We start from the raw sequence: 72,089 nt of genomic DNA, 5'->3' as shown, positions 1-72,089 counted from the left end.
TTCTTAAGTACGCGTTTGTGCTGATTGAACCATACATCTGTTAGCTGGCCAACTTCATTCACTAGGTTATATAAAAAGCTTCTTTGGAAGGTTTTTTCACAGACGTTTGTTACTTTCCTTTTTTTGGTGCTTACAAAACGTTTAGTAGAACCCTCGTTGAGCGGGAAATATTATCCCGTTACCATCATTACGCTGCAACAACGAGCACCACAAAAATATAGTTCTGTACCTTAATTCACTTTCCTGATTTGCGACGGCACTGTTTTAGGGGCGACGCACCTTAACGCCGAGGCTTGTCCGTCCGGCGTCCGGCATTCGTGCTCACGGCACAGCACCGTGTAAATCGAAAAATCAGTGAACAAGAGGTTCACAAAAGGTGAACAAGAACAATATACAGTAATCCCTCGTTATAACGAAATCGCCTTACTCAAATTATCGCTTTATTCGAAATTTCTTCTGATCGTAACCCCAGCCACCCCATAATGCGGCATTTTAGGCCGCATTATGCGAAGCGCACAAAGAGCTTGACCCACTTAGAGAGAAGTGGCGAATGGAGGCGTCGACGAGCTGCGATTCAGGCTGTACAAATGGCGAGTCAATCAAGCTGGTGTTTGCCCGGCGATTTTTCCTGGTGTTTCCTCGGGGAACTTTGTTCCGAGACATTGGTTAATCCCTGGCGCAAAACCCGTCAGTTTTTGTGACTGCACTGTGTACCCACAATGAGCGGTGAATTGGTTTTTTTTTTCAGGACAACAAACACAAACTCACACTCGAGTCACAGCATTTGCGGCACTTTCCAGCGTAAAACTCTCGCCGCGTTCCGTATCGCCCGCACCCCCTTATAAAAGCGGCCACCGGCTTCCTCTCCTAATTCACTGGCAGTTGACACTGTTGTTGTTGGCCATCCACAAGGACGAAAGGCCAGCGGACGAAGAGCCACGGGAAGTGCCAGCTCTGGCGCAGACGCGGGAGTACCTACTCGTGCTGCGAAATAAAGTTGAATGCGTGAGTGGCGACAATTGCCTCCTGCAGTGCTTGGTAAATTTGGAGCAGCGTTTGCTCGCGTCCCGCAAGAACTTGAAACAGCCAAAGCTTACTGCAATTTTCCGGCCTGAATTACGTTTTTCTTCACTGTATAAATTGCGCTTTGATTCCTCGCAGTGGTAACGCAATTAAATCTCAACTGCTTTATCTTTTGGCTGGTCGTCGCTTACGTTAAAATAATGCTTGTAACGAAATTTTTTGCCGTCCCGCTGACTTCATTATAACGCGGAATTACTGTAAAAGGTTCACAAAAGGTTAGAGAGAGAGAGAATCAGAGAGAGAGAGAGAGAGAGAGAGAGACGCACAGCACCATGTAAACCGAAACATGTGTGAACGAAAGGTCCACAAAAGGTTAACAAGAACAAAATAAAAGAATCACAAAAGGTTAGAGAGAGCGAGAAAGAGAGAGAGTGCTCGTGGAGAGCGTTGCCCCGCATGGGTGAGGAGCATTAGAGTGGATTAAATTGCCCTGAAATTAATTAGATTGAATTGGAATAAATTGAATTGAATTGGATTGGTTTGGATTGGAAATCGTTTCAGCAGCAGTAAGCACTCTCACGGGTGACTTACGGTAAGAATGATTCCCAGTGCTTCGCCCGCTCGTCATAATTCACTTCGTGGAGATGCGTGAATTTTTTTTCTTTACACAATTGTCATCTTTTAAGCGGAACGCCGGTGGTCAGGCCTTCTAACGTGAGCAGGCGCACGAACGTGCACTGCAATACGTCGCAGAGCAGTTGTGCCATTTTACCGCCGGCAACGCCTCACCATAGATCTGCCTCCAAGCGCTATACGGAAGCCAAGCATGCGCTGAAACGTAGCTAAGTCGTCAGGTCACCACGGGGATGTAAAAGCAGCTCCCATCTGCCTCCGAGGCGACCGAACAGTCTTGTCCCCAACGAAGACAGAAATGCGGCTAGTGAAGAAGATCGTCAGCCCGGAAGAAAAGGAAGCACGGCTAGAAAGGCGCAGCACCACTACTTGAGAACGGAAACGACAACTTCAATCCAATCCCAATATCGCACCGGTGAAGCGGCAGGAAATCATCAGCGAATTGCAGAAAATGTGGTGCTCCGCTTTGTTGCGGTCTAATGATGACGCTACGCAGAAAACGTAACGGAGTCGCGAAGCATAACCAGGCGTACACTTAGCAAAGCAAAAAATAAGCTATGTTGGGCCAGAAGCTTGCTGTTTGCCTAGTGTTCACGCAATTTGTTCAAAGCTTTCACGTTTTGTGAATATTTTTTACAATTCGCTAGCTTCAGACATTCACCCCCAACTTGTAGTTTTAACAAGAAATGAAGGGGCTTGCCTTGGTGCCTGATTTGGCTTCTTCCACAAAAAACTCCCTGATATTTAAAGTATCTTGCATCGAAATTGTCAAGTCTGGAAATGGGATTTTCCTTTATGCACTCCTTGATTATTCAAACTAAGGAAAAGTCACCTGCTACGGAAATCATGTTTGGGGAAGCGCGCATTTGAGATACCTTTATTTCTGTTTATTCTTTATATTCTTGAAGCAAAAGGTCTGCTATGCTACTTCTTTTAACGACATTTATTGCGCTTCAATGGCATTCAGCCGCTGGCGTACAAGCAGGGCCTTACTTTCTCCCCAATGTGCCATCTACTTATCGCTTCGCTGCTCGGTACTTCACCGCGGCAGTACAGTCAAGCCCTCTTTTACACACACATCAGGAAACGGAAAGAATTTCACTATATTCGTTTTTCGCTATATCTGAACATAACATGTGTCTATAGAAAATGTAAGGGGAAACGAACATTTGTTCGTTTTTAGTGGGATTTTGTTAGAGCTGGGTTCGCCATGTGTGTTCTAAAATATACCACGCAACTACGTGAGAGCGAAACGATTCTCTTCAGCGTGACGCATCATCGAGCGGTGGTTGGTTCGTAGGTGCGTGCGATGTTGTACTATCAAAGTTGTCCACTGGTACACAGAGAACGAGAGCGCGTAGCGTAGCGCCAACTAAATTTACAATGACGCACGAAAGCAGGAGGCAAGGGCTCGAACGATTGCTGCTAACACGATCTAAGATGTCAGCGCATTCTTGTCTCAGCCAGCTATCCAGACATTAGTGTCTTCCACTGCTTGCGGCCACATTTCTGTGCCAGTAAACGATAACTTATGTTACACACCTGAAACTCTCACTGGAACGCATTCTTGTGGTGAAACGGAGGGGATGAAATCATTATGTGTAAAAAATGGCCGAGTGTCTCCGGCTACAAATATGGAGACGTCCCGCTTGCGCTCGCACAATCAAGCAGGCAGCGTGATAACTTGAGTATTAAATGGATGCTTGCGAAAAGGTGTATGACGATATTTCTTGGGATATAATTTTTTTACGTCCTACTTTGGATGTGATCAGACACGAAGAAAATTTTACCACGAAAGGGTTTTATGCCGGGGTACACCAATATCTCAGGGACGTTATAACCGTCAAGGAAGGAACGTCGCAAGAAAAAGTGCCATTGATGCGGCGGCGCCTGGATTCGAGCTCACGAACTCTCTCGTTTCTCGCCATAACGGTACGTACGTGGCGCTCTGCCCACTGCGGTATGAACCGAGGCGTGAGCAGCTCAATAAACGCGCGTTATTTCCTTCCCTTTGGCTCGTCCAGATGCTGCTGCCGTCTAGGAGATGCGAAGCGAAGTAGGGCATCATCAAGTAGGGCTCACGTACAAATCACTGCGTTTATGTGTATACTGTGATCCTTCTCTGAATTTTAGACCTATGATTTGCATAACACATAGGCAATGTAGTAATGACTTTGCTTTGTGCTATTTCTCTATTACGATTGTGCTATTATGCATAAATTTTTGCACAGTCGTGTTATTATGTACGCTGTATATCGAGTGGCGGAGGACCCTGCGACGCCACGTCCGCCTTTAATCAAAGCCTCTTCTTGGTTTTGCCAAGAAATAAAAATCAAATACTAAAATATTCAAATGATGCTAATGAGTGCCGACCGTTGGCGCTTCGATGTCAGCGCCTTCGTGTAAGGGGGACGCGCTTGAATTGAAGAACGCTCCGCTGCCACGTTGTTCCCATGACCGTTAGGTGCTTCAACGTCCTGTTTCTCTGCATGTTATTTTTGGCTTTGTTGTCCCGGAATAAACCGATTATTTTTTGTTTCTTGCGTGTCGGCTACAATTCGTCTGGCGGTGTGAGGTTCGATCACCCTTCGTATATGAAGGAGGTTCCTTTAACATTCAACTCCTCCTGTGAAGACCCCTTCCAATTTCGTGTTTTATGAATTCCTATGAAAGAGGGATCAACCACAATTTTTTTCAGCAAAAAGCCTCCCCAAGTTTTTCGGAGCATCAAAACGTTTTCCACGCCCAGCACGTTCCCACAACAGTAGAAGGCCCGGTCGTACTGTGTTGTTTAGCCTCCTAAACTGCGCTGTTTTTCTTATTGTTTATTCAAAGTGTTTTTTCGAAGCGTAGAACCCCGTTTTAATACCATCTTTTCTGTTGAAATCATTTTTCGTGGCTTTGCAGCAACAAAGTTTATGGAAGGCTTAGCCTCTTTTATTTGGAGCAAGTACAAACTTTTCTGCTGCAGCAAAACAAAGTTATAACAAAACCTGTGCTGCAATTTCTATAATAAAATTCTAACTTTTTTTAACGAAATAGGCCTTTGTTCTTTGCTGTCCGCAAATTTAAAAAAGTGGCGAGTTTTGGATACCTTTTTTGCAGCGTTTTGCAAAACAATGCCTTGACACTACTTCACTACTTTTTAGTAACAGACCAGGATTGCGTTTAGATTCAGCTTTCTTATGCTACATATTAAAGAAAATGGTAAGAAAGAAAGAGTGGTATACGGTATTCAAAAGAAAAAGCGTTTCGGTAAGTGCCGCTTTGCTCTGTTGTAAATCGCAAGCAGTGGCATAGAAATTGCACGGTGTGCTTTAACGTACACAGATCTGCTGGCTCACGCACAAGGACATGTCTGCCCCCGACGACAGCCACATTTTGCGTGCCTTTTTATAACCCGTTCGGGAGGTAATACCGACAGAACATTTGTGATGGTCGGATTCTCATTCTTGAATTTCCGCCTGTACTTCAAGAACGGTTTCAGGCTGCGAATGCCCTTTTCTGTGTATGACTTCTACGGCTGTGTATTTGCCCTCCAATAGACAAATGGGTCTGCCTTTTGAATGAGAACTAGAAAGCAAAGGAACATGCAAGTTCTTTACTCTACTTGTTGCAAGGAAAAAATATAATATAGCGGTGTTCTACTGTGGAAAAATATATACAAAAATAATAATCTTCAGCTCAGAAAAAAAACATATTTTAACAGAGGCTTGGGCCTGTGGGGTATACAGAAACTTCCTCCACAAAGTTATTCGCCCAGCTATCAGGACAACTTCAGGAAAGGGTAACAAGCTCGAAATAAAGCTTTCAGTGTGATATTGAAAATACTCAAACTACAGTACTTTGACAAGTCGACTCACCCTTACAGAAGTGTAGCTTGCTGCGCCAGTTGTTTTAAGGTGAAACTTCCGAAAACCAGCAAAGAATAGACTAATACGGAAGGCAAACAAAAGACAACCCTTGCGCTGAGTAGCAAAGCACACATCATTGAACAAAGTTTTATCTAGTGTCACTAGATTAGTTTACAATGCATCGGCACTCTTTTCTTCTATCGGCACTATTTACCCGATGATCATTGGTCACTTTGCATCACGTGAATATTGTGTACACTGGCACGAGTGTAGGTCATCACGGTTTTATTTTTTATGTGATTTAATCAGTCAACTCTGGTAGGCTTATCTTGTCCTTCCTCCTGTGTGGCTGCGCGCAGCTGACGTCGTGTCGAACGCGCATAAAAGATAACACGTGTAGCAGCATTTCAGCAGCAGAATGTGTCCGAAAATGCTTTTTTTCTAAATCTTCGGCAGTGTTCTAACAAGCGACCTTGTCGAGTTAGCGGCGAGGCGGGGGGAAAGGGAATGTCGCAAAACTGATAAACAGCAAAATGGACGCTGTTGTTGACTTGCGAGTCTCTGTGGGTTACTCTGATACCTTATCTAGTGACACTAGCTGCGATGTAGGAACACCCAATCGCCAATGGATGCACAATTCTTTTACTGAAGTACATGATTTTGGGTGACAAACTTTCAGGTGAAACACATTTGCATCGTATCTCCACAACTCTCTCCAAACGTCCTCAAAAGATGACAATTTCTCGCCGTCCCTGCCACGTATAGTCATCTCGCCTCTCCCACCCACATCCCACGCCCTTCCCCTTTTCATTCCCCCCCAAAAAAGAAAACCAACTAGGAGATTCGCTACAGTCAATACAGTTTTCGTGCGTTCCACTGCTCGTGCGCCATTCAATGACAACTTCGCTTCTGTAAAACTTGACGCGCCGTCACGTGGTCCAGAAATGACGCATCTCACTTTGTATTATTGGTTAAAAATACGGTTTTAACGTACATTTTATTATTCGGTATAGCAAAAATGAAGGAGCGATGTATATTTATATTACAAAAACACTGCAAATGACACATCTGTATTTATGTTTTACCTCAAATAATCCCCCTGTTTTCTTTGTTCTGAAAAATGTTGACAGGAATAAAGGATGCTTCCAGGTCTCGTTCTGTCGGAAAACTTCTTCAATAGTTCACTTTAAATTTTCATCTTATGGCTGAATGTCGGAACACACGGATATATATATATATATATACAGACCAAAATGTTCTCGTTTAATTAGCCGGACAGAAACTATCATCTTTTAAGTAGCCCAAGACACACTGTGGCCTGTAAAATGCTTACGGTAGCCATAGGCTGCCGTGTCATTGTCTAGACGAATCGTTCTTAAGTTATATGTCAGTCGCTAGTTCAGAACGTGGGTTGTCTTTTCGTCGCCTTATGTCTTTGTCTTATTCTTCGCTAGTTTTCTGAAGAATCGATGCACCGAACCCCACATGCATTTCGCAATTCAAGGCAACGTAATATGTAAACATTGAATAGCTTATTGCGAATTTTTTGTGACAAGGGTCACAGGCTTATGCCCATCATGTATATAATGATGTCCCTGGCCTTACATTTTAAAAGCATTTTTCGCGTGTACTTTAAAATTTCACGACCAATCTCTTTGCTTTTGGTGTTATCATAAATACATATTCTGGTAAGGTTTGTAGACATTTAAAAGACAAATAGGAAGCCCTAGTGGCTGCATGGGCCAATATAGCTCTCGCATGTTTGAGGACACACATCCAGAAAAAACAAAAAGAAACAAAACGTCAATATATTGGGCACAAACTGCACAGTTTGTGGAATACACAGAGAGGATAAACATTTATTGAGCGTAAGTGGAGTTTGCGACAGAATTGAGACCATTTCCGAAACGCCTACGAACCAAGACATTCCAAATGGAAATCGTTTTAAACAAACGTCATATGAAAATAGGAAGTTCTAAACGTCCCTACCGAAAATACTACACAAAATCTGACCTCAGCAAATATACGCTACTACACAACGTTTCGTTGTTATATGCGATGGCACTTGGTATGTAATATTTTATCTATAAAGTAGACTTTTGTATCCCGGGGAGTTCTTGCAATATGTTGGAATTACTCTGGCTTGTTCGTAATTTAGTCATCAGTGCATTCGTGCGGAGTCAACAATGACAATGCTATATATATTAAGGGTGGCCCTCACCAAAAATCTAGGCGAAATTCGCCCGTAATTTGAAAAAAAAAAAATCGCATCCATCCAGGATGTGGCTATGTCACCAACATTTTGAATCCACCTATAAGAAACAGCGTTATTTTTCCGATGTGCCGCAAAAACTTCACATGGTGTGGCGTGCGGTGGGAACGCAGACGCCAAATAAAAGCTTATTCTCTGTCTGCCACCCTGTCACGCTTTTCCCCTCACGTCTCGCTCCTCGAGCGTTAGAGGTTTGCTTCAATCAAATAAATTTCATTGCGCACCACTTCTTTCTCGCCACCGACTGGCGCTTTCCGCCAGGGTTCGAATTCATGAAATGCTGCTAGAAGGTCTAGTATTGCCCACGAGTGCTTTTGTGTTTTTCGGTCACACAGTTAATTTCAGGGCGTATTTTTTTAATTTTTGTATACCAAAGATCAAGCACACATGTAGAGTAGACTCTTGATCAATGGAACTTCAAGGGACCGGAAAAATTAGTTCTGTTTTATAGGAGCTCCGTTTACTGAGAGAGATGTTCTAATGTGAAATTTATGTGCGTACACACAACAGAAACAATGAGTCGCTGTGCCCTACAAAATGCGTCAATTATTTTTGTTTGAGTTCTTGCCACTGCATCTTCATAGAGGCTAGAGGCATCAACTTCGCGAGTGCTTACGAGCCACTGAATTTAGAAGACGGCAACGTGGTAATGAAGGACGAAGAGCACAACGATGGCACAAACCAGGCGACAGGAGGTAAGCCCTGTAGCCTCGGCGCTAGAATCGAGACCGAACGATTGGAACCAGAACTGCAATGTTGCATTCGTTGCGCTAACACGGCTAACCACTTACGAGACAAGGCTTACGAGGCCAACAAGGCTAAAAAGAATGGAGGAACAAAAAAAAACAAGAACGATACAGCCGGAACCGTAAAAAGCTGTTTCTCATACCATTGGATTTCACAAGAAGTTCCATTTCTGGTTCCGTTTACAGGCTAATGCGGAAATTTTAGTTCCGATTACCGAGAGTTTTATTACGTTATCTGAATACAAAACCAACGAAATTACAAGCAACTGTTCCGTTTAGGCGGCAATTCCGTTTAAGCGATTTCCGTTTATCCAGAATCTCCTGTATTTCTATACAAACGAACAATGCAAACGTGGCTTATGTAGCGATCTTTTGCCTGAATTATGCCTAATGTTTTTTTTTTTTTGCCAAACAATTTTGTAAAGTTTGAACATTGCAACCACATGTAGTAGTTCGGAAACTGCTTTGCATATATAAACGTGCCGTTCGAGATCTTTGTACCGGGCGGGTGAACCGAAGGACGGACCGACAGACAGAAAACATTTCGCGTTTAAGGAGCACAAGAAAACCTATTAGCTTTTAAAACCACGTTTCCGCGAATCTCTGCCGACTTTTTTACTGGGAATATAATGAAAATACGACTGTGTGCGCCTTCGTAGCAATCGGATTCAAAAGTACACGCGTTTTTGTGAGCGTTTTGACGGGTACAAACTAACAACAATTTCTGCTATGAAAATGTCGTGAATTATTATTTTCGTACCAATCTTGAATGGAATGGAAGCAGCTTTATCGCGATGTCGCTACGTCTGAAAAACAACGCTGTGACATCTTTTTCTCTACCTTTGCAGGGTGAATATACGGCTTACAGTTAGGACGCCAGCCACTGTTTAATCGGGTTTAATTTAACAAAAGCCGGCTCGTGTTAATAAGGAAGACGTGAACCAAGGGGTATTCACGTAGTGTATTTACGAGCCAGAGAGCAACACGCTGGCCAAACGCAAAATCTTCTTCTACTTCTATTTCTAGGTCTGTCCCCGAGTCCGAGCGCTCTACCGTTATCTTCTTACAGCTGCCACCCGACACATGTCCCAATGTTGTACATAGGCTATGTACTAACTCTTGTTCTGCTTAGCATCTTCGGATGAGACACTGCAGCATATCTCCCGTGGTGGAAAGCTTCGTCTAGGTAATAATTATAGCGACGCGTGGCGGGAACGGTGGTATAGTTTTAGCCTGGATTTGGAAACAATGTCCATTGTTCAATAATAGGGAGTTGGCTATGGAATGACAGGAGATATTTCGTACGTGGCATCTGTACCTTGAGTGATCGCACACTCAGGTCTAGAATAGGCAAAGATGAGTTTCTCAGAAAGTAACACGCACCGCGACGCGACGCCGACCACACCAGGACAAGGGATCCCGGCCGAAACAGTAGGTTTCGGTGTAGGGAGACGGGACGCCCGTTATGGGAGACGTGTGGTAGGAGGAGGCTATAGCGGTCTACTAAACGAGCAAGGTCGGTGGAGCAATGTCGGCTTTGGCATACTCAGTTATGGGCTGAGAAGCCGGTGGAAGGGTGTACATGGACGAAGCTATCTCGTGGCTGTAGAGCTAGTAGAATTGCGACAACCCTTCAGTGTCGTGACGGGACGAATTGTAAGTGAATTGTAATTCACGAAACTCATCACCATCGCCCCCATTTTCTGATTACTCACTGGAACGACGTTGGGCACATCGGTCAAAAGAATGCTGCAGCTGCACCCAGCACTTTTCCCAGGAGTTTTTCGTTACAGCCTGCCAGCGATATCCAGTTCATGCGCCACTAACCTTCGGGTGATCAGGAGCATCCAAGCGCAGGTTGCATTGTGTAGGTATACAACATGCGGTCCCAAGTTTACACACCGGCGGCGGTGGTTGGTTCTCGGTAATAATAATTATTCGTTCCACGAAAGTAGCGCACTCGGCTGCCTGGAGTCTGTTACAGCTAAAAGGCACCATTGCAACCATTGGCACCGTTGGAAGGCGAAATTGGTTTTGTGCTGTTCGATTTTGCTGCCGCAGTCCCAGTTCTTTTACGGTATTACGAGTTAATCTGTTGGATCACGTTATTGGAGCTATAATAGTGTTTGGGAACACGTATTTCTATGCACAGATTGGTTTAAATATATAAGACACCAACGCCAACAAAAAATTTAGCGTGGAAGCCAGGAGCTGCTCGTTTGCAGTCCGCACGAATTGTTAAGATGTCGCCCGTTGATGTGAAAGTACCCTTTGCGTTATATAGAACATTCTGAGAGTCCCACTGGATGAAATATTTGGATTCTTAAGCGAACATTCAAGTTACGGAAAAATCACTTTGGAAGCGTTTCGGTCTTTTTGAGGTGATGTGTCTAAGCTTGTAAACTACGTTTTCCAGTAGGTAAATGTTTCTCTTAGTTTGTGCCTATAACTCATGACGGCAGCTGTCGTGTTTGGTGCCTCTGGTTTGGTAGGTTGTGTACTAGTAACTTCCGATTATAGATTTCATCTGGTATTTGTCATTAATTCAGCCTTCCCTGTATGTAACGTTTTTTTTTGCGACGCGCGGGCACAATTTAGTAGCGTTACCTCCGAGAATGTCTTTATCGTGAAGGCGCGGAAAATGTGCCCGCTTTCAAAGTATACTTCCTCATAACTTTTGTGTTATACTCCAAATCTTCCTCTCTGTTGGGGCCCTAACAACATTCGATTGTTTTTGTGTGCATTGCTGATGACGCAACAAAGCAATAAAAGGTGTTCGTATCTTCCCACAGCTAAAGGTGCAATTTTATTGAGATTTCCAAATGCTCTTGTGTGAGTTCATGCGGGTTTACACTCAGGAAGTAAACCATATTCTTAAACCAAATATTACAAAGTTCCGTTTGGCATAAATGACATATTCTTTTGAATTGATCATTCGGTGAAACAGCCCAAATGACGGTCCCTTCTCCCAATGCCACGGGTAATTGCGGACAATAGTCGTTGTGGTAGGTTGGAGTGCGCACACACCAAAAAAAAGACATGCCGATCCGCCGTTTCGCAAGTGTGAGCGCCACTCCTACGGAGTGGCCACTCGCATTCCTGAGCGCCACTCACCTAGACCGGCCACCCGCCTGTGTGATAGCGAGTTACTCAGAGAGGCTGCTCGCCTTCATGAATGCCACTTGCCGAGAACACCCACAAAGCGATTACCCCACGTGTTTAGCATATGTTTTTTTGCAAGTCAGTGTTCGGTCAAGCGATTTTTTGATGTTTCGGCTAGATATCTGCATAGCGGGTAGTAAGTTGGCACTGACAGCAATGGGGGCGTAGTCTCGCCTGTAAATTTTGTTATGATTGCTCTGAAAACATGCCATCGTCAGCGCGACATTTATTTCTCGCGGAGGAAACGATGACGTTGGTTCCTAAACATGGTGGTCGCGGTAGTGGTTTAGGAGTACTTCCTCTATTTACTTTAGGGGAAGCTTCGGCAGCATGTACTTGTATTGCTAGTATGGCGGCGTGGTTGATTGCGTGGTTTGATGAGGGGAAGTTCGGCAGATGCTGATAATGAAGCGATCATGCCCTCTGGCCGCTTTTCTTGTAAGTAACGTCATACAGATTCGCGGGATGCATCGATATGCAAAGCCCTCAGTTTTTGTCGCCGCACTACTGCAGTTGCTAAGGTATTGAACGTCTGAACACGAGCATGTGGGTTCAACTTCGCTAGCGGAAGCCGTTTTTGTGACGGAAGCGAAAAATAAAATCGAAAAGGTGGAGATTTGAGCGCATGCTAGCAATCTTGAGGGCTTCGAAATAATTTCCTAACCCTTCACTACTGCAGGCTTCATAGCCAATCCGCAGCTTCACTCGTAAAACATTCAATTTTTTTCTTTGCTACACGTATCAGCGTCAGTGCCGCATCAGCCTACATTTCGCAGAAAACAAATGCTATGGGTAATCCAACGATGTGCTAAATTACTGGGGAAAGAAATTACGATTACTGAGATGGTTACGACTAATCGTGTCGGTCCTCTTCTTTTTGGCAGCACGTTTATCTTTTACCCAGTGCGCGTCTATATTGGAATTCATCGAACACAAAATATTCGACTTCTAAGCTTTGCTCAGCTTGAAGTTTTTTAACTTCGCGTGCTAACCGAATGGGCTAACGAAATCTTTACTTCCTGCCCAATACATTGCGCAATCGCTTCAGAGTGGTGGTCTCTTTTGTGCCACACTGGGCTGCTGCGTGTGAGATATCGCTCGCATCCTTCTCCTTCCGCAACTGAGTTGGCAGCTTCTATTTCGCTTTGGGCTTTGAGCGGCACTTACTTCCGTGTGTCATCTTGTAGCAGGCTTGACGCATTCTTGTTTCTGTGTCTTATGTAAAGACGAAAGCTTGAAATTGCTGCTGACCAAAAGAGCGGGCGTCGAGTGTTGGCGTCCGCAACAAGGAAAAGGTCCACTGGGAAGCGATGCATTCTAGGCCGTGTTTGACGCAGAGAGAGTTGCATAGGGCACTCTTAATCCCGGGTTTAGCGCGAGGTGGCCGTCATGCCGGTGCACCGCAGAAAACAGAGCAAAAGAATGTAGCCGCCGGGTGTTCAGGGAAGGAGCGCATCTTCGCAGTTAACTCTCCCCTTAACGGCCGCAGGAACCAGGAGCGGTGCAGCAAGTACGAGACAGATCGAAGTCGTTCGAGAGCGTTAAGCGTTAAGCATTAACGCTTTCGAAAGCATTAGGTGTGCTAAAATATGGGGATCAAAAGGCCAAAGTGCATATCCTTTAGACTACGTCAGGTGGAAGCAAGGAGTCATACTTCAAATCGACATGATGCTATCATACTATTTCTTTGTTTTGAAACCTACAAAACACACATCGGACGAGTCGATTTCAATACATGCCTGGTTTAGGCCTATTTTTTAATTTAAGAGATTCTACAGTTGCCTGATGAGATCATTATTCAAGATCGCAATTGGTATATAAAGATGAGAACTCCTTTAATGAAAAGGGCACCGATAACCGGAATATTCATCATTTGGGCAATTAGAGATGCATTCAAAGAGAAAAAAGAAATAAAGATTGTACTTCATCTACCCCTGCGTTCATTTTCTATTGGCAAGGTGGACTTCAATAGGGCCACGCATAACACTTCCACAAAAAAGAAAGATTCAAGCGGTATACAAACATCAAGGGAGTAGAAATTACCATGCTGTCAAGAAATAAGCAAAGCGAGTGTGAATGCGAATAAGCGTTAGTTGTAGCTTCGAGTTTTGGTTGAGGATAATTGGCCAATGCAAGTGGGTGGTGTGAGTTAGTAAGATTGGCTAATGCAAGTGGGCAGAACGAGTGCGAGTGATTGTGAGTGGGGAACGGCGGTGGTGAGCGCGAGCTAAAATGAGTGTGAGTGGTAGGTTTGATTTGTGAGCGTGATTGCGAGTGAGGGCGCATGGTGAGGGCGAGTGGTGAGGTAAGTGTAATTAGGTGCGGGTGGTGACATCGAGGGGTGAGCGTGCAAGCGGGTGTTTGTGAGTGATGAGGTCGAGTGATGAGCGTGAGCTGAAGTGACTACGTGTGGTGACGCTGAGAGCCGAGCGTGAGCGCGAGTGAGTACGAGTCCTCAGGTTGAGTGGTGAACGTGAGCGTCAGGGAGTGCTTTAGGTAATTTTTATACTTTTTGACTAAGCGCGAGAAAGTGACTTCTGGTTTGCCGAGGCATGAGTAAAGAACACGTTAGGGGTAGATAACACGGCTACGACTCTTCCGTGAGACATTTGTGACAACACAGCAATGTTTTTACATAATTGCACAGGCACAAGTTTAAAGCTTCCCTTTTACGGGGTTTTACAAATTTCTGTTTTCTCATTGTGTTGTAAATGCGAACGCACCAGCATACCCTAAAAATGTTTGGTTCAGTACAGTAACTGTAAAGTAGACCTACCGTTCACTCCGACAAAGATGAATTCCGGATAAACACCAGTTAAGTGAAACAACACTCTTGTTATTCTGTAGCGTCAAAAATGCAAGACACCTCCCCTTAAAACGAATTTGTGCTAATAACAACAAATTTTATGTTCTTTCGATTTTGCCTTTACGAGAGTCTAGTTTAACATGCTTTTGAAGAAATAACCATTGGCGGGCTTTTAAGGGGCTGCGAATTTAAATGAACTCTTTAATTATCGCAGCTATCTTTGCGAGGATCCGCGCTGATTCTTCGTAAATTTCTAACATCGCAAAAAAGCACTGGTTCGCGACACTAACTCAGCCACGAAAGAATCTGCACTAATGCATTATGGTAGGCGCACCATTACAGCTGCACATTATGAACTTTCAAATTCGGTATTTTATTTTGAAGCTTTTATGCAAATGTAGTAGAACACGATATATGGCCAAAATGACCAAAAACGAAAAGTCGAATAAAGTACGGAATGCTTTCTGATTGCTAAAAAAGCAGAACATGCTATTCTCTATGCCTTGATAATTACGACACAGTGTGGCACTGCAAATATAGACAAGTCTAGAAAGTTGAAAAAACAATTCCGTATTTCACTGTACTGCAGTTAGTTTACCACGTTTTCTGTGCGTAAATAGGTAGAAAAAATGCGACCAGGCAACGATATTTTTTCAACCACGCCGTTGGCAACATCTTTTGTGCTTCTGATGATTTGCTTCAAGGCTTCTCCTGTCCTGTTAACTGGATTAGCCAATAATGAGGAGAGCGCTTAAACGTATAAGGCAATAGTGGTAGCCCCAAGTTAGCGCTTCTAACTGAAGGATGGGTGAATTTATGCCAACGCATTTTATTTTTTGTGTGCTATAGGCTGGCCACTCAGTACCCTGCTGCTCCTTTTTGGATCGGTGGGATTGCCTCAACATGTATCCGCACAACACTACTTGCCACGTAAGTTTGTGGATTTTGTATTTATATCCATATCGTGCGTAGAAAGCCTGCCATCTTGCAAGGCTGATATCTTTGGCGTATTATACAGACACTATATTTTTGTCGTATGTTATTTTGAAAGCGAAATTCTGCATAGGAGCTATATTTACCCATGTTGTTTTTTTGTTTATTGCAATGATGCCTTCGTTATACATAATATACTGCGGCACTTTTGAGGTAAAGTAGGCTTTCTTATTTTCTACTTATACGTACGTAAAACTGACAAAAATGGGGAAATGGAATATGCGTGTGACGACGAATTCATACCGAAATGTTATTTATAGTTTTCCTCCAAAGTTCCCTACCTCTTAATTGAAGTAAGTTGGAAAAACCTAGTTTGAAAAGAATTCTTTCCTTCACTAGGGAAATGTGCAAGCGGCGAAAGCTTGTACAATACTAAAAAGATCGCGAAAATTATGTGTGAATTTTTGAGCTCAGTCACGGATCGGACTTAATTCGCTAAGATTGGGTTTGTCATGTGCGTGTTTTAGGCTCATTACGCTTGTGTTACAGGGCCAAATACTGAGGTGATAATGTTAGTGCAGTGGTTTGTCTATAAAAGTGCATCCGCAAAGAGAGTGTTATGGTGTCAAACACCAGTCTCAATTTGTAGATTGAAGATGCAATGTGGTGAACTGTATAACCATAAAATGCCAAAGGATTTACTTTAGAAACCCGCTCTTTCGTTCCTCAGTGCAATATGTTCCCTGATGCTCGATCGTTTTTTTTTCTAGACCCGGCGCACCACACATAACGACCCAGGTATTAAAATCTTCACACTTACGTCGTGGCCCATAGTACGTTCCCGGACTATTCGTCGCTACCTGACACTCCAAAGACGCCCGGTCAACATTTCAGTACAGCCATTTTGACGTTTGACGAGCGTTGGCCAGGCTTGGCTACTACGGAACCGACTGTATGAAGCCGAACACGCGTGCGATTCGTCACTACTACATGGTCCTATGTTAGTCTATCCGATGAGCGTTATCACTGCGCATATAACGGAAGTTTCGCTGCGGATTCCCGGAAATGCGTGTTAGCCATAAAGAACTACCGCAAAAATTTCACGCGCTCTCGTCGTCATCGTGCGCTTCAAGCTTTAAGAACACCGTTGAACTTGCAGCCGCAAAATTTGTCGTGCCTTCAGTAGCATCGCGAAAACGGCAGGCGCTTTCCCTCCAGGAAACACTTGACGTACTAAACGCAGTATACAGTCAAGCAGCCAGCGCGGAAGAGAGTCGACATCATTAGAGACATTGCATTGCCTTGGGTGGTGTTTTCCGGAGATGGCAAAAAGCGGCCATGCTACATTCCCGTGCATTTTAAGATTCGAAAGCCAAATTAACAGAAGTAGAAGATTGCATGTCAAAGCTACATTGCTTTCGGTTATTTTCAAAGGTTTCCTCTCTACTTCGTTTTTCTGGTGGTTACGTTTTGCTTACCCGGTCCGGTGAGAAACGATTAAACGGTGTTCCACTGAATATTGGGGTGTTGCGGCGATTTGTCAACGAGCCCTTCCGCGCGCATCAAAAACCCCTAAAGGGCACGTTCACGTCGCATTTATTGTCCCGTTCCAAAACATGCCGCCCTGTGCTTAACGTACCACTGTTTTGGGGGCACACAGTGACACACGGCCCAGAGGAATTACTAAAGCCTTTTTTTGTAAATAAAGAATTCTGAAGATCGTATTGGTTGCCCGCCCATATCATTACTAGAGCGCGAAGTAGCCTATGTGGACAATTCCTGAGTCGTATTCAGAAACCGCCACCGTTGCTAAGATATCAGAGACGATAGGTTCGCTTAAACAAGCAGCAGCATCACCAATAGAACTCGACGGTGACTGGAAGAATTCATCACAGCAAAGGCGCGAGTTCTTACATCTGCTAGCCGAGTTTTTGGGGCTCTTTGCAACGTCTTCTGGTGTCGGCCGCACGGGAATCGTCAAACACAGAATACTAATAGACGAGGCTACGCACCCAACCCGGTAGTCCCCATACTGAGTTTCACCGAATGAGCGACAAGCCATAGAGTCTCAGGTGCGAGACCTGCTGAAATACGACGTCATTCAGCCTGCCAACAGTCCCTGGGCTGCGACACCAATGGTCCTTGTAAAAAGATGGTACTGTGCAATTTTGCGTTGACTATCGGCGACTAAATAAAATAACCAAAACAGATCTGTATCTTCTAACCGGAATAGACACCCAGAATGGTCGTCATCACGCCCGCTATTTCTTGTAAATAGATCTCAACAGCGGATATCGGCAAATAGAGGTGGATGAGCGGGACATAGAAAAACAGCGTTTATAACCCCGACGGTCCTTACGAATTTAAAGTCATGCCGTTATGAATCTGTACTGTGATTGCCACAATCAAGCGTGTGATGGGCGGTGTTCTCAATGGGCTGAAATGACACTTTTCTTGCGTATTTACACGCTGTCGTCACCTTTTCTCAAAGGTTTGAAAAACATTTGAAACCCCTTCGAGAGGTCTCACAGGAACTCATAACCGCCGGTCTGATGCTTCACGCCACGAAATGCCGTATCCCCTACGATGAGCTGCTTCATTGGAACTTCTTGTCATGGTTTATTCACGCTGTTTCAAAACAATTTTAAATGTTAATGGTTTTGCTTCCACGCTATCTTACGCAATTTCCGCCAAGTCCAGGTCACTTCTGATGCAAATCTTCTTGAAGTTATCTTATTTCTTCGCAAACTCTCCGTTCCGATGGCAGGCATGCTTACAACTACCTATTTTTTGTGACCCTGTCATGCTAACCAGTGTTTGAAAATAAGGGCAAAGAGGTTTATTGACCAAACCTGCGGCTCTAGTAGTGTGACCAATGTTAACTGTGCTCATTTACGCTTGCAGTGTAGGAGAGCGCTCGGGACAGATATCACGTTTTTGGTTGGTTCACGATGACACATTTCAGTATCCTCATGTTTGATTGGTTCCGCAACAGCATGCTCAATTTTTTGAAAGCCTGCGAGATTTTCGTTAGAAGTGTGTGGAACGCTATTTTATTTCTCCCTTCCTCTTTATAGTGTGTTGTATCAGGGCCACTACTCTTTCATCACACTCTTAGGCAAAAAGGACTAACAGATCGTCCTTTATGGGACTGACTGCCTCTGCCACAATTATTAGTCCCTTTGGGGACTAACTGCAAGGGGACTAACAGTTAGTACCCCACCACAGATTGTCCCTTCCGATACTCCCTAGGGACGAACTGCTGAGAGTGCAGAAAAAAAAAACTCTGGCACCGGCAGGGATCGAACCGCCGCCGGCCAGAAATGTACACAAGGAACCCGACGCGCTATCCGCTGGACCACGCCGCCGGGTGGTAGCTGCGGTAGATATTATTCTAGTGTACAGCGTGTAGTTCTGTGCATAACGCGACAGATTCATTGCAACTGGTGCCCGAATTTCTATCCGTGAAAGCAAACGTGCCCGCGATTTCAGCCTTGCGCTTAGCGCTATGCTAAGTTTAGGGACTATTGCTCAGTTCGATTCGAAGTAGAGCCTCACAACCATAGTTTTCTCTCGTAAATAGCAATCCACTCGTCGTCGCCTAGGTGATATACGTAGCTGGGTGATCGGACGACTCTTTTGTTTCCGCACACATTAGTGTATACTAAGTGTTTTCTTAGTGTTCGATAGATATGCTAAGTGCTCTATGTAACGTATGTGAAAGGGGTCGTTTGTGTGATTGTCAGAATAGGGAAACAGAACATATTTTCATGCATCGGCGAAACCAAATTCGGTGTTGCTTAGCCTGAATTCTTCAAGTTCGTGTCGCTAGACGATTGCGACTGGGAAATGCAACCGGGTTTTACAGCAGTTGCAGCATGGTCAGAGCTTTGGTGCACAAGGCCGAGTACGAAGTGCAAAAGATAACTTCGAGACGCTTACTTGTAGCGAGCATTTTTATTTTGCACTTGTTCTCAGCACCTAGTTGGTTTTTCTCGTCTGTTAAACATATGCATATGCATTGCGATTTGGAATCAACGTTTGCTGTTGTCAATACTTTTTGTGGCTGTTGACGCGCTTGAAATCTTTCATCGGACTTTATTACCTCGCACGAATTGTATGCAACACAGCGTACCAAAATAACCTCACCGAAAAAAGGCTGGCAATCGCGCTTCGCCGCTCCTTCCATTACCCGCCGCTCTATTAACCCTAGGGAAATTTCTTATAATTAACATCCATATTTCATCCCGTGGCACCTATTAAAGGACCCACTGACAGCAATCACTGGTGTTTTGTTAATCTAAAACTGTTCGCAGACATATGCGCGAAAGGGCAACGACGACGCCATTACAGTGAATTGACGACGCAGCAAAGAATAACTGCATGCGTTTCATCTGCCCCTTACTCCTTATAGATCGGCGGGAACGAACAGTTAGTCCGCATTCGTGCACACGACACATACTCTGCCGCAGATACTCCCCTTGAAGATGAACGGTCGCCCGCGAACACTAACGGGTGTATTTTAGTCCCTATTTTAGTCCTTTTTGCCTAAGAGTGCAGTGTCGTTTGCCTGTGTTCTCAGCCGGTGCAACGTTCAGTAAGCGCTTTGGTCGCTGCTTCTAACTCTTCATTTTGGTATCCGAAGGCTTTCATTTCGACAACGCCTCCATCGCGCTTATCACTCAGTTTTGTACAACGTTGGTATCAGCTTCGGGATGAGGCAGAGTAACACCGAGCATAGCCGCAGTTACCTCTAGGAGCCAAATAGGATCTACCTGTGTAGCCAATTTCATGGGTTGCAAAAAAGCGGAATAAAACCGCGACGCCGCACGAGAAGGGTCAGTTACTGAAGAATATTTAGTGGACATTCTGAAGGGGCGGTAATTGTCTACGAAGGAAAATTTGATATGCACCTAAAATGCAGCCGTTCGCCTGCAGCTTTCTCGGAAACTGACAAGTTTAAAAAAGATGTGTTTGGTTTCAGCAATCAAAGCAGGGACCACGCCCTAATTGGGGCAGCCGCTCTACCAACTGAACTAACCAGGAAAATGGGTGTTTGTAGCGGGAAAGTGAATTGAGCAACTCAAAGTGGGGGAAAGTATTAATCAACCCGATTTAGGGGAAATCCTCAAGGATAAGTTAGTTTGTGGGAAGTAATATTTTACCTAAATCTTGCTGAATAATAACTTTCTCCTCTTCGAGTTCTTGTCAATTTGATCTCTAGATACACACCGCTAGCCTCCTAAATAGCTCAGTTGTTACAGCTACAGAATCAGTTTGGCTGTTGTCCTGTTTCCGAAGCCTGAACCAGGAGAGATTTTTCAACTGCGTAATTTCTGCGGAAACTCTACAGCTTTCTGTTGTAGCTGTACGGTTTCATATCAGGTGGATTTGAAATTTTTCGTTGCTTAAATATTCCACTTTAAGGATTTCCCCCAAATCTCACTGATAAACGCCTTCACACCCCTTAGTTGTTGGTCAGTTCCCTCTCGCGCTACAAACAGCTAGCCTCCTGGTTAGCTCAGGTAATAGAGCGAGTGCCCTAGTTAAGCCGTGGTCGCGGTTCGAATCCGGCACCAGGAAAAATTTTAAAGCAAAGCTTTACTGCTTTTGTACAGTGGTCTCCCGCGGATGCGGAAATTCACTTTTTTACCGGAAACACACCCCTGGCGAGACACCACTCCAAGCGTATCATTGTCCCGGGCGCGCTTTTGGTGCTACTTAAAAAGCCCCGCTTTTAGTCGTTCTGCTAACGTTGCGGCGGCCGCGACATAAGCGGCCGCTCAGCTGATCTGAAGCACAAGCCCGCAGCCTCCCACGCGTGCGCCGCTGGGTCGTCTAGGAGGATGTCTCATCTTGCGGCGCCTTCGTCGAAAATAAAAGCGAGGTGGCGCCTTCTTTTATAAGCGTTGCACGGGACCGAACGGCTTTGAGCCGTGGTCGACATTACAGCTATGTCAAGTTTAATAAATCGAAACCAAGGCTGAACCAGACTCAGCCAAGCTTTTGCTTTGCATATCCAGCTGGAAGCCGCAACCATCTTTTTCAACTGAAAAATTTCTGAGAAAACCGTATAGATGTTCTTCGTTGTCGTATGGCTGAATTTCAGAAGGATGTCAAATTTGTCTTTGAAAAAAACACTGTTCTTTCGCATGTCGAGGACCTGCGTAAAGCGAAGGAGACATGTTGCATGACAAAGGAAAATACGAGGGCCTCGAACAAAAAAAAAATCCCTCAATTTTTACGAATTGAATGATGATGAGAGGGGCGAAGCTAAAATGCTTATCGGTAAAACCGTGAAACATTCGCCCACACATCATAGAAAGACTCGACACGTCAAGCTTTCCACCGCTCCGTTGACAAGCCCGTCGACGACGTCGATGTTTGTGGTGATTATGTAGGGCTTGTTTGGGACGATGACAATCTCCATGGCTAAGTTGGCGAATTCGGTGTGTAACATTTTAGCCACCTCGGCCGTCACCTTCTGCAGAGCGTCTTGTGTCGCGTATCCCCGGTACGTGTCTTGAGCTAGCAGGCGACGAACGACAACCTGTTCTTCCTCTCTTCCTTGTTGGGTAGCAACAAACGCGTTGAACGTTTTGACCTTTTTGGCCAATCTTTAGTTGGCCAATCCCTAGGGGGATCCTGCCACAATCATCATCATTGTTCCGTGTACAGCAGCAACGAGGGACGGGTCGGGGCCCGAGCAAGAGGAGCTTCGCCCCTATTATCTTCCGGGGGTATAGGTAGAGGTGGGAATCGGAGATATTCCAACCAGAGCGAGAAAACCCTCATGCTGCCAGGTAAGGGAGGCTAAAGGCAGCTGGGTGAACGGCGAAGAATGAAGAGAAAGCAGAGGGAAGGAACGAGGCCCATGGCCAAGAGTTTACCCGCACAGGTGGTGATGAAAAATATGGAGCTTCCTTGCAAAGTCCTAAAGGGTTGGTTTTGAAAGTGTGGGTTGAGCAGTTGTGAAGGAGATGCAAGAGATAAAGTACGAGCTCTTGTTGGAAGCGAGAGCGGGGGAACCCGGGAAGCATTAGCTTCAAGACCCGCTCAGCCGAGTGACCAAACGATGTAGGAGGTGGGTTACAGTGTGACATATACCGACGGCATGGTCTACGGATTGTATGTTTGTCGCTGCATACCGGAGAAGCTGATATCCTTCAAATATGAGGAATCTTTAATAAGAAGAAGCTCCTGGTTTGCTTGTAGGAGAGAAATTAACCGTGGTGAGCAACGACTCAATAAGATCTAGGTCGAGCTCTATGGCGTCCTGAAAGTGCCGCCACGAGTCATGCGAATAGTAATGGGTGATTTAGCTGGCCTAAAAGCTGTGAGGATAAGTCAAGAACTCGACGAATTGACAAAGAAGATGGGCCATAGCAGGATTTAAAAGGGCGAAAGAAAGAAGACAACTTTGATGGGTGTCTCGGGAGATGTAGTCCAAATCAGAGAGACTGGTGTTCCCACAAAAGCAGGTCAAAATGTGGCAAAAGCGGCGTTTATGAAACATCCGGGAGGAGCAGGCAGAGAGGCAAGCTGGATAGGATGTCGCCTTGCTAGGCATTATCAAATGACTTCTATGCATCGACAGTCAACAGAACGAGAACATGTGTGAGGTTTCGTGAGCGAAAGGTGTTATGTGAAGTAGAACCATACTATTACCATGGATGCTGCGGCAGAATTGGATGAGAGAATGGGCGGAGGAAGATAAGAGAAACGTTTATTGGAGCGGAAAGTGCTGTTGTGGGGGCCTTCTTTTCGAGAACATTTAAGAGGCGAGCGAGAGTCATTCACTCGGGTGTCCTGCCATTGTGTGACGCGAAACATATACGAAAAAGGTTGGAGAGGGAAGATACCTTACTTGCTTCAAAATTGTAGATATCAGGGAGGAAGTCAAAAAGCTTTGTGGGCCCCAATTGTCTCAGGCCGGACGTGAAATGTCGGGGAGAAATTCGTTCCCATGGTTGCGAAGGATGTGCTGTGTATATGAATGGCGTGTTAAGTGGGAGCCGAACGAATGGAATTTAAAACCAGAGCGCATTCGAGCTTTGTAAGAGCTCAAGGGCGGTTCTGATTATCAGGAATTAGGCTTAGCCGAGTAGTCCAGCTAGGACGTAGAAAGAAGGGCCGGAGCTCGCGACTAGCTGGTAAAACACTTTGGAGGGTGTAGTCTGAGCATGACCTTTAGCAAAAGTGATTGAAGGGTTGCGCTAGTGCCTGGGCGAGGTGTTTAAGTGCAAAGCTTTGTCACTACCATCACTTCATCGAGAACGTTTTAGGGTAGCCTAATGAGCAAATATCTCGGCTTGTAGGGCGCCGATTCTGGAGGAAAGCGGCTATGTCTCCTTTGGATCAGAATGAAAACTTGTGCAGTGTATTACAGGTCAGGTTTATTGCACCTCAAAGTTTATTGCATGGTCCACAGAGAGGTGGATATTTACCTGCAAATGAATTCACCAATGCTGGCCACGCATGTGCGCGCCAGGGTCTATAGGCAAAGGATCCGTAGAACGGCGCAACTTGGACGGAGCACTGTGCTGGGGGCACTGGTAAGCCGGTGCCTCACAAAAAGACAGCGGGTGCATATAAGGCGTTGTGGTTCATAGGGGTGGCATTGAAAAGCAACACGTTTGAAATATTTCTCGCCGGGGATGTCAGTGGCCGCGAAAATGAGGAGCACGTATTGTGTGCACCCCAGCATGCGTGCAGGCAGTATATTCGGGGCCAATGAATTTATTTCGCGAATGAGTTGAGGGCGGGAACTCGCTGACGATGCTATGGATGGCACCCAGGCAAGAGATCGCAGTACTGGGAGCGCAGAAGTTGACCGTGATGGTTTCACAGCCATACCAAACATGGGTGAAAGATAAGGACATGAGTGTTGAGAAGATGATAACTTTCTGAAAACACGAAGCTTTGAGTCGGCTTGACCTGAAGGGCTTTCTGTTCACTGGTAGTGGAGCAGAGGAGATAATGACAAGCAAGACTTAAAGAAGTACATTTAGTAGTGAATGTGCCTGGAGGCAGTTCAGTGCCCACAATGATTAGTTCAGTGGGAATGAAGGTGGAGGACGGAGGTTTAACTGTTGCACAACCAGTTATCCAGTCGTTTTTTTTCTGAGGACGGCGTGTTGTTCTTCGAGGGTAGTATAAGGTCTTTTTCTGCGAAGAAGTCACAAGTCGGAGATGCCGTGGGCACGCGGGAATGGCTAGGAAAAGATGGCAGGTGTGAACATTTGAGAAAGGTTGCCTGGGCACAAAAGTTTCATCAAACGCACCCTAGAATGCAAGGTCAGGAAGGCCCAGTGGTGGCGAGTGCATACAGCGGTATCAGCTGTCGGTCTGTAGCCTTGTGAACATCCTTGATCGCGGTCGCGACAGCGGGGGTGGCGTCATTAGTGGTGACGAATGCCGACAGGCGCAATGTGACAGTGGCCCACCACTTTTGCGTCGCGTATTCGCCCTGAGATCGAACACAGATGGCCCCTGGTGGCGGCGGGACGAACTGCTCTTAGTGTGGATGGCGCTCTCCCGTGGTCTGCTCGTTCACATTGCGTGCGGCACAATACGCGTGCTGCACACGATAAAACAGCCAATATGTGCACTTGTTTTGCAGTAAGCAGTGACATCGTTACGTCTACTTCCGCATTTCTCCTAGAAACCCAATAATCACCGGCCTTTGCGAGTCAATGCGCTGGTTTAATTCCGCGAAACATCTTCGCCGCTGTGAAACGTGTTATAACATGCTTCGAACATGCTTCGACACACGTGCTGCGTCACACTGCACTTTCCTTATTGATGAGTGCAGTCGCCTGCCGTTTCAGGAAAGTGAAAAGGCGCTTTTTGACGGTGGCGTGGTGGTTATGTGATGTGTAAAAGTTTAATACACGAAACCGGTAAGAAGTGAAAGACCTGTGAATGCCCGTGCATTTGCCACACCCTGTGCCGCGACTCGCTGGACTTTTTTTTTCTTTTTCCCGCAATGCTCCCTTTCAATACAATTCAGAAAAAGGCGATCCGCAATTCATGGAAAATCTCGGGCAAAAATGTGGTTAATCAGTTTTGAAAATACCGGCGTCTACTTGTTGAAGTACTGCTTTTTCATTGTTACGTGGAACACGACGCCGAGCATGCTTTCAATTTCAAGTAATACTGATAACCAACGTTTGGCTTCTCGAGTTACCTGCGTTCTATTCTCGCTGCGCTTTGAAAGTTGGCAGACCCCCCCCCCCCTCCAAAAATAAAGAAAAAGAAGAAACCGCAGAAAACTTTTATCCGTGCCTTTGTTAGCCGATCCTGAAGAGATAAATGTTAAGCCAAATGCGAGGTTTAGTTTACAACACAAAGTAGTTACCGGACATCCGTTGCGCTGTTTCGTAACGAGAAATATGAAAAACGAACATTTTACACATCTGCAACACGGCGCACCGCTACTGCCACGCATGTTACGTTTCAATCCCAATCTAGGAATAGCACTCGCGTGCGTCAAAAGGCCAGTCGAGGTAATTTGGAGCGGCCGTCAATCCTTCGTTGCTGTGACCAAAAATCAGCCGAATTCGCGGTTCTCCAAAGTCATTCGTTGTATCGTGGTTGTTTTTAGCAGTGGGTGTGACCCTTCGTGTTGCGGTCTTTAAGCACTTGTTTTGTGATGACAGCTGGCTTTCATTAAGTTTTTGTTGCGTATTTCTCTTATTTGCGAGAATAATGCAAGATGGGCTAGCAAAAACTGCTGTATTTGATAAACCTATATAACAGCCGCTAGCAGTCGTGCGACGACATTTCTGTTTTCAGGTTGGGTTACCCATGGCGTTCAGTGTGTAGAAATGCACTTTTCTGAAAATAGGTGCACTTAATTACATAAATATAATCGCACGAGTGTTTGCGACGTTATTTGATGCAACTTTTGGCGTTATTTCAAGTGTTACCTTTCACTGCATAACTCAGCTGGTGAGAGTATAACCGCTGCCTTGCGATCGCGCTTGAAAACCTTATTCGGGCTTGGAAAACCAGCTTTCACTTCGAGAGGGATCGACCTTGAGAACGATTTGAACTGGCGAAATATCTCAACGTAATCCGGTATTACCTTGATTTGGAAAGACTTATTCGCGATTTAATGTTCCCGTGTGAGAGGGGTATGAGGCGAATTCTTTCTAAAGGCGTTGGTTGCACAGCCAGCAAATAAAATACAATATTCGCAGTTCAGAGGACTGTGTAAATCAACCGTAAATTATCTATAGCAAATAAAAGGAATGAAACGTAACAAGCACTCACACTGAAGGGGCCCAAATATGCAGGCCGAGATGGTATCAGGCTCTTTTCTTTAAGGTAGGCTGCCTTCTTAAAATTTTGGAAGCATTTTTGTTTTCCCAAGCAAGCGCCAGTGCCTGGTATCCAACGGATCCTGAAATCTGTAAAATTTAGTTCTTTCTCACAGTGAACAACTAGCACTGGACACGACCTGTGTTTTATTACATTGCGTAATAACCTGTCCTACATGGGCAGACTATAGCAACATGGGTGTGCATAACATGTCCACACAGTAAGCACATACCGCGGTTAGAAAATTACCAACGGTCGGATTGTAGAATAAATAACATAGTCACTGTCGGTTACCTCTTTTCAGAACAAAACTGGACCATCAGGAGTCTGCTGCGGAATGACTTGCCTAAAAAGTTGCGCTCTATAATGAAAACTTCAACGGATACATATCTGGTCAGCGGATATGGCTTATTAAAACAAACTAGGGTGCAAACAGAAAATGGCAACAATGAGTTAAATTTTCAGCTCCCCGGAAATGCGTGTTTCCTAAAATATCCACACAGCCCACATTTGAGGAGACTGCCATTCACATCCAGGATAGGGAACGCAGCTTTCTTTCGAGGAGCCCAATGTTTAAACATAGGGGTTTATATTGTGGTCGGCGTCCGTCATTTTTCTATCAATGTATGAAATGGAATGTTGCGAGAGGATCCTCATTTAAAATAATTTATATACTAAAAGTTCTGGTAATAAAGAATGGGTTTGAAAACCAGAAAGACGGCTGTACCGTGGGATACAATGTCTAGCTATGTTTGCTTTGAATACCATCATACCGCTTTATGTGGCCACCACGTTGAATAAAGAAACAAAAATACTTGCGTAACGTTTTTAATACACGCCATAGTGTGGCTGTGTAAGGAGTAAAAACACGACTAAATAAGTACTATCCTTGTAAGCCTGAGACTGTGTCCACGGAAGTGCTGAATGAGAGAATAAACTTTTATTGATAAGCGTAAGTGCTGACATGGGGAGCTCTTCCGGTGGTTGGCATCCTTATTCGGGAATACTTTTGGGCTGTGACTTGCAGTCCAGGCCCCCTTTTCCAAGTCTTGCTGATTCCCAATATCCGGATCCAATAGTCGAGCCATCCACTGCTCTAAACCTGAATAGTGGGTAGCAGGTACTTGTGAAGTTTGTTGGCACTCCTGTACCTGGCGGTACAGGGCGCCGGTCATGGGACAGAAATTGCAAATAAGGGAGAATGAGTGGGTAGATAGAGTGGAGGAGGTAACTGTAGGGCAATGAATTTTTCTACACTAGCCAGAGAGTGGAGGCTTCTTGTCTGGTTAACCGACAATGAGGTGGCAAGATCTTTTTATGGTAGAGGTTATAATACGCCAGGATGTCAGAATACGGGAGAAGTAGGTGCGTTTGGATGGCAGCGGAGAACGTTCCGTCCAGGTAATGATAAAGTAAAAGTGCGCGTGGGAAGCGGCCTGAGCCGCCTCATTCCTGTTCAGAGATTCATCCCCGGGAACCACAGGATGTCACGTAGTTCGGCAATTGTTTTGAGAATGTTCATTGCTGGCGTAGTGATGCTATCCTGTATATAACTTCGACCAGCCGCTTGTGAGCCAGTTCATGTTGTGATGAAGTCTTTGCTTGGCGTGGCAGCCAGTGTAGTCGTGACTTCCTTTGCATCCTTATTTGAAGTTGTGCGCACAGTCACAGATGTCATTTCTTCACCCGCCGCGTTAACAACGCAAACGACGTGTTCTGGTTGATTGGGATGAAAAGCTGCGTCACTATATCTTGTCGTTGGGTTGTTTTCATGCTTTTAATTCATCGCTTTCGCTCTAGCGATGCTTTGTGCCTTGTTATGAACAATAAAACAGGTGTCTTGTGGTCTTCCCTGTGTGGCGTCGCATATCCTACTTCTCCCAATGTAGTCCTTCCCATTGTGGCTATTTTCAGTCCTTTGGGAGGAGAGAGGCGGTATGCTTCTATCACCTGCCACGTTTTATGCATTCCAAGTTCGAGAAACTTTTCCGTTCATTTCTTTGATGGTAGTCGTAAGGCGATCTTGTAAGCTTGTCGTAGTAGTTGACAAATACATATATATCCACCTAGAAGCTAGCTTTGCAGGACTCAGCGGGTAAAACAAATATTAGGCAGTCTGCGTTCTTGTTCGAAGTGAAGGACTATTTCCTGAGGGCAAAAATCGAACAGCAGTAGCCAGAAGTCAGGAATTCTAACCTTTAGTATATTTTGTGACACGTAAATGATTCATTGTATTTATTTCAGTATCAAATTGTACCTTGCGGTGTAATGTTCAGGCTCTTAACAAACGAGTTGTTGTTTAGGTATAAACCTTGTTTTTACACCCCAATATTTGACAACAAAAAATGGCGCACCTAGTTTATAGTAGTAATTTTTCTTTAAAAGAAAACATCTGCAGAGTTCTCATTTTGTAGAAAAATGGCCAACATTATATTTGAATGCTTACGAGTCCTTAGTAGTGCCCAACATGTAATAGCCTTTAGCTTGAAAATCAACAAATATTGGCGAAACTTGCACTCAGTCGCGCAAGACTTGAACCATAGTAAACCGGAGGATTTTTTTCCTTGTAAACAGTGAACGACACACCAAAACGACACAGTGAACGACACACCGAACAACACAGCATTTGGTTCGAAATTGTTTATTGCGATGTTCCGGCGAAGCCTTTTACTGTGGTACTAGTAGTCTTCATCGTATCATCTCTATCATTGTGTTCATCAAGCATGAATGGCAGGCCCGGAATATTTTGTGAGCAGGATTTCACAGTACTCACAAAATGAAACACATCAGCCCACGTTAGAGCCGGTGGCGACCGGTTTTGAGTACTGGGCGCTGTAGCGAGAGCTGTCTTGTACGCTCCCTTGAGGCGTGAATGCACGTGAACTGTTTTCTTGGTATTTTCTTCAAGGACCACGTGTAAGCCTGCAAGGGGCCGCATGCTACTCGTTAGGCGCGTGCTCACGTGTGCTTAAACGCCGGGATTATGATGCCAGGTTTTCTGATGACGCCCTAAAATGAAAGACGCCGCAATGCTGCCTCATTCGACATCATATAGGCCGATCAATTTAACCAATTTTGACTATAAAATATTCGTGAAGATACTAAAAGGCTCGAAACAGTAACGACAGAACTTGTGGGACCACACTGTAAAAAAAAGTTTCTGGTTTACGGAATAGCCCGGAGGTAACGTATTGCCGACCAATTTCCGCGATTTAGAAACAGACTCCGTCATACGGACTCCTTCACCTAAATTGCGGACACTCCGTGTAAGCTTAACGTAAAGTGTCCATTTTATTGTTACGGAGATTTGTGTGAATTCTGCGTAAAGTCTCGGTTTTTTTTTGCTACAGACATTCCGCGCAAGCTATGCCTAAGGTGTCCGTTTATGTTCTTGTTAACGGAAGCTCCGTAACTTGCATTACAACAGTGCCCGTTTTGTACAGACAACAGTTCCGTCCCTTCCGTAATTCTGGAAACGTGAGACGTCCGCTCTCTCGTAACAGCTGCCATGAAATGTTCGCCACATGCATGCATGCATGAAGCCAAAGCCTTGTTTGGTTGAGAATCATCTCAAACACAAGCTGATTGTTTTTACCGAATTCTGCCAAAAAATATCATCCCAGCACTTCTATCCAAACAGTTTTTATCATGCACGGATTGGTAGGGCGCGTATTAACGAATATGTACGTTATAAGTATGCGCCATTGGCTTAACGTTGAATATCTTTCCGAGTTTGCAAGGTAGATGATGCCCACAAAAAAGTGAACACAGAAGGAGAGCAAATGTAACGTGAAGTTAAAATGCGTTATAGTGTTCAAAGCAATAAAACACTGATATCCACCATAGGCACTCTTATTGACATGATCCACGCTACAAAGCCTCGACTATCCGCACGCTCTGTATCAAAACAATGATCGGGGTGAGGCGTGGCAGGCGGCGCCCGCATTTCCCATCCGCCCATAGGTTGGAAAGGCAAGGGTAAATGAACCGCAAATAAACCGTGTGTCCAGTTTATTTACAATCCATCGCAATACATACAAAGTTACTTACATTATATTTAAACAGTGAACAAAATTTGCATCATCACTAACCGCACGATTCTTTTGGTCTGCTTATGTACTCTGCGCGCGTTCTGTAAACTATAGTTGTTAGCCTCATTAAAGGGCTTTCGCTCTGTGGGCCTTCAAATGCACTGCCGCTTTCATCACGCCGCTCCCGAGTTTTAGCGTAGCGGCATTTTAAAATTTCTTATCTAGGAAGTATACTCACCGAAAAATTATGCGTCTGCGTTAATTTTAGGCAAGCACTGGGATGCCCCCAATACAAAAAAGGATAGGGGACGAATGAGAAATATAAAAAAAGTAAAATTGTTTAGAGGTTCTTCATTGAGCCTCCAACAAAACTGGCGTAAACTGCGCAATCGACTCCGCACAAAAACACGTAGTGTTGGCGGCTGTGTACGCCTAAACCGTCCCGTTTCGTCAGTAAAAGCAATCTCGGTTAACGCGATGTCAATACAAAAAGACGCAATTGTGAAGCCCTTTTCTCGCAGAGTGTGATATCTCATGCAGGGAAAAATGTGTCCCATTGAAACCTGTGTGGAATCCTCGCTTTGCCCCTTGGATTTGGATAAAAGTTCCTATTAAGGCTTCCTTTTGTTGCTGCAGCCAAAACCAGAGCATACTTTCATTAGGTAACCGGTTACTTCGCGTTTTAGCACACAAAGTAACGAATAAAGAGAAAGCACAGCTTTTTTCATCCAGGCGAAAAGGGGAAACGCCAGTGTGTTCGAGATTCTGGCGGGATTTAAAAAACCCCATGTGCTGAAAATTAATCCTGAGCCACCCATTACGGCGTGTCCTATCGCCACTGTAGTTTCGTCGCGTTAAACCCCGAAATCAATCAAATCAATCAAGAAAAAAAGAACGCATGAAAGCGAGGATGATATGCGATATCATCACGATCTTAGCTGCCTCTTGCGGGGAGAAGCGACCTGTTTTACCGAATTTGGTCGTCCCCGAACACGTGACCGAAATGGACTAATGGTGCCTCATAATTGCGCTGCGGCAGTAAGGAAAAGAACGGCAGTCTCAAAGTTCCTGAGCATTAGGGATTGTACGCTTGCAGCGCCGTCTCAGAGCGCTTCCAAAGCCCGCTAGAGTGCTGTCCGACGGAACTCTAGACAACGTGATTTCATCTGTCTCGGCGCAGACCAAGGGTCGCAAACCATAGTTACTGACTATACGCCTCGAGCTTCGCGATCGCTGCGCCGCCTGCCGCCGCTTCTCCGCGGCGTTGACGGGATGTGCGCTGCGTGGCTGACAGGGGCTCGTGCAGTGTTTTGGTTCTGTTTCGCTTCTTTTCGCCTTTCGGTGCCCTAAAAAAACTTGTTATGATGACGTCTATAAGCAAAGAGTGCGTTTAGGTCACCTAAAAAGCAGCTGAGTCTTCGTTGAGCACGCGATCGCCTGCAAGAGCCAACCGCGGGGACGCGGTTCTGCGCGCATCGTCGCCGCTCTTAAGGACGTCCGCGATGGTAGCAGCATATCACCCCTTTCACCTCCAAATACGTCAGGCACAAGTGAATTCTACTGTTGCCTCGTTTAGACCTGATACTAGCACAGGGAGAGGTTAATTGGCTTCATTTTGCAGCGTGGACAACGAATGCGGCTTCGTTTCGAATATATATGTCGCAGAAAAATATGTTTCGGGGATGTGATTAACCAATCCCGGACAATAACTTATGCCTTTTATAAGAATATAAACCATGCTAAAATGTTAAGTATATCCCAAGCCTGTACGTCGTTAAATATGCACACATGCCTTATAGCAAGAATCAAGGCAATCTAATATGAAACCACGGAAAAATACATGCTGTGCAAGTGCGGAAGAAACATAATAGCTCTAACGCAAATAAAAAAAAAAATAAAACCAGTGCAGCTTCTGACATGCTAAAGACGCTCGTCGAAACTTAAGATAGGTAGGGCTCACTAAACCATACGCGAAATGTACTGCTATTTCGCGAGACATAGGTGGGGGTAGAGGAGGGGGACGCTGTGTACAAATGCAGAGCGGAATCAAGCAATGAACGTTTTAGTAATCACACACACTAATCTCGCGTTCACTGTCGTTTTGTTTTTCGACTTGAACGAACAGCTGATCGTTCGGCGGACGCATTTTTGAAAGTATACAGGGTATAGGCTTGCAGTTCACAAGCGATGAAAGGTGTCGTTGGAAGAGTGTGGTATGTAATAAGGCCCTCTGATTTGAGTTTATCCTTTATTCTGCAGGCTCCCTGGGCCATGTGACGATATTTCGAAGAATCGTTTAGTCGCGGACGCCGAAGCCCGTCTTCGCGCTGCTCGCAGAGGATATACGTAGCAGATGAATGTTTGCGGGCGCTCACCTTCTTAGTCTTATGCTGATCCCCGAGTATAACTCTGCTTTATCCGTCGTACTTACGTTTAATATTCCCGAAATTAACACACACTGGATTGTAAATGGTGGTGATAAATATCTGAGGTATAATATTGGCAAACGTAACTGGCGTGCTGTCAGGTATCAGTGTTCCGCTGAATATGTAAGCGCACAAAACTGATTTACATCGTAGTGTATACCCGTAGCATGAACATCTGACGAACCGGCGGTTACGGAGACACTGCTATTTAAATTCAGGGCAGTGTAACTACAATCAGGTCGATGCATACGCCGGTTCCGCGACGCTGGCGTGTGACACACACCTGGCGCTTATACAGACCGAATATACCACACTAAGATCGCGTCAGAAACATTTACACTCTTGTAAACACACCCCATTTGCGAACAGAGTGACTGCTCCACATAAACATAGATTTCTAACGTCCGCAAACAATAAATCTCAGTCGTGAACATGCCGCAAAAGCAGCGGCGACAGTGAGGAGCGGGACGGGGACTCCCGCGCCTGCTTTCGAAACCGGCCGCTTGGGGGATTTCAGTGGCGCTCCTACAGGCCGCGCTCGATGTGCTCGAGGCGTATACGCCTCGAGCTTTGCGATCGCTGCGCCGCCTGCCGCCGCTTCTCCGCGGAGTTGACGGGATTAGCACTGCGCGACCCATAGGGACTCATGCAGTGTTTTGGGTCTCTGTCGCTTTTTTTTTTGCCCTTCCAAGCGCTAAAAAAACTTGTTATGGTGAAGTCTGTAAATAAACAGTACGTGTAGGCCACTTCAAAAGCCACTGCGTCTTTGTAGGGTGCTCAAACACCAACAATAGCTATCCGGGAAAGCGGCTCTGCGTCCTTCTCGGCCGCTGTTACGGGCGTCGGCGAATTGCAGGAGCATACCACCACTGTCACCTTCGAATACGTCCGGCACAAGTGAATTTTATTGTCGCCTCGTTTATACCTGATACTGGCACAGTGAGAGGTGTGTTTTGTTTTGAAGCGCGGACAACGAATACGGTCTCATTACGGATATATGCGTCGTAGAAAAATACATTTCGGGGATGCAATTACCCAATACCTGATAATAACTTGTGCCGTATATAAGAATATAAGCCACGCGAAAATGTTAAGTATATTCCAAGGCTCTGCGTCGTGAAAGATGTGCACTCAGGTCTTATAGCAAGAACCAACAAAACTGTAATAAACCACTGAAAAATTAATGGCCTGCCAGTCCGGAAGAAATAAAATAGCTCGTACAGAAATTAAAAAAAAAACTCAGTGCAGCTTCTGAAATGCTAAAGACGCTCGTATAAACTTAAGCCGGGTAGGAGTTACGAGAACAACTAGTGTGCGAAATGCACTGATATTTCCCGGGGCATGGGGAGGGGGGAGAAGAGGGGGACGCTTACGTATTGTTGTGTACAATTGCGGAGCGAAATCGAGGAAATAACGTTTTAGTAATCACACACAGAAGCTACTCGTCCACGTCACTCTAGTTTTATGACTTCAACTAACAGCTGATCCCTCGGCGTACGCATTTTTAGATGTATACAAGTTCAAAACTGATAAAAGGATAAAGCCTCCTTATTTCCGTTCGTGCAAGATTCTGCAGGTTCCTGCGTCATTAGACTATGCTTCGAAGAAACGTTTAGTCGCGAACGGGCGTTACTGTAGAAGCCCTTCTCCGGCCTGCTCGCGGAGGATATATGTAACATGTGTGAATGTTTGCGGGCGCTCAGCTCACGACAAGACGCCCCAGCATTTTTTTTTGTCGTGCGCTGATCCCGGGTATAATTTTGGATTATTCATAGGACCATCACACTTATTTCGTAGAATGTTCATGAAATTTATCTCCAGGGTAGTGATGAATATTTGAGGTATGATATTGGCAAGCATAACTGGCGTGCTGTCAGGTATGAGCGCTCCACTAGGTTATATAAGCGCACAAAACTGATTTACATCGAAGTGTATATAGCCATGGCATGAACATCTGGGGATATTATGCTTACGGAGACACTGTTAGTAAATTTCATGGCAGTGGAATCACAATCATCTCCATATGCATATAGCCCTCCTGCGCTGCCCAGGGGGCGCTGAGCAAGCGGCTTCCGGGCAGTACTTACGGGTAGTACAAAGCTGCGCGGGTCCCATAGGATCCCGTGTTGACAGAAGCAAAATGAGCTCGACGCTCCCGATTATTTAGCGACGTGGTCACCAGCTCATTCCCGACGCGGTCCAATCTATTTCATCGATCAACTTGGCATTAGGGGGAAAAGTTTTGCAGCGCTAAACACGTTTACAGCTCCGACGAAAGTCCAGGGACCGTGACGGCGTCTGCTACTCGCAGGTTCACCGATCGATGGTCGTACGAAGTGAAATTTTAAGTGAAATTTCTAGTTTAAACTAATACTTTAGGTGACAAAGACTTCTCAAAAACAGCTGATCAAAAAAGAAGAGTGACGCAATCGGCGATGATCGCGCCAGCGAATCCGGCGGACCGCAGGCTCGCCTGCTGCGGTGCGCCGCTCTTTTACCTGCACAATATATGCGCGCACTTTGTGCAAACAGTGCTCGTTTGCGTCGCCGTTACGCCGCTTTGTTGCGTGTCTCAGTGACAAATTGCCGCGACCGTCAGAAGCGTGAAATCTGTTTTGCGATTCCGAAATTAGTGGCCGTAAAACTAAGTGGTCGGGCGAACTAAGAGGCCGCTCGCTTTCCTTGTGTGCTCTCACTTTTTAGTTACGCTCTTGCAGCGTACATTCCCAGTTCGCACTTAATAGCCTAGAATGAGGGCTGTAACTGTCGTCAAACAGTTAAACCACCCGACCTGGCGATACTGTCCCACGCCACGACCACCGCGACAGCTCGCTCAAAAGAAAGCGGACAAATCGGCTTCTTTTAGCGGATATTATTTTGTTCAGCCTCTGCAACTACTTTCAGGGATATTTCATACAGTATGCAGTCATTTAAACACGCCACAAAGCGCCACAACCAACTTTCACTCTGGGTTGTAATTGAAAACACATGGAGGGCGGCGAGGGTCGTCTGCTTTTGTACTACCCAGAGGCGTCGGGCGCTAGGGGCGCTGCATGTCGCCAAAACTCCAGCGCAGGAGGGCTATCCCGGTTTCGCGACGCCGACCTGTGACGCACACTTAGCGCTTCTACTGACCGAATGTACCAGACTAAGATCGCGTCACACACATTTACACTCTCGCAAACACACCACATTTGCGAACAGAGTGACTGCTCCACATAAATATGTATTTCCAACGCCTACAAACGGTAAATCTGTCATGAACGGGCCCCGAAAGCAACGGTGGCAGTAGGGAGAGGGCCGGCGTCTCCCGCGGCTGCTTTCGATACGAGCCGCTAGTGGGATTTCAGTGGCGCCCCTACAGGCTGCGCTCGAGGCGTTTATACCAGTTGCGAAACTCCCCGTAACCCCCACGTATCAGTAGCAGGTCTTTGGTTGACCCCCTGCGCCTGGGCAAGAACGGGGCAAGTTGACTAGCCTGTCGTCTCTCGGCAGAGCGTTCGAGTAGTATTCAAGTGATTGGGGCTGCTGCCATAAGTAACAAAAAGAAAAACAGCAAAAACGCAAGTAAATTTCACCTAATTAATGTATTCTAATTTAAAAGGCAATCTTTATTTTACAAAAAAATTAAATATTAGTTGTTAATAGAAGTTCAGTTTTTGTCTCCTAGGTGCCGCGCGTGTCGAATGGTCCCTTAGCTTCCACGGAGCTGGCGGGCTAGCGCCGCCCGGATTCTGAAGCGGAATTGCACAACTGTATACATATTGAGTAACTCTGGCCGCAGACATCATTCCCGCCTTCAGATACCCCAGGATATCCGCAGGAATAACTGTGAGTAAAACTTTGCTGGCCGTCTTATCGACTCTACAACAGTAAGAAGCGGTTGCCGTAGCTCTGAAAACTAGTCCCATGGGCGATAAATGGTTGCAGAAAGCCGAAAGAGACATCCAATTGTGGAGTTTCATGGTGTGAGGAATTCGAGCACTGCCGTGGTGTCTCCAGTTGCGCGAACCTGCGGAGTACGTTTTCACATCTAGTTGGCAGATGGCGCTACGCGCCAAGCGACAACGCAGTTAGCTGTTCGGCAGACTGACGGCGTGCGTTCCTTCTTCTTCGTTGGCGAGGAAATTCTGGCTCTTAGGCGTGCTGTTGCAAAGAACGTGAAATTCACCTTCCGCAATATTCTCAGCGCAGGACAGTGCATTTGTAAGTAATGTTTTTGCGCATGTGAAAAGAGTCGTTCTTTGCTAATACAAACGGCGAGATTGGGAGCTTTCCGGCGAACTGCGCAGTATGCACGCACCATGACACCGCGGCTGCAGGCACAGCCGATGCGGCGCGGCGCCCTTTGTTACTGTTGGGCGGTCGCCTTTCTCAACATATCACTCGTGTAACCAAAAGTGGTTTATGTAGCGTTTGGGCGGCGGTCAGCGTTTAGGAGCAGCGAAATATCTTCCGCCAGTGCTAAGCGTCATCTTGCGAGCGTCATCGTAGAACCCTGCGTCGAACGCCGAAAAATCGCTATGATCTCTCCGATTGGCTGGATGCGGTGTCCTGTGGCACGGCTTTTAGTTTAAGCATTAGCTTTACGATTGTTGGGTGTTTGGAGCCTTCAGCACGTTTCCCGGCCGTCTTTACTCAGTCATAATTGGGTTCGGGATTTTAGGTCATACTGAAAACGTGCAGTTACCTGGCGGTCTTCTCCTTTTAATCGCTGCTTGAAGTGTGTGATGTTTGTGCGCAGAAAGTAGGCCCCATTGAATATGCTAACTTAACCGATTCCAGGTGGTTTATGGACAAATTCCCAGCTGGGCCCTGCTGGGTCCAGAGGGTGCAGCTGTGAATTTCGCCATAAACCAGCTGGGACCAGCTACCACTTTCTCTAGAGCCTAGGCCTCCGTGAGAGTTCATGCGAAATGCGAAGTGCAGTAATAAAATGGCGAAAGAATGATAGGGACAAGCCGTTCTGTTACCCCTTCGCCGTTAATCTTTTCATATACTATTGACAGCTCGATAAATTGAATAATAACTCTGTTAGTATAATGCTATTGCTGGCCTCTCTGGTAAAAGAGGAAAAAAAGATTATTGATTATTTTGGCAATATAAATGATGTTCTGGAAACACCAAAAACTTGACAAAATAAATGCAGGGGGTACGTTGAAAAAATGTAAGTGACAGCATGAATCGTTCCTTCATTTAAAATATATGTACAATGGGATGCTGTGCTCCTCTCGGGTAAGGAGCCGTAATACAAAAGTGCCTATTTTAGGTAGCTCTTCAGAGGGGGACGCTGTTGAAAATATGTAGGGTGGAAAAAGGGAAGGGACTGGAGTTAAAGGTTGGTGGCCAGGGTAGCCATCCCCATTAGGTAGTTCGCGGGCCGTGGCTTCCGGAAAATTAGAGCTTCCGGTCCTTCCAGCTGGCTGCATCCCAGCGCGCGCTCCCAATGATCAGGAGAGGGCGAGGGAGGCATGAGGATCGGGGTTTAGATGTCTGCTAGGTGTCTGCTTGTGTTGGGTGTCGGCTCGTGTTGTGCGAGTAGCAGGATAAACACTTGAATGGATAGACGGTGCTGAAGACAGTGTAGGCGAGTGTGATTGTAATAGTACCTCTGTTGTTTGGCGGCGCCAGATGCGGGCACCAGTGGTTGTGAGGGAGGGGGGCATCGGTGGTTAGAGTCGTCGGTGGTTCCAGTAGTTCACTAAGATGTCGGGGCAGTTTGCGGGAAGGGGGTGGAGGGTTAGGTCATCATAGGCGGTACTTCGTTTGTGACTTCTGGGAATGCCGAGTAAGGTGGCACGCGCGCGGTGGCGCGTGCCCCCTCGTTCGGAGGATGAGAGATGTCACCAGGAATCCAATCTTTGGGGGCGTTGGGAGCGCTGCTCGGTTTCTAAGATGTTGGAGCTAACGCGTGGTGTGGCATAGCGGCGGGCGGTCAGCATTGTGGTGTCCGATGAAGGTGCGTTACTGTTGGGCAAAGGGTTTGGAGTCTCTGCGTCGGCATAAAGGGGTGTCGTCGGTATTGTAGCAGAAGCTGTGATGGCGTTAGTTGAGTGTATTGATGCACAGCGTGGGCCTGGTATGTGCATTTTTTTGCGTTGTTTGTGTGATAGGCATAGGGATTGGCGCCGCAATCCATGAACAGTAGGCGATCTCTATGCTGGCGGCAACCTGCGTTGTAAATGGGGTGCATACGCTTGGGTATTGGTACGACACGATTGACAACGTGGGCTGGAATTGAGATGCCACATTAGGTTTCGGAGGTTGGAGCCGAAGGTGGCCAGTAGCGGTAATTTGAAATCGTTGAAGCTGGCTGTTTGTGTGGGCTTCAATCACTTCCGCCAGCGTACTGTGCAGCCCGAGTTGGAGGAGGTACCCTGTGGATGCGTAGGCTGGATGCCTAGTTCTGTATTTTTCCGTATTAGGTTGTCGATCTTTCTTTCTTCATCTGGGTTCAATGCCAGATAGGGCGGCGAGAGCAGACTTGTTCTATTAGGTGTGGGAGTTGAGCCACCGTTTTGTGCAGGCGTAGGAGCAATGCTGCCCCCGATCCATCGTGGTGGTATTGCGCCTCGAGGACACGTAGTATGTGTGTTGTGGGGATTGGTTAGCCGTCGATTGGCATTTCAGGATGTGGTCTTTGTTGTAGGGGGTGGCCCCAGGTTCTTTTTTTATAATTGGGATAGTATGCCCTTTGGCAAAAAGTCTTAAAGGTACCAACGTTCTTGTTCCGAATATTGCGAGGGCCGACTTGGCTGGTGCACAGTGAAGTCAACATGTGCAGAGATATTAGGTGATGGTGTCAGTAGATTGGTGAAGATTGCCTTGTTGGACGCCCGGAGAGTCGTTTCTGGTCCTAATTGTAATATCGTCTGCATTGAATGCGTGGGATATATCTGGTATGTTTGAGACCACTGGCGAGAGTGGGGCTGTAGCATTAATAAATGACAGGGGGAGATGACTGACCCGTGCGTGCCTATGGCAGGTGTTCTAAAGCGATCGGATCGATAGGAGCCAATGTTTATTGTGGCCGTACCATCGGTTAGGCAAGTATGGACGTAACTGCAAATGTACTGGCGGCAGCGTGCTGTTTGTACTCTATTGGGAATTATGGTGTGACACGTTGTCGAACGCTCCTTTAATCTACAATGCCAATGTGGTGCTTGTGAGCGTCTTGCTGAGGTTATCGATATCTTCTTGCAGTCGTAGGAGAATATATTTGCTGATAAATGCGTTAGAAAGCCAAACATCGTGTGCGAGAGTTGTTCTGCATCGTTGAGGTGGAAAGTTATGTGGCCCGTTACAGGGTGTTCTAGGATACCCTCTAATTTAAAAGCAATGCTTTTTACTACACAAACACACTGGTATTTCATGCTGTTCGCTTACGAGAAGATTAGAGTTCCAGTACATTTGTTGGGTCAAATATACTAATTCTACACGATGAAGCTGTGAAAGCCTCAAGAAGTGTCTTGCTGAGAGGCATAAACTTTGTGGTCACTGTTTTTTCTTTGCCTTTTAAGAGCCGTATTAGGCCGGTGTTTTTATGCCTTCCCCGAATCGTAGAAGACGCCCTCCGGCGTTTCTCTTGAATAAGTGTCACGTTGAACGAGCCGACGATAGCTGGGCCACGAGGCGCGCCGTAGTAGAGGGCTCCGGATCAGTTTTGCCCTCCAGGGGATCTTTACATGCGATGAAATCTCAACACACCGGCGTTTTCGTGTTCCGCATCTCCGCTTCCATTATTTGTGAGTTGCTTTTCAATCTTTGTCAATGCATATATACTACACAAAACACTAGTTCCAAACACAGGTAAGCATTACAATTTTCGTCAAAAGAAAACATCATTAATTGCATACATGGTGTAGAATTCGACTCTGCAGCAGTTCCTTTCTTTTTCTTTTGTTGATACTGCTGCTACTCACTAATATCTGATGATGCGCAGACTTGCCTGTCCCAAGCTTTTATTTGAGGTAAAAATTCTGTTTGATGCATGTGCTCAATCTTTTTTTAGCCATCTGTCATGTGACAGTTCTAAGAATGATTTTACGATATGAACATTAGGCTTACCATGTCAAAAGGCAAATTTCTGCTTGATTGATTGAGTGGGCAAAAAACGCGTAGTATTCACTGGCATCATGATGCTGTGCTAGCAAACAGGCTGATATGAAGGGTCCATTGAGGAAAAGAAAGCAGAAAATAAAATCCAAGCAGCAGGTTGCTCTATGTGTTAAAGCACACTGAAAGATTTGCTATTGCGAGCGGGAAATGACAATTTATGCTTCAGCCTTCACAATAGATGCCGCTTATGGTACGAGCTTTGTTTTTGTTGAGTTTTGCCCAACCAAAAGTAAACTGCTTTAATTTCTGCAAGATAACCGAAATCAGAAATTAGCTGGTATATTTATTTTGTAACACCATGTTGGCACTAGAATGCTGCTAATTTAAATATTCGGTGAACGACATAATCCTGTAGGCAGGGAGAGTTTGAGAAAAAGATTTGGATAGGGTATTCTGTGGATCCCTAATCTGAGGAAAGGGCAGGTGTAGAGTTCTCTTCTAATTTTTTTAGCTGATAAAGAACGTAATAAAAATATTCTGGTTAAGGGGACGCTACATAACCTTGCATATTGGTTAGGTTTATGTAAAAGCGTTTCGTTTCATACAAGAATCTGTCTGCAAGAGGCAGGATTATGTGTACTTTGTGTTTTCCTCATCAATACTAAATTTGTTCTCATACTGCAAAGCGCGCACCGTTTTTAATATCTAACTTATAAAACAGCGCTAGAAACAGGGCTACAGAAAGGGCACACAGACAGGGCGTGTTGCAGTTGCAGTTGTGTTGCAGTTGTGTTGCAGTTTTTTAATATCTCATCTTTTTATGTAAAGAAATATCGGTGTAGTTTTGACATTTTTATCCCTTTCGCCTAACCCGCCTTATTTTTGTTTCCTTCAATCAGTGCTACGAAAGTGCCAACACTATCGCTGCTACCTCAGCAAAATTTGCAGCATTTTCAGGTGTACCCAGTACCAGTGCCGTCATTACAAAATTGCGAAACTCCCTACCTTCTTGAAGTCTTATGAATTCAAAGGATTCTTAATTTTAATAAATGGAAGTACAGAATTCATTACTTCACTTAGTTCATTCATTACTTAGTTGTGCAGAAATATCTGTACTCAGAGCAGAGCAACGAAATAATTTTTCAACGTTTTCTAAAGCTTAAAAGTGCATTTCTTGTGTTTTAACATTCATTTTATACACCTTGGTGCTCTCCCGACAACTGCACAACAGCAGAAGCCTGCCTGGTGTCCTCGAAATGGGCTTTAGCATGGGCTTTAATATAAAGAAAAGTGAAGCTGTAGCGAAGCTGCAGTCGCTAATGTGCCTCTGAGGAGAGTATGGGAGTTCGCTTTGTGCAATGGTGGTTCTTTCTGAACGTTAAGGTTGTTTAGATTTATTCTGAAGGGCTTGATTGCAGTGACGCTCCTAGCCTATGTGCCTCTTTCGCGCATGGTACCCTCAAATATAAAAGACCGAAACCAAATTGGCAAACTTTATTTCAATCGGCCCGATCCAGAAAGTTTCATTTATATATTCACTCCTAGAGTAAAGAAAACCCAAATCTACTGCCACTTCTTATTTCAGAACGTCTTAATAAAGCCTTAGCAACACGACATTTCCATCGTATTGGCTAATCACGTTCCAGGAAACAAGTTATAAAGCCATCATGTGTGAGTATATTTTTCATTGTAACCCTTCGTTTCTGTGCAAAATGTATAACAACATTTTGTACGGAACAAAAATGTGTATTGTGAACTCAGGTTTAAGTTTGTTAACATGAAACTCAACAGGCAAAGTTTCTAGTCGAGGTAGTTTGGCATATCCTTAGCTTGGAATGATGAAATTTGTTGATTTTTCTTACCATTCACTCTATGCGCTCTGCAACATGTAGTATGCTTGACTTGTACCCTACACGTTTTCTCAGAGGTGGTGCTTTAACGTTGGGAAAACTGGTTGAGGAAAGGCTGCTTTAATTTCAGCAACTGCGTAGGGGCATTTTTTTGTACGGTTTTGCAGAACATTGATTATAAACATCTACGCTGTCTTTTTCAACACCCTATGAAAAATATAGCAGTGTAAGCGTTACTGAGGTAATTTTAATTTACGCTAGCTATACTTATTTTGAGGCGCTTTCTCGAAAATACCTAAGGCGCTGATTATTGTAATCCTGTGCTGCCGAAACAAATTCTGTCCACAGAAAACACTAAGGGCGAGTGAATAGCGACTTGTTTCTGGCTGTTTCAAGTTCTCTATGCAGCTGCAATTTCTTTTTGTAGTAAAATTTGCTCTTCTGTTGACATTATGCAGCCAATAAAATTCCAGCACAATGGATGGGCATGGGCTTCAAGGTGCATATTTTCTGCTTCAAGTGCTCGTGTACTGGTTTATAACACGGGCACGTTTTACAGGTTCTTTACACGAAAGGCACAGTTTAATATAAACAGGAATTGTTGTGTAAGAAGGAATTTCCTTTTTGTGGAGAAGGCACTAAAGGATGCAGCTGAAATGTTACTCTTCATTTCAGTAGGTATTTAAGAGTAATTTCATACCCTTATTACCAGAACGACAGGGCGGCTAACATTTTAAAAAAATTATGACAATTAAAAAACAAGCACATGATAAAATACAAGTACTAAGCGTGTGAGAGGCTACTTTGAGAATTACGTCACCGCAAAAAACTCCGTGCTGTCAACATAGTCTAGAAATCTTATAAGTCACATTCAAGACTTTCGGCTCGGCTGATGTAACAATATATCGAAAATTTCTGCGTGTTACAATTAAAATCTGGCATATGGGGTTATAGGATTGTGCGTCTTTAAAATTTTGTTCGATTTATAAATAAATAAATGCCCGCTTTATGAATTGCGCTACAAACGCCCGCTATTAGAATTTATTGTTTTTAAGACTAATTTTTTGGGGCTTTTATCCTGTTTTCGTACTGTTTTAATTTTTTGCGAGAACAGCGCGATAAGTGAAGAATAGAAAGCTTTATGCTACATATAATTTCGTTCTTGGGGCAGCTTTTCTACTACTAGTCTGGTAGTAATTTATCGGTCGCTTCTTAAACGAAGTGCATTTCATGGAACCTTTACAGCCCACTAAAAGAAACACTTCCATAAGAGGAACGTTGGATCAGTTTTTGTTCTGTATTGTACCGTTCGTAGTGGAGAACAGTGGGTTATCTATAATACGTAATAATTCAAGAAATTGGACGTTTGGAGTTTCATGATGCAATAAACACAACGAGAAAAGTTGGAGTAAGACTTAAAATGCCCTCAAACGGGTGTTTCTTTCGGTTTGTACAGATTTTTATTGCGAAATGTGATGCTTCGCATGCAAACGATTCCGCGTTGTCAGCATGACAGCATCATACAACTGAAAAATGTACGTGCAACGTGCAGTCATCTGAATAAAAATAGTGTTACTAATAGCTTTGACTGCTAAAAGTGAGAAAACGTACTACTGTACAATTGGGCTACTTAAAACACGTCTTTCAGGATAATTTTAATGGGCGCAAAAGGGTGTCAAAAAATATAAAAGACCGGGAGTGGACAACTCAGGCCGCCGCGGCAAACAGGCATAAGCCATAATTTTTTCGCAGTCGAAGCACTTAACCTTAACCTACGCGATGCATTCTCCTGCTAGTAATATGAAACAAGAAGGTGTGATACAAAACGCGGACTTCGTAGCTGGAAGGTAATAAAAACTGTGAAAGTGATATTCAACCTTATAATACAACAAATGAAGCTTTGTTTTGCATATCGTCTAATTAGTATTCAGTCTGGCTGAGCAGGAGCATAAGTACGGTTGCTAGGCAAGTATTTGAAACGTAACTGTTTTGTTTTGGCACTTCTAGCTAGTACAGTTTTTATATCAATCAAAAACTTTAAACCTTGCAACTTGGTTCACTTGAAGTGCCAGCATTATGGCAGTAAGGGGCGATCTTCCTCTCAGAGCCTCTAAATAAATCTTGTAAAGCAGGGCAAAATACGGGGCAAGCAAGTGTTGTAGTGACAGACTCTTTTATTTGCAGTCATTTGACATTAAACAATGTGTTTCAAATGTTTCAGCCTATTGTCGCCACGGGTATTATAGCAGCTGCCTAAAAGCCGACGCTTCAACGCAGATTGATTATGAACCGGTGAGCATCCTTACTGTGTTTGGAAATATCTTAGGGGAGGGTTCAGGGAAAATAAACTGTGGAAAAGTGGTACGGTGGCACCTTGTTTCCTGCTTCAAGGGCGACTTGTCTGCCGTGCCCTGAAGATAGCAACCTGTACGGGTGTTTGAGGACCTACGGCTGAGAAGTTATGATGGTTGGCAGGGGAGACGTCACTGGTGAACAAGCTTCTGCGCTCTTTTGACATGCTGGAAACTGTCTGAAGCTTTCAAGCAAAGCGATAGTGTGGTCATCGCGCTGTGGCGTCAATAACGCACGACATTTAGGGGTATTGTGCACGAAATTCCTGACATGTACTGGACTGTTTCAGTGGCGATAATGCTGTACATGCCGGCGCTGTTACAAGTGAGGTGGGATGGACATGCGAGAGCTCTTGTACTAAGGCATTGATGTTCCGCCTAAGTCCGGGCCTTAACTCTTTCGTTACCGCGGGAAATTAACCAATTTTGAGGGGTCTAACAAAACATTTTTTTCTCTGCTATACATATTGGTTAGGCACACATTGCAGTGCCGCAAATTCCAGATGATTCCACTCGTTTTCAGACTACACCAGTTTTAATAATGTTTTGATAAATAATGATTGCGAAAAAAAGTATTAAATTCCAGGTTTTTGTCCAGGCGTCGAAAAAAATAACAAAAAGTAAATTGTGTATAATAAACCACCAGTACTAGGACAAATTTAGAATACATTTTGTACGTAAACATTTTGAAAACCCTCCGAAAAAAATTCAGTTGCGCGGTACAATTTGTCAGATGTAAAAAAATGTTAGCCTGCGTGGTGCCTGTGCCTTGTGGTGAAGCCCAACCACTATTCCAAATGTTGCTATTTTTGATGGTTCTCTAGAAGAAATCTGGTGGTTTGACATTATTAAAGGCCCCACTTAGCCTCCGCGTGATGTAAAAACACCTTGTCATTGATTATGACCAGCACAATATTGAAGGCAAGCAAACAATGTGTAAAAGTCCGCTTGGAGTTGCGAAACTCTTTGTCGGATGCTTGTTGGCGTTCTGATCGTTACTTATCATTGAGAACTTTCATTTGCGGTTTATTATCATGTTCTTACTCACTATGGTAGCCGGCTTGCAGGAATAAGGTACGATGTGCTAGAATCGTGCCCTGCGAGCTTTCACCAAACCCCCGTCGTTCTATGATGCAAGTTCAGCACTACGTGCGTAGTACATTGCAGCGGCACCTAACAATTTCGAAAAAAAAAACAAATACAAGGCTGTTGGAGACTGTCAGAAAAGACAGTTCTTATAGCATCGACACTAGACCTCCGGAAATACCCTAATATGAAACTGAAATGGGCCGGTAAACAGCTGGTTATGTTAAAGGCCAATTGGAAGCATTCTCCTCGTGTGAATGGTACCCGACGACTTTTTGTTATCATTTGACTTTCATTGGAAGCTGTATCGCTGAAATAGGGTGTAGCTAAAGTGGAAGCACGAGCAGCATGCTTGTTTTGAGGAACAGTAGCGGGCAATGAAGGCGCCATTCGTAGTTGGGTAACTGCGTAGTAGTGTCAAATATGACTTTCGCAACGCAAAAACGAAAGCGATCTTGCTGGAAAGTGGCTGAAAATGCGAGGTACACTTGCTAAGACATTTGGGGGACCATCAGAAGTACGCTCTGACAGCAAACCTGCCCTTTCTCCGAACCGAAGATCACTAGTGAATACGTGGTGTCATTTTCAAGTAATTATCACATCTCAATGCAGTCGGGTTACAAAGCTGACATTATTTCGTACTTGACTTGCCAGAAGCCTTTTGGCAAAAAATATTGTGGTAATGTGTCCTAACCACGATCTGCATTCTTTTTTGTCAAGTGCAGCAGCCACGCCCCCTTCCTCAGAAACGTACGCACTTAGCTCGCTAAAAACTCCTTCAAAAATATGAATTTCGCCGGAGCGGGAAAATTCAAACCGATTCTAAAAGCGCAGTGTCTAGACTAACCACTGGCCGCATTAGGTGTACAAGAAACAACTACAACATGTCGCAATAGGCTATATGAATCATCGATCACTGGTGATCAATTTGAATAGGGGTGGTAACGAAAGTGTTGAGATCGGCGAGCAGTCTTGCAACAGCGGCAGCAGAGGTCAGTAAGCGGGCAAAAGACATTATTCGCGGAATCTGCGTATGTCAGAGGAGTGGGTAACATAGCCGGCCGTGTAATTATGTCCACTAGAAAAAACCCGCCGACACAGGAGGATGGTTAACAGAAAAGGATGTATTTCCTACTAGCTTCTTGAGAACGTGAGTGTGTACTCCGGCGTCGGTGCACATCAGCCAAGTGAGCACTAGCGAGTGACTCTTTTGCGAATGAGCTGCTGGGCTCTTGAAAACTCGGCAGTGCTAACACAACAAGCGGCTATTCTTTACAAGGTCTCGTCTTTTGCACAGGATCGTTCATTGAGTATGCTCTTTTGGAGCTCGTCGTCAAATTGGCAAATAGTAAGGCTGTCGCAGATGGTTCCGGGACCCTGCAGGCAGCATTTCAAACATGGCTTCGGAAATTCCTTTGAGGATGTGGCAAACTTTTTCATCTTCGGCTTGGCTGCGTTCATGCTGCTACAACCATGATGCCATTTTTATATCACTAGTGAAATTTTCACCGGTCAGTAGGACACGCCCTGCTGCCGCTACTCCCCGCGAAATGTTTGTACTGTAGGATATTCGAAAGTTTTACTAAAGGTAGCTCTAACTGAACAACGATTATGTCGACATGTCACCTTTGTGGTGGGGAGAGCGTAAGAATGGGACGCTAGTCAAGTAATTATTCCGCTTCACCTTGTCACCGATGCTGCAGAGCCAACTCGCGTCTAGGACTCTGGTACATTAGATCACCTTTTTTGCTGAACATGGCTTGGTCCCGCTGCCATAGCAAATCAGAGCTCTCCATGGACCACGAATGGGATTTGCTCTCGCAGTCGTTCTTGAGAGGAGGAGTTTGCTTTGATTTCCTTTGCTTAAGCATCAAATTCTCAGCCGCACCGAGTCTTTGCCCTTTAATGCCTAAAAGAACTCACTGGTGCGATTCTTGCATCAGAGCCGAAGCTGGAGTCGAGTCAAATACTCATATAGACTTATGCCAGGCAATGGCGAACCCAGGTCGGCTGCTAAAGTTATGACGTGTTCCACGTCACTACTGTCACAGGCTCTAGCAATAAAAGTTTCATTCAAACATTCTTCAGTTCAGATTACCGTGGAGCAATCTGTGATACCATTGCCTATTGCCTTCATTACGGTGTGATAATATATATTATATATATATATACATACATACATATGTGTGCAGGTGTGTGTGTGTGTATGTATATACAGGCTGTCCCAGCTATGATGCACCAAGGCTTTAAAAAAGAGAATTGACATTACTCAAAAGAACTTGTGTATAATGTTTCCACTACAGTGGAGTAGCATTGAGTAGGTTTTTGTAATTGCAATTTGAATAATTTAAGTAACTACTCGTATAGTACTGTCCCAATCAATAAATCGTAAATGGGGCACTTGTAGATACCAAGAGATATCTGAGGTATTTTCAGCGACGAATTGCGTACTCATTTATTCTACTTGATGAAACCAGGCGAAATATCAAAATAACACGTTACGCGCTTCCGCCCGCACCATAAACCAGTTGCCTCAAACTGGCTGCCTCTGAGTTAGCGAGGATGAAACACAGAAAACAAGTATAAAAGAAAGAGAGACGTAGTTGTATCCTGATGTGCCGCACGTGCCCCGCTAAACTTTCTGTAGCTGCTCCTTCCATGCCATTATTAAGGCTATGAACTTCCTCTTCGGACGTGTGACCGGCGAACTAGTTGCTTTTCAATCAGCTTATTTCAGGGCGCTGGATTACCATGTGGGTGGGAGCGCGGTCACGGGGTATTTTTAGTAACACCGTGAGCCGGCCTAGTTGTATTTTTTGTATTTCGCTGGGTTTGTTTTTCAGGCAGAATAAAGGAGTACGCATTTATTTTGTTACTTAGAATACTGCAGTTAGATACCTGTCGTGGGAACCTACAACTGTCTTATTGACACTTTTGTGACTGGGACAGTACTTCTCGACCTAAATAACTATTACAATTAGTAATTAAATTTCATTAACGATAGAATTACGGGCCGCTACTTCACTGAACTGTAAACTGTATTGTCACAGTACAATGTTGCAAATGCCCCATTGAGTCATGGCACACTATCTACGACCACGATGACTACGATGACGACGAATGAGTGGCTGGTGGGCAGCTTACGTGCGCTCTGTCATCGCCGCCTTCACTTAATATAAATAGATCATCCATCATCAGCCATGGTTAATCTCTCTTGTGTCCTGCTGTAACGTAACGTTTTGGTGAGGTGCGCGGTGTCCATTCCCATCGTGGCCCCAGACAAGCGTGGTCTGGGCTCCTGAAGCGAACACACCAAGCTCTTGAATCCCGTCGGCACGCCCCAGCCGCGTTGAGCCATAGACATGATAATCTCCAGCTGTTTCCCCAGCCAATGATCCGCTGAGACTTGCCAAACTGACCAGCCGCGCCCCAACAAGCCGGTGCCGTTCTCCTGCCCAGTTCTCTGGCGTGACTGGAAGGGCTTATGGACACTGCCTTGTTGCATAAGGCAGTATGGCTGTTCTGGAGCCGCTGCTGACGCAACTCTCTATCGTCTCCCGTGGTGGCAATAACTTTTCCACCAGTATTCTCCTCTCTTGCATTCGGATATTCACCGCACCCACTCATTGACTGCAACGAAAATGTCTTGCAATGGCAGGTCAGGACATGTCTCACCTATGTCCTGCAATGGCAGGGCATAGGTGAGAGGACCCATGGCAGATGATAAATGATCTATTTACATTATGTGCAAGCGGCAATCAGCGAGCACACGTAGGCTGCATACCAGCCGCTGCTTCGTCGCCGTTGTCATTGTCATCATTGTGGATGGTGGGCCATGACTTCATGGGTCATCGTCTTCCATGTCCCATGACAATATGCACTAGGTTTCCTTCGAAGAATGCCGTTGCTGTTTTTTGAAATCTTCGTGATGATAACTGGGACACCGTGTATATTTACATCTGTTTGTACGCACGTAATCTACGTATACATAAATTTATTTTATCAGAAAACTTGTAATACCTTGTACGTCAATTTATTAGGGGCAGAAAATTTTTTTGCATTGGATCCGAAATACTGGTGCCTTGTCATGACATTTGTTTGCGCATATGTGTTTTTTGGGAAATAATTCTGACAGAAAATGGAAAGAATATGCAGATTGGTTGAAAGTTCGCAAATCGCCAATCTTAGATCTTTACTTGGAAGTTTTTATTCACAGCAGAATGGTAACGGCCGAACTGCTCTATTTCGAATGTCCGAAACCGATTGTGTGGCCCTGTGGTTACTGTACCCTTTCTTTCACTTCTGATAAGTAGAATACAAATTGTGATGAAAATTTTCTCATTTGATGTTGTTTTATTCCTGTAGGAGTTATTTTTGACATGTTAAAGAGCGGGCGGTTGTGTAAGCAATTGCTTACAAAGTAAAAGGGCAACCACATTTGTTTACACAAAGGCAAAGTTCGTGTAGTCAAGAGAGAGCATCTGAATCTAAGAGGACGTTTTTTCTTCATCCTGTTCTTCAGTTCTGTCTTGATAGATTCCTTGACTGCGACAGCGACCTTAGCGACGTGGAGTTTGTGGTAAACTGGGAACAGTTTGCGACCGAGGTGCGTTCCTTCAAGGCGCACCGTATGATTCTGGCTTTACAAAGTGACGTTTTCAAGGCCATGTTTTACGGAAATTTCGAGAAAGAAGAAAAGGTCGTTATCACCGACCTGCACCCTGATGGATTTCATGGACTACTGCGGTATGTACATATAAACGACAATGGCGAAAATAAGAATAGGACTTAAACACCCAGCTGTTGTCCTGCGTCTTGAACAATGTATTTCATTCAGTGCTGGAGAAGCGTTTAGCTTCGCGTTCATGTTGCTCTATAAAGGGCATCAATTTTTGAAAAGTTTACAATAAAAAGGCGGCTATTACCGGGCTCCTGTCGTGTTTCAACCACATTGGAAGTGAAGCTCATCAAACAAATGGGGTGTCGTTCAAAGTTGCGCTATATCCCCGTGCTACACCACATTAGGAATGCAAGTAGAAAGCTTCCATCAAATTTCTTTTCCATACAGCACAGCTACAATTACACTCATAGGTACTTCTAAAATAGAGAAATCTTTCTGTCGTTTTAAATTTGCTGGTGAATGAAAAGTTAACATTTTTTATCACAAAGTGTGAACCACTTTTAGTCCTTGCTCTCTGCTTGCTGGGAATGCGTGAACAGTATTGCAACTTCAGAAAAACTCAATTACATGAAGCACTACTTTAAAAAAATGGATGGTAATTACCTACGCTCTGCCCAATATTATTGATCCGAATGTTGCTCAGGGTGGGCAAATGCCCACCCTAAATTTCATTTAGGGTGAGCATTTGGCTTCACGGAGCTCAAATCACATTGGAACCAATTGCGTTTTAACAACTTGTAGCAGCAGCACAGCATTCGCCTTTGGGTGTGATGACATTTGGTTCAAATACATGCAAGATGCACGGCAACAGGGGTGTAAATCTCCCTTTGCAAAAGATGCCAGCTAAACCCTAAAATTTGTGCACCTATAAAAAACTCTAGGCTTGCCTGTTTAATTCACGCCTTTAAACTTTCTGTAGGATGCATGTATGAATACTACAGTTAGCAACAATGTGCAATAGAATGGGTTACGATAAATGGCAGGCACATCGGCATTAAAACGACTAATACCAAACCGCTTTACGAGTATTTCTCAACTGAGTACTAAAAAAACCACGAAAGGATGGTTAGCCCTCAAACTGAAATAATAAAGAGCTTGTGCTTGCAGCCTTTTTCTACTACTTTTTTACATTGTATTCCAGTGGATCGAGCGTATTTGATAAAACGGGATAAAATGTTACGAAGTAAATCAGGTACAAAATTGGAAAAGCTTATATGCAATCATTGAAGAACAAGGTTTTTTAAGGAAATCATGCTGAGGACTTAACCCTTCTAAAATTATGTGGTTTTTTCGAAAGCTCAGCAGGGAGCAGTAACAGAGTAAGAGTTCAAGGAGTCCAAGGATTTTATTTGTAGTATGTTGAAATATTATTATGGTTCATTTACTCAAAGAGAAGTGTTGGAATGCAAGAAGCCCTGCTTGTGAGGACATGGCAAGAGGAAAGAGCAAGTAAAACAAATTAAAGAACACAAAAAAGGCGAATGAGGAAACCTGAGAATACTTACAGCCAACTCGGCATTACTCTGATGAATGGTTTACAAAAAAGTCACCCAATGTGCAATGAGAGATGTGATTTAATATTTTTTGCCATGATATTTTGAATGACATGCTGTTATTTGTAGCCTGTTAAAAAACATTTCAAGCCCTAGCTTTTAATGTGCAATGATGCATTGAGGGGCATCTGCAAAATTGTTTGGTGTGCACAAATGTTAAAACAGACACGTTGGTGAAAAGAGGTTCCATGAAGCTTAATTTGAGAGTATTTACAAAAGGTGTGTTTGTTTTGTAGCTTGGTATTCAGTGATGTTTTTCCCTTACGTCCAAAGCCTCTTGAAGATGTCAAGTGGAGCAACAATAATAGTTGAGTAAACTCTGCATTGCCTGTATAAACGTGATGAGTAACTTTTAATAAAGATGGCGCTACTCTTGAGTCTCTCAAAATGCCACTTACTAATTCCCGCAAAACACCGCCTTGGTAGACCAAAAACACTTGCTTGAAAGTTACCTAGTATTAAGGGAAATGTATTGTGATGGTTAGAGACAGTTTATTTGTGCTGATGTAACAGAAACTCGGTCTTGAAAACTACACTGCTGTATGTGTTTTTTTTACTACAGTTGGACAAAATTTTAGTGGTTTTCGTTGGTTCCGTTGATATCATTTTGCCGATTCCTCTCCCTTTTTAAATAAAGCACCTATTTTTTACTCCTGCAATGTGACACTATGCAGGTACTTCTACAGTGGCCGGCTGCAATCAAAAAGCGTTAAAGAGGCCTTTCGTACAAGAACAGCAGCAGAGAAATATATCGTTCCCAGCCTGGCATCACAGTGCACTGAATACATTAATTTGCACATAAAGAGTGAAGATGTCTGCGCGTTGCTGGATCACGTGCTCGTCACGGCGGGTGAGGATTCTGTCGACACTTCTGCCCTCTCCCTCCTCGTTAAAGATGGTGAGTCCTTTCTACTTTACTGAAGTCATATAAAAATTGACACCGAAGCGTTTGCGCATGTTTCCTGCAGGTTGACAAAGTATTTCATGAGGAAGTACCTATTTCACGTTTTATACACCTCAGCAGCATGAACCTGATCTCGAGATGAGCTACGTCACTCCTCGGGGACTTATTTCCGGCGAATGCTTGCTTGCTACATGATTCATATGCTTCTTTTCAGAGTATAATGTGGGTTTCAGGAGACGAGAGCTGGTGTGCCGCTAAATTTTAACCGGTAATGTAGATGAAAGAGTTCTGGGTAAGAGTAAATGTAGCATCATTGCTGAGAAGCGTCACTCCTGACTTGTAAAGACATGTTTGTATTAAAACAAAATGGTGGTATGTGGCTGATGAATGGGTAGTATAAGTATGTAGGGGTTAAAGCAACTTTGAGTTTTACTGTATATTGTTTTTTTTAAGCAATGCAGTGTGCTTATTATAAGCAATACCACCTGCAGCCTGTACAATTAGCCAATATCTCTCCTATATAGGTCAATTAAACTCATGCAACCAGTAGTCTTTTGTCAAATGCATACTGCGAAGGCGTATTGGGCTTTTTGGCCACAGCAGTTGACTGTATCAGAAAATTACCCTTTTGTTGGTTTTATAGAAAAATAAATAACAATTCCTCCTTTATTGAACATCAGCATTTTTTTAATTCGTCTAACACAAACTTTTACATATATTTTTGGAAGGAGAAGAGGTCATAACTGTTTGCAAATACAATCTGATTACTATTGTGTAAAAACTAATGTATTTAAATATTTAATTGCGCGGTAGTAAACGATTTCTGTATTCGTTTTACCTTGTGTTTTACTTCTCATACTTTCCGAGGGCAATGTATAAAGAGCAACGGGAGTGGTAATGATATCAACGCTCTCAGAACCATAGAACCTTTAAAATCCTTCAGAATATAAGGGAGGTAAAACTGCTTAAACTGCACATTTGGTGTGGGTCTACTTCTAGAAGTTTTTCTGCAAATTTTAGCGTATTTTGCTACGTGGAAATTTGCATGTATTACCATATTTTTTTAAATTTTAAGACACCCGATTCTAAGCACCCTCCCCTACTTCCGGAAAAACCAATTGAAAAAAAGATTGCATGGGAGTCTAAGCACCCCCTTTTGTAAGCAACCATCGCAAGGTGGAGCTAAGAGAAATGGAGGCGGGCCCCAGTTGATGTTGCCTCCAAGTAATTTATAAAGTTTTCAATTACAAACCATTTCAACGTAACAGAAATGAACCTGCTGTGGTGTACTAAGGCCAGTGTTTTGAGCAGCACAACGGACTCGAATGGTAGTGAGAGTGACTTAGTATGAGAGCTAAGTGGTGGGTTGGCTGTCGCTACCTATTTGTGTTTTAACTGTTTGCCAAATATTATATTTTTGTTTGGCCCGTCTCGCCGACATATGGCCGCGTAAAGAAGTCCCGGTGTGGGGCTGTAATTTCGGTTTTTCAAATTAGCACTCCCCTCACTTTTGGCATCGCGATCGACAAAATTGGGTTCTTAGAATCGAGTAAATGTTTTGGGGGGTTCCTGTAGCTGAAACACAGCATTTGTTTTGGATACTAAGTAGTCAAATGGCATCAATTGTTTTTCGAGCACCCACTATGCCGGCTGTGTAATTGTTTTTTGAGCAATTTCTTTACTACATTTCGTTACAGGTTTATCTGTTATCTCGTCGGTGGATTTTGTGCGCTGTCACAAGGAAACAGTTAGTTACGTGCTCGCCCATGTGGCCAATGTTCCTGAAATATCCGTCGTCAAGGCCGCGTACGAGTGGTGCGAGGAGAGAACCTTGGAAGGCGCACCTGCGGAGGGAAATGCCCCGAACAGTTGTGCACTGCTAATGCGGCCCTTCTTCGCGCAGCTTCGGTTTCTCGCACTGACAGCGGTGGAGTTGATCCGTGGCCCTATTGCTTGGGGTATTTTAAAGGACTCCGAGGCAGTTGCATTGCTAACTAATATCTTGGATCCTGGCTGCATCCCTGTTCCAGATGGTTTCAGCAACATTAAAACGCCTCGCCGTCCCTCGAGACCGTAAAACTAACACTTAGGCGGTTGTAGGTTGTCAATCAAGCTACATTTTTCAGTGTTAGATAAAAAATCTCCGCTGCTGTCAGCCGCCTCAAAATATGTTCGATTGCCAGTTTTTGTCTGCTCAGCAAAAAAACGAAATGTGTGAAATCAGCGGGCCAAGAGCTTGTTCGAAATGCAGCCTTAGTTTACCAGACAGGATAACGGAAGGTTGCAAAAATCTGTGGCAATAAAGCCATGACAGAGCTGTTGATCTTGCAAGTACTGAATCAAAGACGGAAGCTGTGCTAAGAGCAATATTTGGAGAGTTCCCATCTTATGGAAACTTTGCAAAAGGTGTTCTCTTGTTTAGGGCTTCATTTTGAACACCGGATTTTGATGGTGCAAATACAAACTATATTTAGGGCAACGGTAGTTTTTGCCTACAAGATTTAAAAATCATATCTCAGATATTTAAACAGTATAAAATCAGTTACAGCTCTTCTATTATTCGCCATTGTGGAGGAGTGTTAACCGGTTAGTCAACTAAGTATTGACATTTGAAGGGTGACAATTGCTAGAGTGTTGGTACCTAATTCGTGCAGTAAAATAAGTAGTTTTCTTGTTTTACTACAACACTAAATGTTCGTTTTTGCAGGAGCATTCTGTGTATTCGGAGCAAACAGAATGCGTGTATGCGCTGTAGTTTGGAGACAAGGTTTTTCTCCGGAAGCTGTAAAAAATTCAACTGATGTTGCTAGTTTCTCAGTGGTTTGGCATTCGTGTAGTTTTGAATAATAAAGATTGTGCCTTTCTTTTTATGTTCATTCTTGCCGAGCATTTCCATGATTTATAGTCGTAATAAACAATTAGATTCAAAATTTTTCTGTTACATCCACTTTATGGGGCTTGCATCATAAATAAGGGTGAGCTTTCAGCCGGAGGTAAAAGAAATGGCCCAATATGCCTTCTAAACGTTTTTTTAGGGGCAGGGATGTCATTAAAACTGCTGCCAGTTATTTTCAATGCCAGGCACAGAAGGCTGTGTGCTGGTTGTCTGAGTGAATACGGTTCAATTCAGTGTTTAAACTATGCAGACTTAGCCATGCCTAGTTCTAATACGTAAAAGGTAAAGGGAAAGCTATATTGTATGATATATGCACTATTGAGGATCGTAAAGGTAAAACTATTTTCAGTGGTACATATACTCTTGGAAAGCACAAACATAAATAATAATAATAATAATAATAATAATAATAATAATAATAATAATAATAATAATAATATTCTTTATTGTCCTTCTCTTTACAAAGTAAAATGGCAGGCCTGTCGAAGCCAATATAGGATTGTGTGCTGGCAAGCCGGCGAAGCGAAAAAAGAAGGGAATAGAGTACATGGAATTACCAACATGCGAACAACAATATTTACGAAATCAATTGACTAAACAGAGCGTAAGCAGAACATAACAAAATCATCACAGAAAAGATATCAGAATCCATATTAGTACACACTTCCATAAATACAAGACGCATATATAATACTTGTATATGTCAAACAAAATGTCAGGCACATGAATTAACAAAAGGTCAACAGGGCTTTTTCAAGTTGTTGTTTTGATTGTGCAGCAAGGACTTCTTGGGGTAAATCAGTAAATAATTTTGGGGCATAAACACTTCTACGTGCCATACCATACGATGTACGGGAGCGGGGGACTGAAAAGCGGGGCTGATTTCTTACAGGCCGGGCAGACTTGACTTGATGCCTAAAATCAGGCAACCAAAAATGTTTAACAACCACTGTTTCAATAAATAAAGCATCAAATGACGGCAAATTAAAAGTTTTGAATATATCCTGTACATCTGTCAACGGCAATCCATAAGTGATAGACATCAATATATTTTTCAATAGGCTGTTCACGCGAGCTTTCCAACGGGATGAACAAAAATAAAAGATGGTAATCCCATACCTTAGCACACTATAGGCGAGGGCATGCGCAATACTTTTCTTGACGTGAAAGGGAACGAACGATTTAATGTTGTAAAGCACACAAGCCGCACTTCGGAGCTTCCCACAGATAAACGCTAAGTGTTCATGCCAAGCGAGTGCGGAATCAAAAGTAATGCCTAAATATTTAATAGAATCAACATAATTTACAACTGCACACTCGCAGGTGGTGTACTGGTGATCATGAATATTAACAGGAGCGTTAATCACAGTAGTTTTCAACGGATTACGGAAACAGATTAGTTTTGTTTTACGGGAATTGATTTTAAGGCAATTTTCGGAGAACCAATGCACAGCAATACAAATGTCATTTTGAAGCATGTTTTTCGCCTTTTCATAATTCACATGTTTAGCAACCAAGACTGTCATCAGCGTACTGGTAAACTATACATTTAAAAATTGACATAGAAAAATCATTCATGTAAATGTTAAAGAGCAAGGGCGACAAAATGGAACCTTGTGGAACACCAGCAAATAGAGATAGTGGTCTACTGAAATGAAAATGATCATCAGTAGCAACAACCTGAGAGAGCTCCGAGAGATACTTATACAGAAGAGCAAAAAACGGGCCACGGAATCCCAATAAGTAGAGTTTCCTTAGCAATAGATTATGACACCAGAATCGAAAGCTTTAGAAACATCAATAAATAAAGCACATGCAAATAAGTTATTATCAACAGAATTGAACAGGTCATCAGCAAATTCTTCTAATAGAGCAATTGTGCCACGGCCAGACACGAAACCATACTGCCGAGGCGACATAACCGAAAATTTTTCCAGAAAAGAAGACATAATTTGTAAAAGGTATTTGTCCAGAATTTGAGAAAGAATGGGGAGTATTGATATGGGCTTATACGAGTCGACTTTATCCTTCGGACCTCCTTTATAGAGAGGCTTAACGATAGCAGGTTTTAAATTGTTAGGAATGTCTGCGCCATTAATAAATCCATTAAGAATGAAAAGAAGAACGTCCGATAAAACGTCGAAGTTCCTACAAAGCGTCTCTACCCTTATTCCATCATAACCCGGAGGCTTATTATTCCGGAAACTGAAGAGTATGGACCTCAGCTCGGATTTAAAGAGGCAAGGCAGAAACGCCGAAGAAGGAACATATTTATCCAGCGAGCAAGAATCAAGTAAAGGTGAAGTATTATCAGGAGTGATACGGAATGCATGGTTAAAAGCGTCCGCCACAGTTTCCGCCCCATCCGAAAAATCTCTAAAGACTGGGGGATTACTAGTCTTTCCACGCAAGCTGGTAATTAAATGCCATGTCTTCGCTGGATTTTTTGCGCACTGGCTGAATTTCTGAAAGAAATGTGCACGCTTGGCAGATCTTAAAAGAGCCACAACTCTGTTGCGAGCACTTTTGTATTGCACGCGCAGAGTCTCATCTTTAGGTGCGCGCTTTACACGCTTCCATAGGCAATCCCTATACGAAATAGCTTGCATCACGCCCGCGGTTAGCCAACTGTAATCTTTACGCCGCTTACTAATCACGGAAACAGTACTTGAAACCTGGAACCGTTTGAGATGCTCGCATAAGCTTGCGTACACGGTTCCAGGAGACGGTTTATCCGCTATCAGAGACGACCAGTCAAAATTAGAAATCAAGCGGTCAAACATATTTTTATTTACGAAAAAAACGGATATCTTGAAAAACCGGTACTCTGTCTACCTGATAAGTAGGAGCAGAAGAACTATCAGATATTCGACATGCCACAATGTATTGGTCCGCCAACCTTTGAGCGATGAAACAAAACGAAAAAGAGCGATTTTGGGCGCTTAAAGCGATATGATCTAAACAAGATTGAACCAGTTTCCTGCGGAGAACCTCTTCGCGAGTGACGAAATTGACTAAACTTTCAAGGCCAGATGAACAAAGCACTCCAAAATAATCTGCCAGTGTAGATTGGGCGGGCTGTAGTAAATTTATATTCAACTCCCCCGTTAAGCACAATTGATCAGCTGCACCAAAACTTTTAAGTAAGGTATCGAATTCAATTAAAAATCTGGCAGTACTATTAGAGGGAGGGCGATAAATTGCTAATAGCACCATTGAAATACTAAGTTGCACCCAGAGGTGTCACTACAAAGTGCTGGCGAATGAAAATGGCAATGCCGCCCCCCTAAACAAAATGAACGAGTGAAAAAACGCGAGCTGAAACCCTGCAGTTCAAAAAAACCAGTAGGTGTGTTGATATTTATTTCCGTGAGAACAAAAATATCAATGAAATCAGCTGCGGATTCTGCAAGACTGCTGAATTCGTCCCAGTACTTTCTCAGACTGCGAATATTAATGTTAACAATTATTAGATCCTGCTCAGGCCTATTACTTAAAGGGGTCCTAAAATACCTTCCACCGATGCATGGATGTACATGTAACCAAATAAGACAATGTATTAGCAATCTCCTCCCACAAGAATTTTGTTACAGCGATGAGTGTAAGCTGAGAAATCGTAAATCAAAAACCGCGCATTATCGTCGCGCCGCGTTTCCTCCTCTTTTCAACTGTTGACGGCGCGCGAGCACTCCCTCCCATGATGCTGCGCTAGTCAGCGGTGACGTACTTCCGCATTACGCTCCTCCGACTGCCGTCTGCTACGGGCAAGTTTTGTTGACACCATGAATTCCGCACTCCGCTCAAGGATGGATAAGCGAACGAAAAATCTGGCCGCATGTGTGCGGTGGCCTGGCCTTGCCCTTTCGCGGTGTGCGTTGCTGCAATGCAGCACGTGACTTTTAATCGGCGGCGAACTCGCAGCCGCTGGGGAGGATCTTGCGCTCGGTCCCTTTGATGCACCGCGCACTGTTTATCCAAAAAGCGCCGTATGAGATGTGGCCCCGCTGGTGCCGGGTCTTATTTTGCGGTGGTGGTAATTCCTGCCGGCGCCATGTGAAAAAGACATTTTAAACCGATACAGAACCCGTGCACAGAACGCTTCAATCATGTGACCAGTTCAGCTTGGGGCGACGCGTGGTGGAGAGCGGCAACGTTGGCAAAACATGCTCCGGCGTGGCTCTGAGCTTTCTAGCGCTGGAGCGAGCGCCTTTCTTTGGCGATCTCAAACATCGGTTGCCTTGGCAACAAGGCACAAACCGCCCCAGAAGTCAGTTACGGTTGCGTGATCCCCGTTGAGCTCGGGGCCCCACCTCGCGACATGTGGGCACTGCAGGCGTACCACTCACTCTGATTAGGAAGTGTGAGATGCGTTTGGAATTACAGAAGGCGATGGTGTGTGTGTTGTGGACGCCTTTGTTTCGCGATGAAATGCGACGTTGTGTTTCTGCGGGTGGATAGTGCTTCCCATGGTCTGGATTATCTTTCTTGAGCGACGTACGACTCAACTTCGCATGGGGTATGTGCAGTGTGCGTGGCCATGGCTTGCGCGCCAGAGTAAGTGACTTGCTGTTCGTCCTCGCAAACCGCGCGGGAGGTGAGTGCCGAATTTACGACGCGCAGGAGGAGGCAACCCATCGTCTGTCAATCGCGGGTCAGACTTGCAACGCATGTTGTGGCGTTGTGTTCGTTCGAAACGCATCTCTGGATTGTTTTAAAGTGGAAAAAATGTAATTGTCAAACCCGGGCATTCGGCTCAGGGCGTTCTCTGCGATTGCACGAAAGAAGTGCCACGGGGCTTCAACGCTGTCTGTATGGAACGTACTCCGGTAAGAGAATATCCATGTCGTGTTATGGCCGTGTTGCATTCAATACGAACGGTTAAGCGTTTGTTTACACCTGTTTCGTTTGTCGTAAAATGTTCAAGCACTCGGACACTCCCCTGGCAGATCAGCCGGCGAGTCGATGCTGAGCAGACGACTCATCTCTTTGCCGGAAGTGCGTGAAAAAGCCGCCCAATAGCAGGATGTCTAGCTCATGACGAACATCTGGGAATCGATGATGTACACATGTGAAGATGGCGGCGCCCAAAAACATGAAGGAAAGGGTGAGAAAAAAGCGACAAACTTTGCAACAAAAGTGTGAGCTTTCCGCGGCGCGTAAAAGAGTAATACTTGGCCCAGATGACCTTGACGACCCAATCTAACGATTGCGCTACTTCATTTAGTGTGCTCAAAATGCCTTTCAGGGCCCCTTTAAGGAGTGCCGAAATGTGTTGAAGTCAGAAAATTCAAGGAAGTGAACTGACATGTCCGTTAGGCAATTTTAGCAATGTCAGCGATTTTGACAATTCGAAGGAGGGGCGCGTTCTCGGTTTTTTTTTGCGTAGATTTTGCCGCTCTTGACCCAACAGAAATCGTAGTCGTTAGCTGTAGCTGCCGTTCTGGCGTGCCAGAACAAGTCGCGGTTCCGCTTGGTCAAGTTTTCATTGCAAAACAATTTCGGCAACGCGCCTGACTGATGTAACACACGTAGTTGGCCGCGTGCTCCCAACCACATTTCCGTGCAGCGGACAGACGCAAACCGAACAAGAATGGTAGGCGTTGTGTCACGTTTGCTGGGAAGCCTGTGCACGCTGAGCACATCAGAAGCGGAAAAATGTGATAAGTTGAGTTTATCAGCGAGATGAGAGAGTTTCTGCTGCAAGTCCTCTTCCTGCTCAACCGGCATACCATGGATCTCTAGGTTTGCCCTCCGACTGTATTGTTCAGTGTCATTCAGTTGATCGTGCAGACGTTCTATCTGGGCTGCTTGTTCATGGACAACAGTTTTCAAGTCATCGACCTCCTTAGAACACCGGGAGACTTGTTCATGACAGCCCTTACTCTGAGCAAGGACAGTGTCATATTGCGAAGACATGAAAGAAACTGAACCTTCCAAATCGTGGACTTGCGCAGATAAACCAGCGAATTCCCCTTTAAGAAGCAACAAGGAATCAACTTTATCATGGAGTGCTGGTAACATAATTTGTCATTCAAAAATAATGTTCCTTTTGCATTTCCCAGAGCCAGGCAATAAGGCTGTTCTGAAGCACTAGGTATTTCAAAACATAAATTCAGAAACTGAACGTGCAAAAGCACTTCTTACTGTATATATTTGCTTCTTTCAAACCACAGAGCAATTCTTTCGATAACGATGAAGCGGATACAAATTAAGATGGCTTCACTGGCTTCAGTAAGTAATGGTAGTCCGAAAAACCTCAAAAAAAGGTGCTTCCCCTCAATGAAAAAGCAAATTACACGTTGAATTACTTTTGAACTGATAATTAAATTTAGGTTAAAAAACTTTTCGAAGCACAACCAGAAATAGTGCTACTAATAAGCACGTGAACGGCCGCATACCAGTAACTTGTACCGTAGAGACAATAGTTTACATTACCTTAAATTTCAATTTTACCTTCTGTGGAGTTGTCAAGAAACATGACGGGAACCATAACGGGACGTGGTCTGTTGACACATTACCCTATAGGTGGCCAGAACAACCTCCTTTTGGGTAATTCTTTTTGCTCGTTTAGAACTTTTTAAAGCTGCACATAAGTAGTGCAGGTTTATAGTGTAAAATATAGGGTAAATTACTATATCAAAGTTTAATACGTTCTTTGTGGATTCACATATAGTAACAGTTGATGGTTATTCCACTCATATGACGGAGGCTCCAAATTGCGCCACACAATAGCTGTTGCAAAGCTCTGATTAAAATCCATAAAATTGTGCCAAATTTCACCAATTTTACTATGGTGGCATAAGACCTTCCGATTTTGCTCTACCACCACAAGCCGAACGGGGTTTGCTGGCAACGAGGTAGCGTTGGTAGTGGACGTCTAGCGGCACCGTGGTCAGTAGGAGAGATATTGCGAGGTAGAACGTAGAGCCAGTTGAGAGCTCATGTACTGGATCAATTGGTCTGCGCTTAGCTTTGCAGTTGCTGTCTAAGCCGCCGTCTTTGAAGGTTGTCAGGGAGTTCTACTACTGCATGCGCATGAGGTATGACGCAATAAGAAATGTTTAAACTTCTTGTCCAGTTTGCGGACAAGGTTGAAAGCTGTCCCACGCAAGCCGATGCTGGAGCGCCCTGAAAACACCGTTCATATCAGCGGTAAGACCGGCAAGGACTCATTTGGGTTCTCATCTTATTCATCAAAATATATTATTGTGGCAGAGGACAGCTGAAGTAAAATAGCCTGCTCACTAAAGGACCTCTACTAAGACTTGCGCTACCTCCTTTACCCTGAGCCTGCCGCAGGTACCCATAAAGGGTCCGCGCGCAATTCTAGACTGGCAATAATCTTTGTTGATTATCCTCAGGTGTTCTTGTCAGCATGCTGTTTTAACTACTAAGGTTGTTTGGGCTACCTAACAGCGAATAGTTTGCTATGTGTGTCCCTCTGTCGCTCTCGCCATACAGCCGCCTGGCCGAGGCTTAAACAACTTGAGCGAGAGAACTGCACAGTCAAAACAATCTCCAAACGACTGAAGAAAACATTATGGGGTCAACATTGTTTAGCAGAAAACACATAAGGCATGTTTGAGGCACAACAATATCACATATCTGATACGAGCGGGGTTCTTTTCAGTAACAATTGCCGTGGGTGGGCTTTCCGCGACAGCAAATAAAAGAACGTGTTAAAGCCAAACACTTAAAAGGGCGTAGAATTAGGTCTTGCGCTGCACGCGTGGGCTCGTGGCTCGTAGCAGTAACAAAAGGTACGAACAGATGGCTTAGCAGCAATGTGAATGCGGGGGTATTCAATTGAACTTCGGAAATTTTTAGTGTTTATCACCGGGCGACTTAGACCGGAGGACCTTAGAGATGGGAGGTGAGATGTGGGCACTTATTTGACAGGGGCCACAGGAGACCATCGCCTTGCTACAATTCCTGCGATGAGAGCAGATACGCGGGCATTTTTCGTTCGGTAGCTTCCCTGCGAAAAGCCGCTTTTGTCGGATTGGTACTGCCGTTTTAGAATTGAACGCAAAGGTCTGATCGGGAATGTGGTATGTTCAACAAATCCTGCCGTTGCAGAGGAGGCTTTCTGCGCGACTGATACTAGGCATCCTCCTCCAGGTGTTCCACACCAGTGATTTTTTTCATTTACACATACTTGCGACATCATCATTGTCGTCACTACTTATGGCGGCGTTGGGGCACGAGGCGGGCACGCAATATGTTTGTTATGCCATCGGTGTCACACACACAATTCAGTTACCTGTTATTTCGCCGTTTTACGGACTCGGCACTGTGTTAAAGTGCTCACATGCAGATCGGTAAGTGCTTGCGTGACTGTGTATAATATTTGCCGGCTGTGGATTCGATTTATTCCTAGAGACACCATCGTGCGTGCGAGAAAAAAATGCTAGAAATATTATAGTTTATAGAAATTAGAGAGCTGAAACGACGCTTGTCCTGAATTATTCAACATCCGAGTGCCTGCGTGGATATTCCACATATAAGTTTTACTTGCCATATTGTAATTAGATTTTTCGCAACATGAAGGAGTATTGAAGAGTGTGAGGCATCTGAGACTTGGTAGATAAAATCGTCAAAGACAAGTCTGCCATTTCTTGTTTGTGGTTCATATTTCGGGGTTGAAATTATTTTTATAATACGTTGAAATGAAGGATACCCGAAAACGTTCGGTTAACATAAAAATCTGTCATTCTGTTAAACAGCTGCTCAGTTAAAATGTTTTAATATGGGCTTGGTCTATTGTGTTTCCTTGATATTTTCTAATTGGGCTACATGTGTATTGTGTTTTTTTGTTTTCTTTTGCATTTTACACTTCAATAATGTATAATTAGATTCTCTAGCTCTCATTTCTGCTAAGCACCGCTTCCTCCTATAGACTGCAAACCTTGCAAATAAAGTAAATACCGCACGTTCACAATACATTAGAGGAGTCTACAGACTTCTCCAAAGCTCGGTAAGTACTGCCAGGGGTCACTTTTAGCTCCCTGGTGACAGGTAAATAGATTACGAACAAGGTTTCGCAGACATTTTGATGGCCTGGTGTTTAGTGTGCATATCGTGTGCTACTAGGCAACAAAAAAAAATCAGTTGCTGGCTACAGTTTGCCGGAACAGCGACTTTTCGGTCCTCTCAAATAACTTTACGTCCGCCAAAATTGCTTCAAGTTCTCGGTAATAAGTAGCCTCGCTGATCTACTAAAATTTGTGTACCCGCGAAGCACAAGTGTCAATGTCAAATGCTGAAGTCAGAATACGTACAGCATTTTTGTGGAATTTTTATGCCTCTATAAAAATATTTTTGGTTAATATTTGCTATCATAAAAACTGAAACTGTACGCACGTTTTATGCGTGCGCACTTTTCATGCGTTCCCATGCAACGAAAAACATTTTTAGTGCATTTTCTCACATTCTTCAATTAAAACCCTTCCTTCTATACACTCGCAGTTTTATAAAAGACTCGGTTTCGAAATATTGATTGATCTAGTTGAGGTGGACGCACATATGTAACAGTTCAAAATGTTCGCAGATGACAAGCAGGAACCCTCTTTCCGACATGGTGTCGCACCCGCGGTCCCCGCAGCAGATATTGAAGTTACCATCCAGCACATAGTGGCCCTGAAAACTGGAACCCTACTAATCTTGGCCCACCATTTCGCACAAAAGGTTGTGCAGCAGCCCTGATCCGGCATGCTGGCCACAATATTATATTCTTTTTGGCTGCTTACCCGCAGGCTCCGCTTGTTTGAAAGGCCACCGACACAAAAATTTAGCATCTTGGTTCTTTTTTTGCGATAAGTATCTAATGACCTACTTATCATCTGTGGATACCTCATTAGCTTCAGCGTGCTACGGTTGTCCATTTAGAGAAGTTTTTAATGCGGCCAGTCGCACTTCAGTTTCAGCGCCTGCGCGAAACGTGGGGTTTTCTATAAGGCTGTGGCTAGTGTTTCGTCCAGACGCAACGATATACAAGTGCTAAAGTTCCGTCCAGAGGGAACGGAGCGCTGCAGGTAATCCTTCCGTCCAGACGGAATACAACTGAGAGCTTAGCGTTCCGTTCAGATGGAGCCGGCGTAAAATTTGTGCAGTTCCGTCCAGACGAAAGTAAAACCGGCTGATTAGACGCCGTCTGGAGTGTTCATATTTGGTGTAGGGGTGGCGCCTCGGATAATGGCACTATCGTACGGGGTTCGATTCCCGCCGGGCGTGCTTTTTCTTGCGTTGTTGTGCCAGCGTTTTGTAACAGCTATCTTCGCGCTCACTTTACAATTGACGCGGTGAGAGCGGTCGGTCTGAACTTTGTACTCAACAGAGCCAAGGCCGACGCAGCCATCGCTAGTTACGCCCGATCTCCTGTAATTATTACCAGTGATTAACAGTGAGTCAGGCTATAGTCAGTGAGCGGAAACCGTTTGGCCGGTGGGGTAAAGGTAAAAAAAAGACTGCTCTCACTGAAATATTGTGAAGCGGGCGGCGGATGGCGGCTTGGTGATCCGTTCTAATTGAGGTAGAGTTAGTCCGATCATCTGTGATTATTAATAATGATTAATAATAAGCAGTGATTCTAGTCAGTGAGCGGAAGCGTTTTGGCAGGTTGGGTAAAAATAAAAAAAAGACTGCTGTCAACGCGAGTTGTTTCCTCTGGACGGAACTTTAGTGACAGTTTCCTTTCCGTCTGGACGGAACTCGACACATTTCTCTTCGTGTTCTGTCCAGACGGAATGGCAACTGTCACTAAAGTTCTGTCCAGAAGAAACGTAACTCGCGTTGAGAGCAGTCTTTTTTCACCTTTACCCAACCGGCCAAACCGTTTCCGTTCACTGGCTAGCCTGACTCACTGTTAACCACTGGTAAAATTACAGGAGATCGGGCGTAACTAGCGATGGCTACGTCGGCCTTGGCTCTGTTGAGTACAAAATGTAGACCGACCGCTCTCACCGCGTCAATTGTAAAGTGGGCGCGAAGTTAGCTGTTGCTAAACGCTTACAGAACCACGCAAAAAAAAGCATACCCGGAAGGAATCGAACCCGCTACGGTAGTGCCATTATCCGAGGCGCAACCCCTACTCCAAATATGAATACTCAAGATAGCGTCTGGTCAGTCGGTTTTACTTTCGTCTGGACGGTACAGTACAAATTGTACGCCGGCTCCGTCTGGACGGAATGCTAAGCTCTCAGTTGTATTCCGTCTAGACGGCCCTTTAGCACTTGTATATCGTTCCCTTTGGACGGAACGCTAGCCACAGCCTTTCTATAAACAAAACTGTCTACGTGACCGCGGACGGATATAAGAGCAGAGCTGCCGTAGCACTGTCGAATCCGCGTCGCCGGCATTTTCTGCGAATGCGCCTACGTACAGATCTCGTCAGCCGCTAAATTAAAAAGCGACCGTGGACGTGACGCAGGAGCTGCGTGTGCAAACTGCTGCCGCGGCTGCCGCGGCATCGAACGACGCGCGATGCTCGCGACAGTGGGTGGGACGACGCGCGCCGAAAGCAGCCGACCGGTCTGCGTACAGTTCCGCTTACAGACGTGTTAGGATTAACAACGCGGCGGATATTTGACTGCTGTGCTCGTAAGCGATGCAGATGACGATTTTCAATGGAGTGCAATATCGCATCACTAACTCCTCTCTCAGATGTGCTTCTTTGTTGGCGACTTGAGTCCTATTTTGTGCAGCGGTGACAAGCTATCACTCGCGCTACCTGGGCTGCCCTGCGCCACTTCGCGGCCGTGGCCGCCGCCTGAGCAGCGACGCCGCCGCTCGCGCAGTGCGCATTTTGTTTTCGCGGTGCGTTTTGGCGTCCAGTGCGAGATAAAAGCAATAAAAATAGTATCCTGGAATCGCAGTAGAACTTAGGTATACTCGGGAAAAGTCGATTGATTGATTGATTGTGGGGTTTAACGCGCCGACGCAACGCAGGCGATGAGGCGCGCCGTAGTGGAGGGCTCCGGATTAATTTCGACCACCTGGGAATCTTTATCGTGCGCCGAAATCTCGTACACACGGGCGTTTTTTCTTTTCGCCTCCATCAGAAAAGCGGCCGCTGCGGCCGGGAATCGAACCCGCGACCTCGTGCTCAGCAGCGCAACGCCTTAGCCACTGAGCCACCGCGGCGGGTTACTCGGGAAAATTCAAGAACGGCCATAGCTCATGTACGGCATCACTCCGCCTAAGCGCTGGACCCGGATGTCGATGGGCGCGCGCGTTTGAAAGAAGATTGCTGTGAATGCTTGATATCGTCTGCCTGTTCTTACATAGTTTGTTTGTCGTCGCTGCAGTAGTTTATAAGCATATTAGGTTCAAAAAATCACGGGGACAAATCGAGCCATGTTTAAAATATTCCCAGTAACGCACTATTTGCGCCGCGCGGTGTAACGTCCGGCTGCGGTGATGAGGAACAGTGGCAACTTCCGTTGCCGTTCTTAAGTTGTAACCGAGTATAGCGGCCGGCTGCCAAATGAGCCAACGAATTTTCGGTGCCTCTTAGAGCACTGCACGTGCAAGGGAGCGGCCCGGGTGCCGCCGGAGCGAGAGCGGCCTCCGGCCGGCCAAAGCCGCGCGCTATTGCCGCGGAGAGCGGACGAATATTGCGGTTTGTCGGCCAGCTACAGCGCTGAAATCCAACGGCTCGAGGTACATAAGTTCACAATTGAAGCTACCGTAGAAATACTATACAATCCTTTAATTTCGCCACTGGAATTTCTGGAGAATTAGGCTACGGAGCCTATTTGCAGCCGCTCACCTTCGGGAGTGAGACCGAAGGATGTGCAGCCGCAATGAGACTAGCCGTTGCGCTAGCCGCAATAAAACTGCCGCAATGAAACTAGCCGTTTCGCCGCGCCGCTGAATTCATTATTTCGCGCAATGTTGAGACCGTGAGATCACATTCAAAGATAGCCTAGCGGCGCTAGACTCAGTGTTTTTTCCAGTTATTGTGAAAACTACTGGGTTATCCCCGAACGTCGTGCATTGAGGGTGGTGGGCATGTAGCCGGCCAGGCTAGCCCGAGAAAAAATGCGAAAAAGCTGTGGTGAAATGCTTTACCAAAAAACCCTGCTCCTAATGCTTCGGGAAGGGGGAGGGGGGGAAGAAAAGCATATGCTCAGCGGACTACATAAGCCTCAAGAATTGTTCTTCGTAATTTCAAACAGCCACAAAGAAAATGATTGGCCATAACGCATATTCTCCCTTGTTGCTTTCCCAGCATGCGTCTCGCGATTCACTCCGAATATGCGGGTGATGAAAATATTACAAAAAAGAAAACCTGGACCATGAAGAATGTAAGTGCAGTTACTGTTTGGCAGCCTGTTTTAATTAAAAACAAGTTTCACGTGCCCCTTCATTAGTTTGCGGATTTTGCAAAACGTCGAATTCACAAATATTTGTGAATTCAACGCGCAAAATAAAATATTTCATAGCACCCCAGTTTCTGCCTGTTAAATGAAAGTGCCAAAAACACACCTAATGCATGCGTACAGAAGTAATATTTTTATTCGGCATTTATAATTCACAGGTATTCACAAATGAGGAGGAAGACGTGCGATGGTGTCTAATTAAAGAACAACGCAAATTTGTCATATCCTGTTCAAGCATATATTTGACTCGCAAACAGAGCAAAGTCAGGATGGCTCCAAAGGGCCACTAAAGATTTTGCGGAGCGCCCGCACACCACACAAATATTTTAACGCGTTTTCATATCTATAGCAGTGGACGTTGGGGGTATACACAAAAACGCTTCTTTGTGAGGAAACATAGTCGGAATTGCGCGTGATGTACCCCAGCTAGCAAAAGATGCCGTGCCGACAGTGTGTCCGATGCCCCCTAGTTTGTGTGCAAACCTTTTGTCCGCAAGAGGATATAAAAGATATACCGGAGCGATACGATTTCTTGGTTTGGCTCGATCGTTTATAATACGCGAAAACGTACTCGCATCAATTAGTGCTTCGGAAGAAAAACTCTTCGTATTCGTAGGCACCAAGGCTAATCTTTTGTGTAGACAGAAACGGAGAGACAACGAAAACGCGCTGTTAAAAGCGGCTGAGACCTCCCAGAATTAGGAAGGCAGTACGGCTTAGCGCTGTCCGCCGCACTGCTCCCCGTGCCGGCACTGGGCGGCCGCGCTCCGAGTGCTGCAGCGCCGCCGCTGCATGAATCAAGAGAAGCCTCCTTCGCAGCCGGCAGACGGCGGACGAGCAAATCGCTCTAGGAACCATAGGGGCAGATTGGCTGGTCCATGGAGGGAAGAAAAGATTGGTGCGTCCATAGAGGAGAGAAAAGTAATCTTTACTTCATGGGTGCGTCCATCCGCCATCTTGAGTTCCAGGTCAAACGGGAATCCACCCGTCTCACCTGTACGAGCTGCCGCCGGGCCGCCGCGCCAGCGGCAGCGGTGAGGAAAGTGGCGAGGAGCGGTTCTGCCGCCCCTTCCCCAACCAGACATGCGCAGTTGAGCACAACTGATTGAATACGGGAATCGGGAACTTGTGCTACAGTGGCTGGAATAGGGCTATTCCAGCCACTGTACTTGTGCTAAGCACTGAAAGCGCGATTTCCTGTAGAACTGTAACCCGCGGCATGTGGCAATCAGACGCGCAACTCGTGGTACGGGGTAGTCCAGAACTATAGTGACGGGTGAGGTCTCTAAAATAAGTAAGGTTGCGTCATTTTATTATCTAGCCGCCTTTCGCCCTCACCCGCGCTCCTTCCCTGCCCCGTTTTTTCTTTTTGGCCGGCCAGCGCCGTTCTCTATTGGCCAGCAGAGAAGTAACGTGATGCTCTGCCCTTTTTTGTGTGCCCTCTTCACGGCTGGGTCGCCGTGTGAGGACTTTAACAATGCCGCGGTACGTTGCCGTGTTTGGACGGGCAGCCTCAGAGCCGTCTTTATCGCAGGCGCCAGCGGATAGAAAAGTAAGAATGAGCTACTCGTTAAAAGCAAATGTCGCGTCGTTGGCCTTCATGTGGCTTCATGGTGCTGATGTGTTGTACACCTTCACACTTTATAGTGCGAAGAACTTTAGGGCCCCGCTTTGACCGTGGCTTGTCCCTTTGCGTCTGTGTACACAGTGCTTCGCATGCGCGAGAAGCATTGGATTCGATAGGATTTGGATTACATTGTATTCGATTGGAATAAATTAAATTGTATCGAATGGGATTGGATTGGAATTGTATATACTTTACACATGCGTTGTCACTTATTTACAAGCACGAGTGGGCACTGCCACGGGTGATTTACCGTAAGAACCATCACTAGTGCATCGCCCACTCGTCATGATTCACTTCATGCAGGTGCGTGTATTTTTTCCAATATCACCGGAGCGTCGACCGTTCGGTCGATCAGTGCCGTATGATGGAGCGATGCCGCAAATTCGGCAAGAGTAGCCACAGGGGCACCAAGCAAATGACCCTGGTGCCGTTGCCTGGTAGACTTCTGCAGGGGCAGACAATCGCCCCCGAGTTTTTTATTTTCTTATAA

The 72,089-nt window shown here is 44.8% G+C and overlaps 1 protein-coding gene across 1 annotated transcript; it reads left to right on the top strand.

The window, feature by feature from the left end:
• The first annotated feature begins 15,344 nt into the window (after nucleotides 1–15,344).
• Nucleotides 15,345–56,490, top strand: LOC144139378 (BTB/POZ domain-containing protein 1-like). The gene is made up of 6 exons (XM_077671742.1): nucleotides 15,345–15,426; nucleotides 42,855–42,940; nucleotides 45,341–45,411; nucleotides 51,079–51,302; nucleotides 53,465–53,688; nucleotides 55,392–56,490. The coding sequence occupies exons 2-6, from the start codon at nucleotides 42,937–42,939 to the stop codon at nucleotides 55,769–55,771; spliced, it is 903 nt and encodes a 300-aa protein (XP_077527868.1). The 5' UTR covers nucleotides 15,345–15,426; nucleotides 42,855–42,936; the 3' UTR covers nucleotides 55,772–56,490.
• Nucleotides 56,491–72,089: the final 15,599 nt, after the last annotated feature.

The sequence above is a fragment of the Haemaphysalis longicornis genome, unplaced genomic scaffold, assembly GCF_048455015.1.
Source record: "Haemaphysalis longicornis isolate Haplotype H1 unplaced genomic scaffold, Haemaphysalis longicornis Haplotype H1 scaffold_5, whole genome shotgun sequence".
NCBI classification, from domain to species: Eukaryota; Metazoa; Arthropoda; class Arachnida; order Ixodida; family Ixodidae; genus Haemaphysalis; species Haemaphysalis longicornis.
Note: the sequence above shows the minus strand (reverse complement) of the source record. Positions and strands in the feature narration are given on the sequence as shown.

What these genes read in the sequence shown, in the direction of transcription:
- LOC144139378 (XM_077671742.1), top strand. An exon ending in CGCAGATTGATTATGAACCG is followed by an intron (nt 45,412 to 51,078) that starts GTGAGCATCCTT and finishes CCTGTTCTTCAG; the next exon opens with TTCTGTCTTGATAGATTCCT. An exon ending in CTCCCTCCTCGTTAAAGATG is followed by an intron (nt 53,689 to 55,391) that starts GTGAGTCCTTTC and finishes ATTTCGTTACAG; the next exon opens with GTTTATCTGTTATCTCGTCG.